Source organism: Schistocerca piceifrons, chromosome 3 (assembly GCF_021461385.2).
Source record: "Schistocerca piceifrons isolate TAMUIC-IGC-003096 chromosome 3, iqSchPice1.1, whole genome shotgun sequence".
Lineage (NCBI taxonomy): Eukaryota > Metazoa > Arthropoda > Insecta > Orthoptera > Acrididae > Schistocerca > Schistocerca piceifrons.
The window spans coordinates 620494417-620566505 of NC_060140.1; positions in this window are offsets into that span (position 1 = coordinate 620494417).

The window sequence follows — 72089 nt, forward strand, 5'->3', positions numbered from 1 at the left end:
GATCCGAATGGGGGACTATTTTACCTCCGGAATATTTTACCCAAAAGGACGCCATCATCATGTAATCATACAGTAAAGCTGCATGCCCTCGGGAAAAATTACGGCTGTAGTTTCCCCTTGCTTTCAGCCGTTCGCAGTACCAGCACAGCAAGGCCGTTTTGGTTATTGTTACAAGGCCAGATCAGTCAATCATCGAGACTGTTGCCCTTGCAACTACTGAAAAGGCTGCTGCCCCTCTTCAGGAACCACGCATTTGTCTGGCCTCTCAACAGATACCCCTCCATTGTGGTTACACCTACGGTACGGCTATCTGTATCGCTGAGGCACGCAAGCCTCCCCACCAACGGCAAGGTCCATGGTTCATGGGGGGCGGGGGGGGGGATCAGGTGATGCTGAGTTACTTAGATTAGAAAATGAGACACTGAAAGCAGTAGCTAAGTTTTGCTGTTTGGGCAGCAAAGAAACTTGTGATGGCCAAAATAGAGACTGGCAATGGTAAGAAAAGCATTTGTGAAGCATGGACATTTGTTAACATCGAATAGACTTAAATGTTAGATAGTCTTTTCTGAAGGATTTTGTCTGGAGTGTAGACATGTATGGAAGTGAAACATGGATGACAAACGGCTTAGACAAGAAGAGAATAGAAGGTTTTGAAATATGGTGCTACAGAAGAAAGCTGGAGATTATATGGGTAGATCATGTAACTAATGAGGAGGCACTGAATAGAATTGAGAGAGAAGAAATTTGTGGCATGACTTGACTAAAAGAAGAGATCAGTTAACAGGACACATTCTGAGATATCAAGGGATTGCCAGTTTAGTGTTTAATGGAAGTGCTGGGGGTAAAAATCATAGAGACAGAGGAAGGGATGAATACAGTACGCAGATTCAGAAAGATGCAGGGTGCGGTAGTTATTTGGAGATGAAGAAGCTTGCACAGGATAGAATGGCATGGATAGCAGCATCAAAGCAGGCTTCTGACTGAAGACCACAACAACAACTACTGTAGTGTTTCATACTGTGTCATCCCTGTTTCTGGTATTATAATCACATAAATCATGATTGTTAGAAATCACTGTGAAGATTTTGAGATCTTTAAGTTTTTCTGTGCAAGATTCACTTGGCTCAAATGTTGACATGTGCATGAAAGTGCATAGTACTAGTATGTTACAAAAAGCCACTCATGAAAATGAAATTTTTCATGGGGCCATGTCTCAGGTTCTATTGCTCACAGAGCTAAGATGTCGAGTGTTTTGGATAGCCCTTGGCATAGTGACCATTGGTATATGTGTCAGAAGAACAGGTGTACTATAGCTATCCTATACCACAGGGTCAAAATTTAAATATTACACATTTCCTCCAGCCAGGCAAATTGAGCAAATTGGTTGGTTCTTTTGCAATAGGTGTGGTCTAGTGTTGAAAGCACCATTTGTTCACGGGCAGTTCCTGAAGAAACCCCTAAAAAGTTTGTGGGTATGATAAGTACCAATTGTGGGGATGGCCAACTTTATAATTTCTATTCATGGCATCTCCTCAAAATGTTTGTCATGTGTGCTCAACATGTTAGCCCTGTACTTAACCATATTTGTAATTTTCCTTTAAGAATGGCCACTTTCCTGAACAATTAAAATACTCAGTAGTAAAGCTGCTTTATAAAAATGGAAAAAGGAATAATGTAGACAATTTTAGACGTATTTCTACATCATCAGTTTTTCTTAAAGTTATTGAAAAGGCTGGATATGAAAGGATAAGTGATCATTTTATTTCACATAATTTTCTATCAAATGTACAGTTCAGTTTTGGAAGTGGTTTAACAACTGAAAATGCTGTATTCTCTTTTCTCTCTGAGGTACTGGATAGATTAAACAAAAGGTTTCAAATGCTATGCATCTTTTTTGATGTAATTAAGGCATTTGATTGTGTCAATCACAAAATATTGCCCCAGAAGTTGGACCATTATGGAATAACGGGAGTAATTCACAATTGGTTCACCTCTTACTTTAATAACAGACAGCAAAAGGGCGTACTCCACAGTGTTGAGATTGGCTATGATGTGGAGTCTGAGTGGGGCACGTATAAATGGGGTGTGCCCCAGGGATCAGTGCTGGTGCCAGTCCTGTTCCGTCAATGATATGCTCTCCAGTATTACAGGTGATTCTAAATTATTTCCGTTTGCTGATGACACTAGCATGGTAGTAAAGAATGTCGTGTGCAATGTTGGCACTGTTTCAAATAGTGCAGTTCAATACAGAAGTTCATGGCTTGTAGAAAATAAGTAGATCACAGTAAGACTCAGTTTTTACAGTTTCTAACACACAATTCAACAAAACCTGGCATTTTAATTTCACAGAATGGGCGTTTGTTTAATGATACTGAACAGTTCAAATTTCAAGGTGTTCAGGTAGATAGCAAACTGTTGTGTAAAGCCCACATTCAGGATCTTGTTCAAAGACTTAATGCTGCCATTTTTTCTATTTGAATAGTACCTGAAGGTAGTGATAGTTCAACACAAAAAGTGGTATACTTTGCTTATTTTCATTCACTTATGATGTATGATATTATATTTTGGGGTAACTCTTCCCATTCTCAAAAGATACTTTTGGCTTAGAAGCTGGCGGTTTGGGCAATAAGAGATGTAAGTTTGTGAACCTCTCGCCAACCCCTGTTCATTAGTCTGGGTATTCTGATATTGGCCTCTCATATATATTCTTTACCGTCATTTTTTGTTAACAATATCAGCTTATTCCCTAGAATTATCAGCTTTCACTCAGAAATCCAATCTGGATTTTGATCACACTTCCTTGACACTTGTGCATAAAAGGGTGCAGTATATTTCTGCATCCATTCTAAATAAACTACCACAAGAATCCAAAAATCTTAGCAGTAATCCATGCACTTTCAAATTAAAACTAAAGTTTCCTCATGGGTCACTCCTATTCTGTCGCAGAGTTCCTTGAAAATTTAAGCTGATTTCTGTGTTATATTGTTGATTAAGTTTACATAAACTTATGGCTTGTCGTTTTTTGGTTCATAAACATTTTTTTTTGTATGTTATTACTTTTATATTGTAATTTCATGTACTGGCACATTCCACGATCTTGGAGATTTGGTCCTCAATTTGGTCCTACAGAACTAGAGGTGTAAAATAAAAATAAAAAATAAATGTTCTTAAGCTGATGCCCTAGGAGAAACCATAAACTTTTTTTGATATCATAGTCCATTATGGAGATCCAGAGGTTCAAAGCTACGACACTTATGCATGTAAAATATGCATACAGTATCCTGTCTGAGGCATAAATGTAGTTTTAGCTGACGTAGTGACCACATGGCAAAGGTTGTAGGCTCATCTCAATGATTCTGAGGTTACGAAATGATGGTTTAGTCTCCACTGTTTTCACCAATAAAAAAAAAAACTTCATGACACGCTGTCTCTGTGCAATGGACGCTTGATGCCTATACAAATATGCCCAAGGTGGTAGTGCAGTGTCAAAAAAATCAGCTAAAAGGGATGTTAAAATGCCTGCCTAAAATTATGTAACACTCGGAAAACTGCAAATTCAGTAAAAAAAATTGTAGTAATTCTTTTGAGATACAAGACATAAGCCAGGCATTCTCATTGCATTGTGATTAATGAGCAAACCATTCAGAAAAAATATGAAGCAAATGATTTTGTGTTAACCTTACATGATGCATTCTTATTTGTTGTTTATACGTATCAAAGTAGGCAAGTAAACTGTCAAAACTTTCTGTCCTAGAGGATTTGTTTTATATAAGCATCACACCCTGCTGCAGCAGGGAAAATGAGGTAACCAACGTAAAAGTGCTCCTGTCAGAGAACAAAAAAGGTGAATATGTCCCTCTTTAAAGGACTGACAGAAAAGTGGAGAACCAGCTGTCTCAATCCTCACTTCACCTTTTTCACCAAAAATTTTGTCATGAGAACATGTTACACTTTTTTGTGATGAAAGAGAGTAGCAGAGAGACAGTGACTGTGGAAGAGCGAGGAGACAATGCCAGTGGGAAAGAGTGAGGAAACAGTAATGGCTTGTGAGAGAAAATGACAGTGAAAGAGAAGAGAACAACAATGGAAGCCAAAGGGAGAAGATAGTCTCTAAGAGACAGTGGCAATAAAAGAAAAAGAGAGATGGATGAAAATAGAGGCAGTGGGAGCAAGAGAGAGACGAAACAGTGGAAATCAAAAATACCCATGAGTGCAGTCAAAACAGAGGTTTGGTGAAATTTAACAATTAGTTTGTGAAGCATTTAATAAATCCTCACAATTAGAATTAGGTATACGGGATGGTGTGAACCTAAGTTTTAAACACTTGAATATAGGGGCAAAATAAGTTAAGAGGCCCTCACCCCCCCCCCCACCCCACCCCACCAGCACCCCCAGAATTTTTGACCTGACGAGGTATAGTGGAGACAGTAGCAGTGAGAACAAGAGAAAAGAGAAGGAAAATTTCAAATACATTTTTCTAGCATTGTCAGAGAGTTGCATCATCAATTAAGTAAGTTATTACACAAAAAACCATAAAAAGAAAGTTGGACAATGTTACCCACACCTGGGGCTACTCTTATTACACCTTATTAGCTACTACTGACAGAATGTAAAATTACACTCACCACATTTTTAGCTCAACTGATGTAAACCCTCCAGGCAGAAGATATAGGGGTGTAATATATGTTAAAATACTTATCATCAACATTGAATTCAGTGTTGCCAATACAGTATTACTTCATGAAGTTCAAAACCTTCTAGAGCGTTCTTCACATACTATAAATACTTACTACTTTGTTCACACCAAGCTAATGATGTAATTGTAGAGGGAAAGAAATTAAAACTTTTTTCTACTAGTGAGCCCTAGCAACCCGCTGAGATGTGGGACACATGCTCAAGGATACTTCAACTCAATAAAGACAAGGCAATTATTACCAATCAAACGAAACTCTGGCTTGTAATTTCCAACAGATTTAACAATTGCATGACAACAGCAAACTGCTGTACCCCAGAATAGTGTACATAATTGCCCTAGAATTTGAAACATTACTAAACAGACAAAATGTCTATGGGCGTCAAAGCCCACCCAAAACAATAAATTATAATAAAAGCCTCTTTACATAAATCTTAAGAACCTACAAACAATAAATAGTTTACTGAGAAAAACCTCCACAGAAGCAGGACACCTTTTAAGATATAACAGCAGAAACAACTCACAATTTCTTATTCTGAATGAGATATTAAAAACCCAGTGCAATGAAAGACATCTTTCACGTATTAGAAAATTTCAGTGACATATAATGGTACATCAGAGGAGTGTGGAAACCACAACTCAGATCTAGCCTGAATGAAAGCTGAAATGAATGGTGAAGAAGGTAAGATGGACGCCTCGCTGTCACCAGGAACAAATAATAAAATACACAACTTAAATTCGCAAAAGAACTGTAGCCCACTGATAAAGACAGGGACCGAGCTATCAGTTACAATTCAAACCGGCCTCCACCAAGGCATCGTCCCCCAGTTAAACGACCAGCTACAACGGACAACGTGTTCCACTGATTATACCAATGAAACAACAACAGAAAACCACACAGCAACTGGGTAGTATCCAGAGTAACATAATGTTTAAAACATTAGAAAAATTTCAAAACAGGAATATGGCCACAGGGGACCCACAAACCATTGGCATTCATAATTAACCACTTTGTCATTAACAATATGTGCTGACAAGCTTATTACAGCCAGAGCAGGAAGTGATAATATACTCAAATATATAAGAAGCTGATCAGTGCTAAAACACACACTCAAAACTTAACTCATAATATAACCCCAGAGCTGATTAATTGTATTATATATATTCCATAAACACACAGTCAATAATTACAATATGATAGGACTCTAGCACACAATAAATTTTTCATCATTAATGACTCAACAATTATAAATTTTGGGGAAAATCTTCAGCAGTTAGACTGGGATGAGGTGTACAAGGAATCCAATGCTAATTTAAAATATAACTTATTTCATGATACACTTGTAAGAGAATTTGAAAACTGTTTCCCCAAGAAAGTAGTTAAATCTAATAATAAGAAACCATGCAAAAATCCTTGGCTTACTAAAGGAATAAAAATATCTTGTAACCACAAAAGGGAACTGTATCTAACAACAAGAAAGGGTAATGACGCAGAAACAGCCAAATATTATTAAATTACTGTGCTACATTAAGAAAGATTATTAAAAAGTCCAGAAGAACGTGCATCATGTCTGAGATTAATACCTCTGATAACAAAATCAAAACAATTTGGAATATTATTACAAGGGAGACAGGGCAACCAAGAGCGAATGGAAACTTGACAAACAACAAGGCGGGAGTCGAAAACATTTTGAATGATCATTTTTTAAATGTTTTAGAGAAAATAGAATCTAAATGTTCATTAGAAGAAGCAAGGCAGTTAATGGAAGAGACCTTACCCACACAATTTGATACAATTGAAATTTCACCCACCTCTCCTTCTGAAATTAGGAAGAAACTCTCTCAAGACTAAAAGCTCACATGGAATTGATGGCATTTGCAGCAGGATAATAAAAGCTTGTTCCCAAGAGATAACTGGAATTCTTAGCCACATATGTAATAGCTCTCTGAAGCAGGGTATTTTCCCAGATAGACTGAAGTATGCCATTGTTAAACCACTGCATAAAAAAGGGGACACGTCTGATGTCAACAACTACTGCCCAATCTCTCTTCTGACTGATGTATCCAAAATTCTTGAAAAAGCAATGTATTGTACAGTAGCTTCACACCTTTGTAAAAATAAAGTTTTAACAAAATGTCAGTTTGGTTTCCAGAAAGGTTTTTCAACGGAAAATGCTATATATACTTTCACTAATGAAATATTGAATGCTCTGAGTAACTGGAAGTCACCCTTTGGGATTTTTTGTGATCTCTCAAAGGCTTTTGATTTTGTAAATCATGGAATACTTCTAGATAAGCTCAAGTACTGTGGTATGAGTGGGACAGTGCTCAAATGGTTTAAATCATACCTAACTGGGAGAGTGCAGAAGGTTGAAATAAACAGTTCACATAATATGCAAAAAACTGGTGATTTCTAAAACTGGGAAACAATCAAGAATGGGATGCCGCAAGGTTCGGCCTTGGGTCCTCTGCTGTTTTTAATATATATTAATGACTTGCCATTCTATATTCACGAAGATGCAAACCTAGTACTTTTTGATGATGATACAAGTGTAGCTATCACACCCAACAGACAAGAATTAACTGATGAAATTGTAAACGATGTTTTTCAGAAAATCATTAAGTGGTTCTCTGCAAATGGGCTCTCATTAAACTTTGACAAAACACAGTATATACAGTTCCACACAGTAAATGAAATCGCACCATTAATAAATATAGACTTCGATCAGAAATCGGTGGCTATGGTAGAATATTCAAAATTTCTAGGTGTCTGCATTGATGGGGGGTTGCACTGGAAAAAACACTCTGAAGATCTGCTGAAACATTTGAGTTCAGCTACTTATGCTATTAGGTCATTGCAAATTTTGGTGATGTACATCTCAGTAAATTAGCTTACCACACCTATTTTCATTATCTGCTTTTGTATGGCACCATATGCTGGGGTAACTCATCATTGAGTAAAAGAGTGTTCTGCACAAAAGCGTGTAATCAGAATAATTGCTGGAGCTCATCCAAGATCATCCTGCAGACACTTATTTAAAGAGCTAGGGTTCTTCACTGTAGCCTCACAATATACAGGGTGTCCCAGCTATCTTGTCCACCCAAAATATCTCTGGAACAATAACAGCTATTGGAAAGCGACTTTCGCCGGTATCAATGTAGGGCTGGAGCCCATGAATGTACATATTTGGAAACATTCTAAAACGAAAACATATGTATTTTTTAACACAAACTTATGTTTTTTTTTAAATGGACCTCCTATATTTTTTCTTCAGCAATCCATAGCATGACAAAGTACATACACAATGGCATTGATTGCATCGCAATATTCCCATTACATCCCAAGATATTGAGACGCGAAGTTGACGCTTGAAACACCCGACATGCGCTGCTAGCGCACGTCCTGAGGCTCAGGCGTGAACCCCTGAATAATTTCCACCGTTTGATTCTGTAGCGTATCCAGTTGCAGGCTAATCCATTCCAAAGTAACTTTCACACGTTCACATCATTTAGCAGCACAGACAAGACCATTGCCCTCTCACTAGTTTCAGTACATACTCACCAACCGCACGCATGTCTCTGCAGCCCCACTGCCTATGTGACAGAAAGAGGCACAGCATGCGCAAAGAGCAACCACTGACAACCACACTGCATACGGGAGCACCAACCAACTGACCAAAACTAGCACTCTCCCCACAGCTTCACGTGCTTACCCCCGAAAACCGGCCAAGGAGGAAAACTGCAGCCATGTGATACAGAGTTGACCCCAGAGATTTTACATGAATACAGAGAAACAAATATGTGTCACCCACAATGGGCCAAATTAAACCAGCTTATGGCACTTGTCTATTACTGAACCTATGAATTTGTAGCTGATTCTACATTTATATCTACATGCATACTCCTCAAGGCAACATCTGGTGCATGTCAGAGGGTACTTTGCATCACTGCTATCCTTTTTCTTTCCTGTTCCAGTTGTAAATCAAGTAAGGAAAAAATGATGTCTATATGCTTCTGTACAAGCTCTAATTTCTCTTATCTATGTGGTCTGTATACTAAATGTACATAGGTGGCTGCAGAATTATTCTGCAGTCAGCCTCGAATTCTGGTTCTCTAAATTTTCCCAGTGGTGCCTTGCAAAAAGAACTTCTTCACTCCAGGGATTCCCATTTGAAATTACAAATGTTCTCCATAATACTTGCTTGCTGATCAGATGTACTGGTAGTAAATCTAGTAGCGCACATTGAATGGCTTCAGTGTCCTCCTCTAGTTGGATCTGGTGGGATTCCCACATGCTCGAATGCTCACGAATGGGTTACACTAGTGTTCAATCCCCTAAACTAAAGTTGACCATTCACTTTCCCTATTACTTTGATGATGTGCTTGTTCCATCTCATATTATTGTGCAGTGTTATGCTTAGATATTTAATCAATGTGACTGTATCAGGCAGCACGCTACTATATTCAAGCACGGCAAGATTGTTTTTTCTACTCATCTGCACTGACAAACATTTATCTTCATTTAGAGTAAGCTGGCTTGCCACTCATCACAGCAACAAGTAATTTTGTCTATGTCATATTGTATCCTCCCACAGTAATTCAACAACAATACCTCCCTGTAGATCATAGCATCATCAGCAAATAGCCACATAGTGTTGCTCACCCTGTCCATCAAATCATTTATGTATGCAGATAATAAGAGAAGTCTTATCATACTTTCCTGGGACATTCTTGACAATACCCTTTTCTCTGATAAACACTCACCATCAAGATCAACGTTCTATTACTGAAGATGTCTTTGAGCCACTCACATATGTGGGAACCTATTCCATACACTTCTACCTTCATTAACAGTCTGCTGTGAGGCACAATGCCAAACACTTTCTGGAAATCTAGGAATATGGACTCTGTTTATTGCCCATCCTCCGTAGTGCACAGGATATCATGCAAGAAACAGGAAAGCAGAGTTTCAAATAGGCAATGCTTCCTAAATCCATGCTGATTTGTGGACAGGAGTTTTGCTGTTTCAAGGAAATTCATTATATTTGAACCCAGGAATTTGTTTTTGTAATCAATCTCTTGACTGGTTTGATGCGGTCTGCCACGAATTCCTCTCCTGTGCCAAACTTTTCATTTCAGAGTAGCACTTGCATCCTAAGTCCTCAATCATTTGCTGTATCTATTCCAATCTCTGTCTTCATGTACAGTTTCCCCTAGTATGAGTGTCTTAACACATGTCCTATCATTCTGTCCCTTCTTCTTATCAGTGTGTTCCAAATATGCCTTTCCTCACCGATTTCAGTCCACCTAACTTGCAATGTCCTTCCTCTTCCTCAAATTAATAACTATGTTAGATACTAGCAGACTTCTCTTGGCCAGGAATGAGTTCTTTGCCTGTGCTAGTCTGCTTTTTTGTCCTCCTTGCTCTCTCTATAGTGGGTTATTTTGCTGCCTATGTAACAGAATTCCTTAACTTCATCTACTTCATGATCACCAATCCTGATGTTACATTTCTCCTTGTTCTTATTTCTGCTACTTCTCATTACTTTTGTATTTCTTCGCTTTACTCTCAATCCATATTCTGCACTCATTAGACTGTTCATTCCATTCAGAAGAGCCTGTAATTCTTCACTTTTACTCAGGATAGCAATGTCATTGGTGAATCATATCATTGATATCCTTTCACCTTGAATCTTAATCCCACTCTTGAATCTTTCTTTTATTTCTGTCATTGCTTCTTAGATGTATAGATTAAACAGTAAGGGCAAAAAACTGCATCTATGTCTTACATTCGTTTTGTTCCAAGCATTTATTTCTTGGTCTTCCATTCTTATTGTTCTCTCTTGGCTCTTGTACATGTTGTACATTAACGATCTTTGCATATAGCTTACCCCTATTTTTTGCAGAATTTTGAAATTTTGAACATCTTGTATCACTTGACATTGTCGGACGCTTTTTTCAGGTCGGCAAATCCTTTAAATGTTTCTTGGTTTTTCCTTATTCTTACTTCTGTTTCAGCTGCAACATCAGAATTGCCTCTGTGCTTCTTTTATATTTCCTAAAGCCAAATTGATCGTCATCTAACTTATTCTTCATTTTCTTTTCCATTCTTCTGTATATTATTCATGTCAGCAATTTGGATACATGTACTATTATGGTGATTGTGCGATAATTCCCACATGCTCTTGCAGTCTTCAGAATTATGTGGATGATGTTTTTCTGAAGGTCAGATGGTGTATCAACACAGTCATACATTCTACACACCAATATGAATAATTGTTTTGTTGCCATTTCACCCCAATGATTTTAGAAATTCTGATGAAATGTTGTCTATCCCTTCCACCTTATTCAATCTTAAGTCTTCTAAAACCCTTTTAAATTCTGATTCCAATTCTGGATCCCACATCGTTTTTATATTGACTCCAGTTTCTTCTGTCACACCATCAGATAAGTCTTTGCCCATATAGAGACCTTCAGTGTACTCTTTCCACCAATCTACTCTCTCCTCTGCATTTAACAGTGGAATTCTCTTTTCACTCTTAGTGCTACCACCCTTGCTTTTAATTTCACCAAACATTGTTTTGATCTTTCTATAAGCCAAGTCAGTCCCTCTGCCAATGATTTCCTTTTCAATATCTTTCCATTTTTCATATAGCCACTATGTCTTAGATTCCATGCACTTCCTGTTGATTTCATTCCTAAGTGGCTTGTTTTTCTGTAGTCCTGAATTTCCCTGAATATTTGTGTACTTCCTTCTTTTGTCAATCAGCTGAAGTGGCCTATTTCTTCTGTTACCTTAGCCTTCTTTGCAGTTTCCTTCTTTGTATATGTATCTTTCCGACTTCTGTGACTGCCCCTTGAGAGATGTCCATTCTTCTTCAACTGAACTGCCTATTGAGCCATTCCTTATTGCATTGTCTATAGCCTCAGAGAACTTCAAATGTATCTCTTCATTCCTTAGTACTTCCGTATATCACTTCCTTGCACACTGATTCTTCCTGACTAGTCTCTCAAACTTCAGCCTGATTTTCATCACTACTAAATTGTGATCTGAGTCTATATCTGCTCCTGTGTACGCCTTACAATCCCGTATCTGATTTCAGAACCCCTTTCTGACCATGATGTAAACTAAGTGACATCTTCCTGTTTTACCCATCCTTTTTCAAGCATACCTCTGGCTCTTGTGATTCTTGAACAGAGTATTCATTATTACTAGCCAAAATTTATTACATAACTCAATTATTCTTCTCCTCTCTCTTTCGTGCTACCAAGCCCATATTCTCCTGTAACCCTTTCTTCTACTTTGTCCCCTAGAACTGCATTACAATTCTCCTGGACTATTAGACTCTGAACCCCCTTTATGTAATGAAGTACCCTTTCAGTATCCTCATATACGTTCCTTAGCTCTTCAGCTTGTGACATTGTCGTGTATGTCTGAAGTATCATTGTCGGTGTGGGTTTGTTGTTGACTGTAATGAGAACAACCCTATCACTGTGCTGTTTAGAGTAACTCCTCTCTGCCCTGCCTTCCTACTCATAATGAATCCTACTTGCATACAAGATGGCGGAAAGTGAAGATATAGTGTGTGTTAGCTCCGCAAATGTGAACAAAAACAGTGGTAAAAAGTGTGCAAAATGTAAAAAACAAAACATTTACAGTGAAGAGAAATGTGTTACATGCCATATGATTGTAAAAATATCAGAAGAAAGGATGCGAAAATCGACAAATTTCGTTAACGCAATCGCGAGTATAGCGTTCACATCGTCTTCCGGTCAACCTCGTGGTGAACATTATCGTGTATACTCAGACAAATGCTACTGCAACAAGCGAGCGGCGAAAGGTATTATGTGTGTTAAATGCAAAACTTTACACCATTACAGTTGCGCAAGTGCTAATCCGAAACAAATATTCTGGGCTTGTCGGGAGTGTTATGTAGACGGCATTGAAAAAAAATTGATCAGTGCAGAATGCGAAAGTGAAGTGATTGCAACGTTGCTAACTGAGATCGGCGTTTTAAAACGTAAATATGAGGCCTTAACACAAGATATAAAAGCGAACTGCAAGAAGCAAAAATAATAATAAGCTCATTGACTAATGAACTACAAAGACAGGCCTCACATAGAAAACACGCAGAGATCGATGAATTTCAACAGAAAATGCATACCAGCGAAGCGAAAATCTGTGCCCAAGTGAAATATTTGTCTCCAAGAATAAATAATAAATCTTCACGAAATCTCACTGAGTTAAATATCTACTCAGATAGCCACGGACGCGGACTGGCGGAAGTACTACGAAACCATTACGATCTGAAAGTATGCAGTCTTGTGAAACCAGGAGCACCAATGCGGGAAATTATTAGGGACGTTTTACTGGACAAACAAGATAACTAAAATCGTCATGTTGTATTAATTGGAGGAGCAAATGACGTGTATTGTAACGAGTTAGCTAACGCTATTATCAGTCTCAAAAGTGCCCTCAGTTCGATAGAAAACCAAAAAGTAACTGTTATTGGTATACCACATAGGTATGACCTCATATCTGCTTCATGTGTGAACGCCGAAATTAAGGAAGCAAATAAACAGATACAAACAGCGTGTAAAGTGTACCCAAACATAAGATTTCTATCAGTCGATTTCCTGGATAGATGCAGCTTTACAAAACATGGCATGCACCTGAATAGAAGAGGCAAGTCATCTCTGTGCAAAGCAATTTACGAAACGTTAGAACCATATAGAAAACAAAGTATCTATGAGTCAGTACCAGCCATTGTAATGAACTACCAATACATTACTGGAAGCAACCATAGAGGAAGTGAATCTGTCTTGGAGACAACAACTAAAGCAGCTGCAGAACCACAAATTGGTGCAGCATCACGATCAAATTCAGTAACAACTGCAGCACCAGCAAAACCAGTAACATCTGAACCAGCTCAAGCAACAAGACCAATAACAGCAGCAGCTCAAGCAACAGAAGCAGAAATGGTGTCAACAACTGTAGCAGTTCCACTACAGTCACGGGCAGAAAAGAGGAAGGAAACCAAAGGCGTCAGCAATTACAGGGCAAAAACAACAGATACTACAAAAACAGATCCACCACCAACAGAAATAGTGCCAATAAAAGAATCAAAGGCAGCAACAGCACGAAGAATCCTGTCAGCACCACCACCACATCCACTACCACTACCACCACCACCTCCACCTCCGGCCACAGAAGCACCAGCAGCAACAACAACAGCAGCAACTGAACCAACAACAACGGTAGCACCAGCAACAAAACCATCAACAACAGTTGCAGCAACACAACACTGCCTAAGGAGGAGTCAAAGACAAGGCACATCTACATCATAAAATAAGGATTTTTTATGGCCTCAGACAAAGAAATGGAAAAGATTGTGACAAATCAGCAAGAAAATTTGCAGATAAGTCACAACTACTGTGGAAAAAGCAGCACATTACCAGGTAATGACAAAAGAAAAAATACTTGCAAAACAGTCAGGATAATGTGTCAGAATATTCAATGCCTCAGAAACAAAATACTAGATCTATAAGTAGCTTCAAATAATCTTGCTGATGTCTCTTGTATTTGTTTATCTGAACACTGGTGGAAGGTTAGTGAATTAAGTCTCATAAATATAAGCAAGTTTAATTTAGCAACACATTATTGCCGAAGTGTTTTTAAAAATGGTGGTGTATGCATTTACTCTAGAGTAGGACTGCAGTTCAAAGTTAAAACAGAATTGGACCATCTAAATATAGAAAAACATTTTGAATCATGTGCCATAGAGTTAAAAACTGAGGAGAAGAGTGAAAAACTAGTTGTCATTACAGTATATAGATCTCCACTGGGTGACAAAAACATATTCTTCAAAAAAAAATAGAAGCAGCATTAAACACTTTTTATAGTAACAAAGTGAAATTATTTTTATGTGGAGATTTTAATATTAACCTGTTAATTGAAAGTGATGAAAAAAGACAGCTTTTGAGTATACTCAGCAGCTTCCACATGAAACCACTCTTTACAGATGCCACCAGAATAACAGAACTGTCATCTTGTCTTTTAGACAATATTTTCTCAAATATGGAGAATGGTATCACTGAGCCACTAAACGTAAACTTAGGTCTTTCGGATCACTATACACTATTAACATACGTAAATTACTCTGTCCCCAAGGCAATAAATTATAAGTGGGGATACAAAAGGCACTTCTATACAGAAAAAGCAAATACTTTCATCCAATTGTTAGCTAATGAAACCTGGGAAGATGTCTTTGCACAAACAACAACCGAGGAATCTTTCAATGCTTTTTCTAGTACATTCATGTCCCTATTTGAGATGTGTTTCCCAAAAAAGCTCACAAAAATCAATGTCATTCCCAGGAACACAAGCCAGTGGATAACACCTGCTATTAGAGTATCCAGTCAAACACTAAAACATATCAGTCAACTCAAAAAAGATAACAAAGATGAACACTTCACAGATTATGTTAAGACATACAAGAAAATTTACAGGAAGGTGATAAAAAAGCCAAGACAATGCGGAATGACATTGTAATTGCTGGGTCAGCAAACAAATCAAAAGCTATATGGAATGTAGTAAAAAAAGAAATAGGCCCAAGCAAAAATGTTAGAAATCCAGATGACTTTGTTTTAAAAGATGATCAAGGTGTGCTAGTCAGAAATTGTACTTCAGCAAATTACATTAATGACTACTTCATAAATAGTCCAATCAATCTGCATAAAAATTGTTCTAAGATTAGTAGAACATCAATCCCAGAAGAACAAAGTGTTAATTCATTATTGCTACCTCCCACGAACAAATTGGAAGTTAATCGAATAATAAAAACAATGAAGAATAAAATGTCCTCAGGGATTGACGAGATACCTTGCTCAGTCATGATGAGATGTGCTAGTGTCATATCAGACTCACTCTCACACATCATAAACATATCATTTTCAGAAAGTGTCTTTCCACAACGATTAAAAATTGCAAAAGTAAAACCATTGTATAAAAATGGCAATATACATGAAGTGGGAAACTATAGACCAATAGCTTTATTATCGGTATTTTCAAAAGTAATAGATAGTCATGAAAAACAGAATTACAAATTACCTTGAGAAATTCAATCTATTGTCTGTAAACCAACACGGCTTTCGCAAAGGAATGCGTACAGAGTCAGCCATCACCTAATTAATTGAAAATATTGTAACGGGGCTAGATAAGAACAACAGTACAATAGGAATAAATTTGGATGTCTCAAAGGCATTCGATACTGTCCAACATGATATCCTGCTAGACAAATTAGAATATGTCAGTATACGAGGAGTAGCTAAAAAGTGGTTTCAGTCATATCTCCATAATAGGAAACAGCTAGTAGAAATTGAAACAACAAACAGTAAAAACCAAAGTATTGTTTACAGATCGGATATTCAGACTGTGCCAATAGGGGTACCGCAGGGGAGTGTTCTAGGACCTCTCCTATTTCTTCTTCACATAAATGATATCAAGATTCCAGTAAATGGTACTCATATAACCCTGTTTGCGGATGACACAAACATTGTAGTAACTGACATAAACCGGGTATTGCCAACATCTGCAACCAGAGTTACAGAATATTTGCAAAATTGGTTTGAAGTGAACAAATTAACCATAAATATCTCTAAAACTAATTATATCCATTACAGGAAAGCAAAGTCACACTCTGATCTAGATCTCAGAATACAAAATAAAGAAATTGTGAGAGTTGCTACCACAAAATTCTTACGTGTACATATAGATGAAAATTTAGACTGGAAATCCCATATCATGTATCTCTCGCGTAAGTTAAGCTCTGCTTGCTTTGCTTTACGCGTTATTAGCTTTGTATGTAGTAGGGAATGTAGCAGAGCTGTTTACTTTGCTTATATACATTCTGCTATTACCTATGGCCTCATCTTCTGGGGTCATAGTAAGAAAAATCTCAAAACCATCTTCACTCTACAAAAACGAGCTGTTAGAATAATTACAAACAGTTCAAGGCTAACTCCTTCAAAGCAATTATTTAAACAGCTGAATATTCCACCCCTACCGTGCCTCTATATACAGAAAAGCGTAATTAATGAAAAACGAAATATTAACAATTTCCAATCCAACTCGGATCTACATACTTACAACACAAGAAAGTGCAATGACATTCATATAAAAAGAGTTAACAAGGCTTTGGCGCAGAAACAAACAAACATACAAGGAAGCAGATTGTATAACAAACTACCGGTAAAGAAAAAAGAAATAAAAAAATTGTCTTCATTTAAAGAAGCAGTATTCAAATTTTTAATGACCAGCTACTATTATAGTGTAAAAGAATACCTGGAATAGCTTCATACTAAACAATTATATTTATGTACTCTGTGCCAATAGTAATTTTTATCTGACTGTTGCTATGATCTAAATAAATAATATGTACAAAAGTGCTAGAATTGTATGTGTTATATCAAAATATCAACTGTGTATTCCATGTAAAAAGTCTTTCTCATACATCAATGTAAATAATCAAAGTTGTACATGCTATTTCAATGTGGTCTGATGTTATGTAGTCTACTATGCACATCTGTATTTTGTATAGTATTGTTCGCCCTATATGAGTGTGTGTATATATATATACTATGTATTTTTTGACGAAATCCATGCAATGTAAATTGTCTCTGGATGAACAAACTACTACTACTACTACTACTACTACTACTACTATTATACCATTTTCTGCTGCTGTCAATATTACCCCTATACTCATCTGACCCGTAATTCTTGTTTTCTTTCCATGTCATTTCACTGACCCCCCCTATATCAAGAGTATGCCTTACCATTCCCTTTTCAGATTTTCTAGCTTCCCTACCAAGTTCAAAATTCTAGCATTCCACACCCCACTCGCAAAATGTTATTCTTCCATCGGTTATTCACTCTTTTTCTCATGGTCACCTCACCCTTGCCAGACCCTTCCCAGAGGTCCAAATGGGGGCTATTACGGAATCTTTTGCCAAAGGAGAGAGTATCATGAAACTTTTTCAATTACAGACCACATGTCCCATGGATACGCGGTATATGCCTTTAATACAGCGGTTTCCATTGCCTTCTGCATCCTGGTGCCATTGATCATTGCTGGTTCTTCCACTTTTTAGGTGCAGTTTCCCACTTCCCGGGTACAATTGCGCCCTGAACCTCTATCCACTCCTCTCCCTTCTTTGACAAGTGCCAGTGGCAGAATTAAGGTGACTTTTTTTGCCAGAACTCTCCGGCCACCATTGCTGATGATTTCTATTCCAGATTTAAGTAGTGGCAGGATTCAAACCTGGGAGCACAGACCTTTTTATTCCTAATCAAAGACACTGCGTAGACCACGGGGAACTCAGAATGTGTTCAAGAATTCCACAGACAACTGATATTAAGGATATTGGTCTGTAATTCTGCGGGGTCATTCTTTTACTCTTCTTACATGCAGGAGACACCTGCACTTTTTTCCAGACACTTGGGACTGAGCACTAGGCAAAAGGTTTGCAACAAATGCAGGCTAAATAATGGGATAATGCCACAGCATATTCTCTGTAAGACTGAACTGGTATAGCATGTGGCCTTGTGACTAATTTGTTTTCAACTCTTTCAGCTGCTACTCTGCCCCAGGGATGCCTGTCACTGTTCTCCATATAGGGAGTCTGTGCTACAATCAAACAACAGTATGTTTCTACAATGCTACTCCGTGAATGATTTCTTAAACGCAAAATTTAAAACTTCAGCTTTACTTTTGCTGTCCTGTATTGCCACACCAAGCTAGGTGATGAGTGACTGGATAGAAGCCTTCAACCCACTTAGCGATTTTATATGCCACTACAATTTTCTCAGGTTCTTGGTAAGATCTTTCGCTAAGGTGGAAGTTTTGGTATGCTTCGTGCATCGCTCTTCTTACAGTTGCACTAAATTCTAGTAACTTTTTCCCGTTGACATTAGTGCATTCCTTTTTAACCAAGAATGCTATCTCATGGTAGTCAGTGTTACCAGCTGTTAGGCTGATGCCTTCAGGCTGGACATTTCTGCTGGCATCAGCCTGTATGTACAATTTTTGTTCTATTTATGAACAGATTTTGACTACTGTATAACTGGGTTACATTTTCTACATTCAGAGCAAGTACTGTTGCACCACAACATCACCCAGCATAATGAGTAGCTCCTCTGTTGATTCACCAGAAAGATGTTCGCTTAATGCATTTCAGCTCAATAATTGGGTCCCATGGTACAAGGGCATGTGTTTAGTATCCAACAACATGTTTTCAGTACACTGACCATGTAGTAACACGGTTCACGTTTTCCGTCGCACTTCACATAGCGTAGACCGGGAACTGTCTCCTAGGCATGCCTGATGTGAACTGAATAGGCACGGCCCATGCTGCCTGAGTTGTTGTTGTTGTTGTTCCGCTGGCAGAGGTCGCAGTCGAATTCTTGCGTGCCCTCTGGTGGACAAAACTCTACTTGTGGCAACTACCGTCCGTGACGCGCCGTGCCGATGTGTGCCTCCCGTGATCTTTCTGGTGGCTACTGCACTCCTCCTCCTTCGGGGGGTGAACCCACTGTGATCCACTGCGTCGGAAGGTGGAGTGTCGTGCAGGAGCGATGACCTCCACATCCATTGGAAGGCTGGAGTTGAGGGGATCTGCCAACCCTCGAACCGGAACCTTTGAATACAGCTGGAAGTGACCCAAACGAAGAGGCCCCCGTTGTCCCACCACCGGAGCCCGGGACAGAACAGGAGACAAGCTGTTGAACTACGGATCCTGGTCAACCTTGGGAGGGGCAAGACCCAGTGGTGGGGACGATGGGGAAGGGACGACCACAGGTGAACCAGCCTCCTGAGAAACCAGGCCTGCGAGAGGGGCCGGCTCTCGCTGGGGCATTTCTAACGATGGCGATGCAGGTGCTGGAGCTACTGGAGGCTGCCAAGGCTGAGAACCATCGCAGTGCAGCGGACTCACAGGGCGGAGGCGCGGTAGCGTCCCCTGAGAAACCAACACGGGTGCCGGCAATGGGGAAGCCAGTGCCCGAGGGGTCGGAGGGTGGGTGCCCAAACGTGGATGTAGCTGATTTTGGTGACGATGTACCTCCTGGTCCCCCGCCTGCAAGGTATAGAGCCGGTGGCCATTTCAGCGCAGGACGAGGATTGCAACCAAACCCACGTGCCCAGACCGACATACCTGGTGGAAAGCTGGGTACTCCGTTTTGCGAAGACTGGTGAGGACCAGGCTGGAGGAGGTGCAGCAGAGTCCTAGGTTGGCGCCCGTGAAGAAGCTCTGTGGGGCTGCGTTCCCCCATTGGTGTGGTCCGGTATGCCATCAGGAAAAACTTCAATGCCTCCTCCTCAGGAAATTCGTGCACATACTTTTTCATCTGCGTTTTAAATGTGAGCACCATGCACTCAGCTTCCCCATTCGATTGTGGATGAAATGGGGAGAGCAAACGCGCCGAATACCAAAGAGCCTACAAAAATCCTGGAAGGTCTGCGAAATAAACTGAGGTCCATTGTCCGAGACCGGGGTGACTGGCAGACCTTCCACAGAAAAGATTTTTGCTAGTGCCTGGATTGCAACTTATGAAGTGGTTGAGGAGCAGTGAACCGCATATGGGAATCGAAAATAAGCATCAATGACAATGAGCCAAAAGCCATTGAGAAACAGGCCCACAAAATCGATGTGAACACATTCCCATGCCTGGGTTGCAGGCGGCCATGAAGAGAACGCTGACCTGGGAGATGCCTGTTGGCTCGCACACTGGGAACAGGCGGCCACCAAGTGCTCAATTTCTCTGTCAATACCGGGCCAGTACACATGTCTGCGAGCCAAGGTTTTAGTATGGGAAACACCCCAGTGCCCCTCATGTAATAACGTGAGGACTTCCCTTCGCAAACTTGCAGGAACAACCATGCGAGGAGCTGTATCATCGGTAGTCAGAAGGAGAACTCCTTCCAAGACGGAGAGGCGGTCTCATAGAACAAAATAATTATGAAGAGGATCCGAGGCCCGGCCTCGAGGTCGGGATGACCACCCCTGCTGAATGAGGTGAACTACTTGCTGGAGAACCAGGTCAGCTGCCGTTTCCCTGGTGACTCTAGAACTAGTGATCGGGAAGCCATCAGGATGCCACATCCAAATGAAAACACATAATCTTCTCTCTATCGAACTTAGGATCCGGGCCCACAGGAAGACGGGAAAGAGTGTCTGCATTGGCATGCTGTCTGGTAGAGCGAAAATGAATGTCATAATGGTACTTAGAGAGGAACAAGGCCCAGTGCTGTAGTCTGTGGGCCACCCTATCCAGAATCTGAGAGGCAGGGCCGAATAACGATGTTAACAGCTTATGGTCAGTGATTAACTGAAACTTCATGCCATACAAGAAAGGGTGAAACTTGGTAACAGCGTAGACAATGGCCAAAGCCTCTTTTTCCACCTGGGAGTAATGGGCCTGCGCGGCACTAAGAGTTTTAGCTGCAAACGCCAGTGGCTGCTTGGAACCATCCGCATTGCAATGGGCCAGGACCGCCCCCACCCCATACTGTGAAGCATCTGTAGCCAGGAACAACGACTTATGGGGGTCAAAAGTAGCCAAACAAGGCGCTGACGTGAGGAGGCCCTTCAACGAGGTGAACGCTCGCTCGCATGCAGGCGACCAATCAAAAGGAACACCCTTGCGCAGAAGGCAGTACAGGGAGCGGGCTATGGTGGAAGCCCTGGAAATGAACTGGTCGTAATAGGCAATCTTGCCTAAAAGAGCTTGTAACTCCTTCAGTGAAGTGGGCCGTGGAAGGTTGACGATACCTTGGACCAAACTTCCTAGTGGCTGGATGCCGTGCCGAGAGATGGTGTAGCCCACATACTCAATGAACGGTTGGAAGAAGTTTCACTTATGCAGGTTGCAACGCAAGCCCACGGACCTGAATTTGAGAAAGAGGGTGCGAAGGTTGTGCAAGTGTTCCCTTGTGTTGTGGCCTGTGACAATTATGTCGACCAGGTAATTAATACAACGAGGGATTGTTGACGTGACGTGCTCAAGATAACGCTGGAATATCGCCGGGGCACTGGATATTCCGAAGGCCAACCGCTGGTATTGGTAAAGGCCAAACGGGGTGTTGACGACCACCAGCCGTTTGGAGACCTCATCAAGTGGTATCTGATGATAAGCCTCCGAAAGATCGATTTTCGAAAAATATTGGCCTCCCGCCAAGGCGGAGAACAATTCATCAGCACGAGGCAAAGGATAGGTGTCCACCATCAATTGGGAATTAATGGTGGCCTTGAAATCGCCACAAAGACGTAATTTTCCCGAGGGTTTCCTGACAATAACGAGGGGCGAAGCCCACTCACTAGAAGAAATGGGAAGAACGACCCCTAGGGCTGTCAGCCAGTCTAGCTCTTCTTTTACCTGAGGGCGGAGAGCCAAGGGGATCTGCCCCACGTGTAGAAAACGCGGGCAAGCCGACGCCTTCAACGTTAAGTGAGCTCCAAAGTCTGAAACACGCCCCAGTTCCTCCTCAAAGATATCCGGAAAGTCAGAGATCAAAGATTCCAATGATTGATAGGGAACGTCTTCGGAGACCAACTGTACGGTGTCAGTGATAGAAAAACCGAAAGCTTGAAAGGCATCCAAGCCAAAAAGATTAGCAGAGCTCGCATCACTGACAACAATAAAAGTAATAGGCTGAGTGACTGATTTATAAGTCACGTCAGTAGTGAATTGACCCAGTAGGGGAATGAACTCTTTACCATAACCGCGTAGACGCCGGTAAATTGGCGCCAATGGGGGCGACCCAAGGTCGGAGTAAGTTTGTGCATTCAACAAAGAAACTGCCGTGCCCGTATCTACTTGCAGTTGTAATCGGCGCGACCGAACCGACACCTCGATAAAGAGTTTGTGTACCGATGCGTCGGGAGCCTGGACTGATGAAACTTCCTGAATGTCAACGTCCATGTCCTCTGTACCTGCTTCCTTCGATTCTTTTAAGGCTGAGCGACAAACTTTAGCAATGTGTCCTTTTTTATTACATTTGCGACAAACGGCCCAATGCTGGGGGCACTCTGACCGATCGTGATGTATATAGCACGACGCACAGGACGGTAACAGGGGCCGGCGGCCGGAACTCTGTTTACGCGCCGTGCGGGAGCGGCCATAACGGCCGGATTGTAACGCTCGCACGTCGTCCACCCCGGACACAGTGGACGCGGCCGCGCCGCCCTGAACCGCCGCGACGTCGCACGACGCTTCCAACTGTTGACTTGCGGCGTGAGAGACTTCATACGATTGAGCAATGGACAAGACTTCCTTCTAACTGCAGGGCCTGTTGCCGGACCTTCCTATCAGTGGCCGAACGAACAATGACGTCGCACACCGTAACGTGGGCATACGACTCTCGCGACTGCTTCGTGACGAAATGACACTTGCGACTAAGACCGTGCAGGGTAGCGGCCCACGCCCGGTAAGACTGATGGGGCTGCTTCTTGCATTGATAGAACTCGACCCTAGCTGCCACAACATGCGTGCGGCGGCGATAATATGAAGACAGCAATGAACACAATGCGTTAAAAGACAAGGACGAGGGTTCCTGCAACGGCGCTAGCTGCTGCAAAACTTGATACAGCAAGGGAGATATCCAAGACAAGAAAAGAGCACGACATACCTCCACATCGGCAACATGAAACGCCTGGAAACGCTGCCGAAGGCGATGTTCATATGCGTCCCAATCCTCCGCCGTCTCGTCATATGGGGGAAAGGGAGGAGGGAACGGCGCTAGAGCAGACTGCGTGGAGAGCAACGCCGGAAGCACTTGTTTCATGGTAGCCATGAGCTCCGTCTGCTGCTCAACCGAAACCCGCACTAAATCCTCCATGCCGTGGATAAGCTGCGAAACCGGAACAACGATGCAACACGCGAAAGAACGACCCTACTCTTCGCCAATTGTGTAGTAATACGGTTTCCGTTTTCCGTTGCACTTCACATAGCGTAGTCCGGGAAGTGTTTCCTAGGCATTCCCGATGTGAACTGACTGGGCACGGCCCGTGCTGCTTGAGTTGTTGTTGTTCCGCCGGCAGAGGTCGCGGCCGAATTCTCGCGTGCCCTCTGGTGGACAGGACTCTACTTGCGGCAACTACCGTCCGTAACGCGCCGTGCCGATGTGCGCCTCCCGCGATCTTTCTGGTGGCTACTGCAGACGATGCCGGACAACATCTCTGACAGTCAAATTTATGACACCTTGTAGTTATGACAGAGCATCTGGAGGAGCTGAATAGACAGGAAAACGAGGGCAAATGAAGTATTAGTTTCCCAAAAATTATGTTTAGTCGTCCCAGCTTCTTGTGACTTACAGGCCAGGAGTGCCCCTGTTTGCAAAACACTAGGCACATTCGCTCGTATACAGGATGGTTATAATTAAACTTTCACTACTTCAGGCAGTGTAGACAGAAAACTATTTCCTGTGTGGATACACAAGTTTATAGGAACGATGTTCAGGCTGTGCACTGCAAGATTTGCATTGTTACTGGTGTCATGACTTGCCATTAGGTGCTAGTACTGGTGCAGCAACGTAGGATTGAAACACAGGCACCAGTTTGCATTACAGATGCAGACGGTCAACATGGGTCTTGACAAGGTGAAGAGATCTTTACTCATAAAGCTGTTATATCAAAACAACAGAAATTGTGCTGCAGCTCTTCATATCAGTGCACCAAAGGAATATGAAGATGTTCTCTTCCCACACCAGGATTGAAGAACATGATTCGAAAGGTCAGATTAACTAGGAATTTGAGAATATCACCTGGGAGAGGGCAATGGCCAATTGTGTCACAAATTATGGAAGGAATTACTGTTGGCATGGCTCAGAATGCTGGACACAATGTGCAATCTTCAAGCAGTGTGCAAGACTGTAATATTTCTGGCTTGGCAGCCACCATATTCAGGTACAAGAAGCTCTTCTTAGAAAAGCTGAGAAGGCAGCAGTGGCAAGATGACATAACGTGGTGTGTTATATCGATGACAGAGGGTTTGTTCAATATGGTTATCATGAGAAAGACCACCTACATTCTGGTCCTTTTCCGCAATTGGTTGCTACATTCAAAAGTTGCACACCAAAATGATAATCTTCTGTAATTAATATTAGATAAACTAAACAGTGTATTTACTTGCATTACAAATTAAAGCACCTCTCAATAGCATGTTATCATTCCATTTTTTCATGATTATTAATAAGCAGCAGACTAATAAACAACTGCTAAACAAAATGGCTCATGAAGCATTTCGGTGGTCTTCGTATCGTGCCTGACTTGAATGATGGGCAAAGTGGTTTGTCTATGATATAGCTGGTTCGGTAGTGTTGCAGGACAGGCATGTCTGCCACAGTTGGTGTCAGTTAAGACTTAATTAGTAACCTATGGTTTTTAAATGTGATAGCTGGTTCATCAGTCCCAGAGGGTAGACATGTTATCTGCTGCAGTCACCATCAGCTTAAGACTCTATTAGCAATGTATGGTTATTTCGACAACGTGATAGTAATTACAAAAGTATACAATTTATTATTTTGTTGAAGAATGGAAAGTATTTGTGACTCTAAAGTGAAAAGTAATTGTGCAGTTCGAGTGGCATCCCATTTAAAGAAATGATCGAAAATTTAATTATTTCTAAAATAATAGTTCCTCACCAAGAATTCATTACAGCCTCAAGATAATGGATTCATGACCTACATGCTGTTTTCTGTGCAGGGGACAACAACTGTGGAAGACTGCAGATTGGTGAACATTTATTAGAACTTATGTTTTACACTCAGGGCGGTGGAAGCAAATAGGCTCCTCGTGTTGGTAATACAGAGGAGGTATGAAAGAGAGAAATATTTTTGAGGAAGGGGTTTATCATACACACCTTTATCCCTCTCTCTCTCTCTCTCTCTCTCTCCCTCCATAAGATGTATCATAACAGCTGAACATTCCGTGGTGGTCCATTATTCGAAAAGTCCTGCAAAAAATCGTGAAATGGAATTTCTAGTGCTGTTCCAGGCTGTCATGGATGCAGATGGTCATCACATCAAGCAATATTTGTAACCTGGAATATAAACATGGTACGCAATTAACAAATGTCACCCTCTCATGTGGAAATTAAAATGAGTATTTTTTCAGTGGTTTATTCATTATTTTTCTTCCGCATGTCCTTACAAATAATTCTGCATTTCATTGTCCTATGATGACTCATTTTATATGGAAGCGAAATTTTAATTATAGGCACCCATACATACCACCTAATTTAGACGCTCCATCTCAGGAGTGTTCAGTTTCGCGCAGTATTCCCAGTTACATGGTCGACACCATGTGTTAAGTCGTGAGAAGTAGTCTCCTAGCAGTCCAAGATGAAGCTGCCAGCAGCTGCCATCAGATTTTGGTGCCAACAGCTGCAGCCCTCAGCCTGAGCTGAATGTGCATGCAATTGACTTGGCACATTCAGACTGTCTAGTTTCCCTCTAGATAACTACCATCTGCTGATGGCCTCATCTCCCTAGTGGGCCACAGGTTCAAGTCTGGACCATCTAGCTGCCCAACAGCCATCATCCCATGTTGACGTACATTGTCACTGTTCATTGCCGGCAGTGGCCAATTGCAATCAGCATAAGCCGTGCTATTGGATAATGTTTAACCCCACCTGCTCCAGTGTGTTTTCAGCCATCATAAAAAAGCAGGCCAGCACCCAAGAATTGAATGACATGCAGGATAAAGTAAAAGAAGCGGCGAATAGGAATAGAGCTCTTACAGACTGGTAGACCTCTCACAACTAATGACTTGGAGCACAGCATGTTAAATAATACCTGAACGTTGTGGGAATTCCCAACAGAACTGGTGGGATATGTGAAAACAATCGTGGGAACAGTGACTCAAGTTCTGAGCATGATACAGACCTGCTGGATGTATTGTACACCAGAGTAACAGTGGCAAGAGTACTACAGTCGCTAGTTGATAGTGTAGGGGATGCTGGGGTAGAAGTAACAGCAGCAGTAGAGGCAGTACACAGGCAACTGAGTCTTACAGTGCTGCTCCAAGAACAGTTCCTGGCTGATACACAGATGGTCCAGGAGGAACTAACAATGAAACTGCAACACACATTTAAACAAATTGAGCAGGACTTCCCATTGTCCTACCATATGATGATGATAAGAATTAACACCAATGGAGCCCAACTTCTTACACTAGTTTTAGTAGCTAGCAAATGTAGTGTAGATCATACAGGTAGGGACACAGGAGGTGGTGTTGGTCTCCAAAGAATGGAGACACTACCAATCCAGAACTTAAGTTACCTATACAACACCTGAAAACCTGATCTTCATTCACTGGATGAACTTACAGCTACACCAAAATGATGCATTACAGCTCAGCAGAAGCTCCCACATGTAGGACAGCACCATGACAAGCAACACAGTAAAATAATGACTATGCATGCTTTGGTTTCCGGTACCATTGTGGTTATGACCCTTCTCTGTGTAACCTGTATCTGCTTTAGGGGGAAACTGCCTAACCAGTTGAGCTCCCTGTGCATCGCTTACCAACAGCCTGAGCTAATATTGGGAAATAGTACTTTCATTAGTAAATACCTAACGAATGATGTAATTTGTGCTGTACTACAATAGAGAGAAATGGATAATATTGTACATTTATGAAATGTGTATTAATATTTTAGTGGGAGGAATCTGTAGTTGGCTTAGTCCTGGTTCGATAAACCTCATTTTCAAACTTTCTGTACTCTTATCAAAACTAATATATCTGTCATCATTATTTGGTATTAAATCTATTCTTTTTTATCATAACCAAGCTCTTTTACTAACAGATGTGAATGATATCCAGATAAATAATGGAAATAAACTGGTACAAAACTAGGATGTCTCAACTGTAAATTACAATTACTACATAATGGATTTATAAATTTTCCAGTTAAATGATCATGATGACGAACCTTTTTATTTTTCAGAGAATAATGACAGTTATACAATGTATATTTGTTTATCTTGGTATATCTTGATTGTTCTTCAGGAATTAATGGTCTCATTTCTTCAATTTCAGAATAAATTCTTCCAGTTTCTTTGACTTCTTCTTTTATACATTCAATAAATTTCTTATGACAATTTGGCACTCTATAAACAACAGGATCTTTATAATGCCCATTAATATATTTAAAATAATAACAGAGTCTTTGATAATTCATTGTATATGAATTTTCTGTATTGCCCTGACAATTGTACATCTTCACTAACAAACATTCAGAATCAGCATAAATAACAAATGGGACTTTTGTGTATGTTGAATATTTTTAAAAAGGACATATGAGCCTTCCTTTGGCATTTTTACTTTCAATGGATTGTTAACTAAATGGCTTGATGTGTGATTACCTAATTTTTCTTTACTACTGAAGTGGAGTAAACATCAATCACAAATACATTTTGCAGCTTCATGTTTACTAACGTGACTCAAAACAAGTGTAGATACAATTTTTATGTAACAATAATGTGAATTAATATTTTTGAAATAAAGAATGTTTAAATGTTTCTCTCTTATATTTCGCAATTTTTAATAGGTACACTTGATATTTTCCATCAGATGAAAAAGCTTTAATAGATACAGTAATTCTATTATAGATTTTTGGGATATTATTAACCACTACAGGAAATTTAAAATGTTGAAGTTCCTGATCAAGACCAAGATTTTATAGCCCACAGAAAACATCTTTGATCTCGAAACTTCCTGGCAGATTAAAACCTGCGAAAGGCAAAGGTCCCGAGTTCGAGTCTTGGTCCATCACACAGTTTTAATCTTCCAGGAAGTTTCATATCAGCGCACACTCCGCTGTAGAGTGAAAATTTCATTCTAGAAACCACCCCCAGACTGTGGCTAAGCCATGTCTCCGCAGTATCCTTTCTTCCAGGAGTGCTAGTTCTTTAAGGTTCGCAGGAGAACTTCTGTGAAGTTTGGAAGGTAGGAGACGAGGTACTGATGGAATTAAAGCTGTGAGGACGGGGCGTGAGTCGGTCTTGGGTAGCTCAGTTGGTAGAGCACTACCCCGCGAAGGGCAAAGGTCTGAGTTCGAGTCTCGGTCTGGCACACAGTTTTAATCTGCCAGGAAGTTTCATATCAGCGCACACTCTGCTATAGAGTGAAAATTTCACTCTAGAAACAACCCCCAGGCTGTGGCTAAGCCATATCTCCGCAGTATCCTTTCTTCCAGGAGTGCTAGTTCTGCAAGGTTAGCAGGAGAGCTTCAGTGAAGTTTGGAAGGTAGGAGACGAGGTACTGGCGGAATGAAAGCTGTAAGGACGAGGTGTGAGTCGGTCTTGGGTAGCTCAGTTGGTAGAGCACTAGCCCACGAAAGGCAAAGGTCTTGAGTTTGAGTCTCGATCCGGCACACAGTTTTAATCTGCGAGGAAGTTTCATATCAGCACACACTGCGCTCTGTAGAGTGAAAATTTCATTCTACTTTTAATATGTTCATCACCTTAAGCACCAATCTTGTACATTTAATAACAAATAAACATAAAGCAACTGTACCAGCTCTAACTACCTTTTTTGTGAATTCATTATATTGATGAAATGTGTCGGTCTTGAAAAATACAACAATACATTAATGTATCTGAATGCAAAATTTGTTCTGGTAGGTAGTCCTGGAAGTTCTGTAGTTATAACTCCTCACGATTTGTATGTAAAACTACATTCATTTAATTCCACATAGAAAAGTTCTTCAAGGAATAAAAATATTCTACCAGAATAAGTGTTGACCACACCACTTAATAAAACATTTTTACGTAATCCTGTACTAGATTTTCACTTTGGATATACCAAAATTATTGTAATTGTGTCATATATATCATATTGTTAACAAATAATACAACTTTAACGCTTGGTGTTTGATATATTCCATCTATTTTATGTAAATCTTGTGGTAAAAATGTTATGCAATTAGTTACTAATTGCGAATTCATGTCATCGACTATCCATACCAACTCCTGGTAAGAATTATATAGAACTCCATTTATAATTTATTAATTTCATATATTGCTTTAATTGACTCGTTTAAATTAACTGCTGATACAACTGGTGTAGATTTTAGTATAGTCCTCAGTGTTAATACTTTTTCTACTATATAAACTTTGAACAGCATTAATATCATCTTGAAATAATTCTAAATGTGAAGTATTATAGTATGGATACATTATTGATCCATAAACATCTGAATGATATAAACCTAATTAGTGACCAATTTCATGAAGTAAAATCTCAGATAACTTGTTTCTTTATTTGGTGTATTTTTTTATCAATTCTACATACCAGATCTCATCTTTATCTGTATGTATTTCGATTGGATTATTATTCATATTTAGAAAAAAAATAATGATCAAACATATTTCCTTATCCATCTAGTTTGTTTGAACATTGCAGACCAGAGATTTCATATGTTTGTACTCATCTTTTACTTGTAATTAAAATGTCAGGATTATTAATATCACAAACAAACTAAATATCAATATATTTTTTGCATTAACGAATTAGTACCTCTGTTACTTAAAACAATTTTTATTTACTCCTTTGTAATTGCACTTCATATTTTTCTTATTTCATTTATACATACTAGTTCTATTACTACCAAATTAATCTTGTACACCACATCTATGTTCTTAATATGTAAACTTGCTTAATTGATCAGTTATGTGAAGAGTCTGTGTTAACTGAAATAAAATTAACGATTCTCTTAGTAAATCATCACTCACTTAAGTTATTACAGCTGTTGATGGAATATTCAAATAACCAAAATCAAATAAATATTTTACTGCGTAACTTTTAATATCACTAATTACTATTTTCACAAACAACAATTACAGAAGTAACATCGTTTACATACATTCAAAATATTATAAGATTAATGTAAACCAAATCATTAATGATATTTATTATAAAACCTGCATCTGTGTGTGGTATATATATATATATATATATATATATATATATATATATATATATATATACACTCCTGGAAATGGAAAAAAGAACACATTGACACCGGTGTGTCAGACCCACCATACTTGCTCTGGACACTGCAAGAGGGCTGTACAAGCAATGATCACACGCACGGCACAGCGGACACACCAGGAACCGCGGTGTTGGCCGTCGAATGGCGCTAGCTGCGCAGCATTTGTGCACCACCGCCCTCAGTGTCAGCCAGTTTGCCGTTGCGTACGGAGCTCCATCGCAGTCTTTAACACTGGTAGCATGCCGCGACAGCGTGGACGTGAACCGTATGTGCAGTTGACGGACTTTGAGCGAGGGCGTATAGTGGGCATGCGGGAGGCCGGGTGGACGTACCGCCGAATTGCTCAACACGTGGGGCGTGAGGTCTCCACAGTACATCGATGTTGTCGCCAGTGGTCGGCGGAAGGTGCACGTGCCCGTCGACCTGGGACCGGACCGCAGCGACGCACGGATGCACGCCAAGACCGTAGGATCCTACGCAGTGCCGTAGGGGACCGCACCGCCACTTCCCAGCAAATTAGGGACACTGTTGCTCCTGGGGTATCGGCGAGGACCATTCGCAACCGTCTCCATGAAGCTGGGCTATGGTCCCGCACACCGTTAGGCCGTCTTCCGCTCACGCCCCAACATCGTGCAGCCCGCCTCCAGTGGTGTCGCGACAGGCGTGAATGGAGGGCCGAATGGAGACGTGTCGTCTTCAGCGATGAGAGTCGCTTCTGCCTTGGTGCCAATGATGGTCGTATGCGTGTTTGGCGCCGTGCAGGTGAGCGCCACAATCAGGACTGCATACGACCGAGGCACACAGGGCCAACACCCGGCATCATGGTGTGGGGAGCGATCTCCTACACTGGCCGTACACCACTGGTGATCGTCGAGGGGACACTGAATAGTGCACGGTACATCCAAACCGTCATCGAACCCATCGTTCTACCATTCCTAGACCGGCAAGGGAACTTGGTGTTCCAACAGGACAATGCACGTCCGCATGTATCCCGTGCCACCCAACGTGCTCTAGAAGGTGTAAGTCAACTACCCTGGCCAGCAAGATCTCCGGATCTGTCCCCCATTGAGCATGTTTGGGACTGGATGAAGCGTCGTCTCACGCGGTCTGCACGTCCAGCACGAACGCTGGTCCAACTGAGGCGCCAGGTGGAAATGGCATGGCAAGCCGTTCCACAGGACTACATCCAGCATCTCTACGATCGTCTCCATGGGAGAATAGCAGCCTGCATTGCTGCGAAAGGTGGATATACACTGTACTAGTGCCGACATTGTGCATGCTCTGTTGCCTGTGTCTATGTGCCTGTGGTTCTGTCAGTGTGATCATGTGATGTATCTGACCCCAGGAATGTGTCAATAAAGTTTCCCCTTCCTGGGACAATGAATTCACGGTGTTCTTATTTCAATTTCCGGGTGTCTATATATATATATATATATATATATATATATATATATAATTTATATCTAAAAACACAGATGATGTGACTTACCGAACGAAAGTGCTGGCAGGTTGATAGACCTGCAAGTACTTCCGTTCGGTAAGTCACATCATCTGTGTTTTTAGATATATTTTTCCCACTTGGAATGTTTCCCTCTATTATATATATATATATATATATATATATATATATATATATATATATAATTTTTATTAATAATATTTTCTCTTAAATGTAGTCGATTATACATCAAAAACAAGCTTACAAATAATAAAAAATTAGTGTTTATGATTATTGATGAAAAGAATAATCCTTTGTTTTATGCAAATCAAGTTGTTAATCTTTTAGGACATGTTCAACCTAGAAAATCAATTCAAGACTTTATTGAACAAAAGTATTGTAAATCATTTGAAAATCTTGGTAGCTCATTTCAGTACTGCCTAAATATATATTAAATTCAACAAAATTTATCAGTGAACCTGTTCTATATTCTTTTGTTATGAGATGCAAAAATCCATTTTGCTGAAAATTTCCAAGACGGAGTTTATGATTAGGTTTTACCAGCAATTAGAAAACATGGGGAATCTATAATTAAAAACCTACTACAAGGGATGTATAAAGACCAAATAACTCACTTAGAAAATATAAATAAGATCAAATTCAAAATTTAAATGGAGTAGTTGATAGAGCAACAGAAAGTTTGCATGAAGTAAATGAAGAAATAAATACATCATTACCTCAAACAGTTAATTTGTATTTTTGTAGAAAAGTCCAACTTTTATTCTTTTAAAATTATGTGACAATAATTATCAATATACTTATTGTATAATTAGAACACAAAGGAAAAATTTACAAAAACAATGGTACAGAATCGAAGATAGACATTCTAATTGTGAACAAATGTTAAGACTTGATTAATGAATGAAAGAAACTTTAAGAATTATTTGTTAGTACAATTATTTGCTTTAAAATATTACACACAAGAGCAATTGATCAATGATATTTTTGTAAACCCTCATCACTTATTTTGTAAAGGCCTTCGCTACTGCTGGGGAGGCTGAGTTGCCACTACTGTTATGGCAGGCCTAGTTTGTGACTTCTTGAAACAGCTTCTGGTGCAGTACACTGCTAAGTCAGTTTCTCCCTGACACTATTGCACAGCTTTGCCACTGGAACAGGTAACAGCATAGGAGAATGATGGTTCTACGACACTCCAGCAAATTAGTAACAAAGTTGAAAAGGTTTGCTTATCGAATAATGAAGTCTGCAACACTGTACGTAATATAACACAAAAAAGACCCTCAATGGCTAAGGTAAGATTCACAGTACATAGCAAATGCAATTTACAAAAACTGCCTATTCACTTCTAACAGTTCTTTAAACGACATTACCTGTTTAAGTGAGCCTGGGATGATGCTCTATAACCAAATGGACTGGAGCTGCTCTTGTATCTCCAAGTAGGCTTCTTACGGCTGTCATCTAGTAATTGGTGATTTGCATGCGATGTCGATATCATCCTCTCATCAGTGCCACCTGTGGCCTGGTGGAACTTGCACAAGTGGTGAATTACTATGGCACTGGCACTGGCTTGCATCTTTGGCCTGTGGTGCTTTTTCCCTGGTTGTGTCTTATTTGGATGACACAGCAGATATAATAAATCTATGCACAGCAAACTGAGTCTATATTTTTATAATAACATTTCTAATCAATGGACAAATAACATTTTCTTTTAACCATTCATCTAATATCCTCCCTATGAAAAATATGATTCCATTTTGTATTTACAAATGGGTGATTTTTATTACTTAAACATGAAGAAAATAATTATCTTCAAATTGTTCTTATAGTTCATACCCTTTAGATATTTTTTGTTTGAATGATTCAAATAATTCTTCATATTCTAAAATATATTTCCAACTCAATCATCTTGAAATTCTATTAAAAAATCTCCAGATTATATTTGTTTACTTGATACTTCACACTGAATTTCTTTACCTTTAAATTCTCTAAACCTTGGGACAATTTTTGAATATGTGACATTATATCCCAGTTAAATTTATCTTGAAATGCTCCTATAAATTCTATAAATAATTTTTCTTCATTTGATATAATATCGCAATTTAATTGGTCTTGAAATTCTCTTATGAAGTTATTAGTTAAATTATTATGAGGTATTGCTTTCCAGTCTACTTTATCTTGAAATTCTCTTATAAAGTTTTCAGATAATTTTCGTGCATTTGATAAAAGTTCCCAATCTAATCTAGTGTGAATTTCTCTTACTAAATCTTCAAATAAATTTTGTCGTAATATTAATACAAGATTCAGTCTACTTTATATTGAAATTCTCTCATAAAATCTTCAGCTAATTCATACTGTCATGATATAAATGTCCATTCTATATCATATTTATTACAGTTTTTAATATAATCAACAACTTTAATGCTGTATATTTCAGGTGTTGTAGAATATAGTTTCTAACATTCCTCAAAACACAAATTTTCTAAATCTTAATTAAACATTGTTATAAGTTTTCCTCTTTTAGGTTACATTATCCTTTAATTCCTAATTCTTTTAGTTTAACTCTCAATTCCTTTATGGTATAATTTTTCACTTCATTGTTGTTGTTATTCATTTCATTGTTAATATTATTGTTAATAAGTACAAGTTGTTTTCTAAGTTTAGAATAACCTTTAAGTCCTAATTCATTTTCTATAGTTCTTAATATGAACTTTTAGACCATTTAGACTCGCCATTTTGAGAAACAATATTTATAGATTTGTAAAAAAAATTTCAAAAAATTTCGTTTCCCTCTTAAAAAGTTACACCAGTGTTTGCAAGATAAAAGGAAACATTAACTGCAGCAAATTAATTTATTTTTATGCAGTCTTCCTGAGACATCCTAACATATAATAAAAAACATTATATTTATTAATGAATCAGTATTATAGAATTTTATATTACAAATAAATATCTAATAAAATTATTTTTAAGAAGTGGCAGCTATTCGAAGTACATCTAATGTAGTTGTTGCTAGTTCAGAAATACCTGTGATGAATATATTTGACTTTATTCAGAAACAGAGTTATCAAATAGATTTAAGTATATGGTTTAAAGATATTAGGGTTCCTTTATTTAATCAAAAATATGTTTTAATAACTAATGACATTTCATATTTTATTCATTATGGAATTTCACATTCTCTGACAAAGGTACCTAGAAAACTAAATAATCCAAGCCCTTCTACATTAGGCCATAAAAAATTCATTAAAATTAAATCAATTTTTATTACATTTTTAAATAATTACCATCTTGAATGTATTGAAATAAAATATGAAGACCCATGTGCAATTAATACCTAGTACTTTAGTTCAAAAAAGTTGATATTATTATCTGTTTCTAGTTGTAAAAAACTAATAATGTGTTTAAGAACTAAAGTAGCCAATGAAAGTAAAGATTATTATATTACTTTAGAAAATTATTTAAATATTATTTAAAATACACAGCAGAATATAATGCAAATCAGTTTGAACAACAAGCTATAGATTTTCAATATCATCTCAGTGAAGAACAAAACAATAACTTGCTATAGAACTAGAAGAAAAAATCCAAAAATATAAAGTTAAAACAAATAAATAGGAAAATGTTGAAAAAAAGAATATCGTCTATTTAGTGACTACATAGATGCTCACTGCTATAAAGTTGGTGAAACAACGATCAAGTTAATCAAATCTAGGTTATCTAAATATAACCCTTTGAACATCCAGATAATAAATTGCAATACTGCTCCATCAGAGAAGGTGTTAATTATCATACTATTGAAGAACTGTGTAAATTAACTTTTAAAATAAAAAGGTAAAAAATTATACAGTACAAACTTCAGTGATTCAAAATGTTTCTTAGATATTTTTATCAATAGCGAAAGGGATTTATTTTTGAATGGTGTTTTCTTTAAGGCAAAGTGCTGCCATAATCCAAGGACGAAAATCAAGGACAAAATTCGGTGATTATAAAGATGTGGTTGAAACATGGACCAATATGTTGTGCAAGTGACCATTGGTTTGCATTTCAGTTGAATCTTCATCATTACTTTACAGTGGTAATCAATAAGATGTGGTTGAAACCTGGAATCACACAATGTCCTTTCACCTTTCTGCACGTCAGCCAAATCTTCATAATTACCATAATTTAAACAGTAATTCTGTCAGAAAAGAAGTTGTAATTAACATGGAAAATTAACCCAAGCATTAATGGTGTCTATAAAGGAGTGAACAATGATGAAGAAAACTAATTGCAATTGACATTAAATAACTTTTTAATTAAAGCACTGAACACAAATGATTAACATGTTCACAATCATACTGCTACAATTTATATATATCTTTCACTTTATGCTTTAAGGGTTGGGTTGGGTTGTTTGGGGAAGGAGACCAGACTGTGAGGTCATCGGTCTCATCGGATTAGGGAAGGATGGAGAAGGAAGTCGGCCATGCCCTTTCAAAGGAACCATCCCGGCATTTGCCTGGAGCGATTTAGGGAAATCACGGAAAACCTAAATCAGGATGGCCGGACACGGGATTGAACCGTCGTCCTCCCGAATGTGAGTCCAGTGTGTTTATGCTTTAAACCAGTCATATTTCTCTGAGCCCTGGACAAAGGAAAGAAACACGCTCCGATTCTGAATTAGTCTATGAAAATTTGTGCAATTTGTGTTTTTCATGTTATATTGGATTTGGAGCATTGCATTGACTGATGTTAAAGCTAGCCTGTTTCTTTCTTCTGTCCATTGTGCATTCACTAGGGAAAACACTCTCTCCACATTGGCATTATGCCATAGAATGGAGAAATAGTACTGCACAATAGCAAGCAGTTCTGAATACTGCTCTTTAGAAACACAATCCTCAAAAATTTAACCCACTTTTTATGAGACATCATCTCCAAATTCTGGTTATCTTCCTGTGTAAGAAAATATTTCAATTTCACTATCTGGTCAAATAGCAAACTCTCATCCACTTCGATAGTTGTTTTTTCTTGCATCCACTTCAGGGTACATTCAGCTTTTTTCCAATCACGTAAAGCCTTCAACAGTATCCAGTCAAAATGTTCAAGTTCGGATAAAGGCTTGCTCCATTTCATCAGATAATCAATCATAATACTCATTTTTATGCTTTCTACAAATGATAGGTATTGTTTACTGTTATGCACCTACAATGCATTGTACTTACCCACACACTTTGCAAATAGCCTCATGTTCGTTTCTTTCACGTTTAATACTTGGAAACGCATCGGTATATGCTTCTCCAAAATGTACTTTTCGTTTCGACAGTTTAAATTTCAAATTCTGTGCAATAACAACACCAGAAGTATATTTCGCACAGCCGAATGTTAACACGACCATAGAATACCAGATACCGACAGCAGAGACGTTGTGAAACAACAGCGGAAAACTGAAACAATGGCAAAGAATCGATTATTGCACTGCTTCCACAGTCTGTTCTGAAAATAGCCGAGCGATTCTGAAGTGACACGGAATATCACCACAGGTTTCAACGGCTATCGTCAAGTTTGCAGGAGTTATGAAACACTTGATCGGTGGCCAGTGGCAAAACTTGCGTAAATTTTTTTTTATTTACTAGCCACTTTTTTCGGGGACATTTTCCTCTTCGTCCAGGACACCCGTCTTCGTGCATAAAATCAGGGACTGTCCGCGAAATCCGCGATGTATGGCAACCCTAAGCCGGTCGGATTCTTGAAACTGCCTCTGCATTCACTGCTTGACCAAGTTTGTATACATCTTGATGAATATGACTATTTCAGAATATTATAGATCGAAGCTGGCCTTCTCTGTCATTAGGTACCTCAGTTATTGGATCGTTCGCCGTCATTGTTATTTTGCATTATTCTGGCTGCATCTGGATTCTGTGGTCAGCCTTAACGCGTTATTTTATAGTCTTTTTATTTGGCGCAAGCAACAGAATTATGCCAAATAAATGTCTTTTATTAATTATAAAGCCTCAATAAATAATCGGTTCAAACCGTGTGAGGTCTCTTCCGCTAATCGTAATCAGTTGCCCCCTCCTCTTTCTGCTTTCCATAACTTTTGTTAATTTTTACGTAACTACCGTAGGAGTTTACCAGTTAAGTAAATATGAATATTCTTCTCTGGAATGAGGCGAATCCTCCCCTATCTTGCTTGGCGATGTGCTTTATAGTGAAATGATAAACGTCAGCACGTATTAGTTCGCAATTTTGTCGACAGAGGGCACAATAGTGCGCTCCACGCTTCACAACGCTGAGTCGGAGTGGCGCGTGCACACGTTATTTTTGGGTTACTGGCTGATACGAGCAGATAAGCTGCGTACGCTGCCGCCTGTTACGCAATTGATGAATGGGGCTCTGTAATGCGTTCGCGTTATCAAGGTCTATCACACTGTTCGTTGTGACTCAGCAATTCGTTGTTGCTTCTTTGTCGCAAAATAAGCATGTCAAAAATAATGTTACACTAATTGGATTGCTGTTATAACGTTTATTTATTATTCTCCATCTACACTCTGTCTTACTAACAAATGTTACACACAATGGTCACCACATTTAGTCAGACAGAAAATGAAACTTTTAGAGCAAATAAAGAAAGAAGGTAAAAAAAATAATAGTAAAAGCTGGTCTACAGCTTACTGGACGACTGAGATTTGTCATTTCCCTTCAACAAACGAATAATAATGTTAATATTTATTTTACGTAACTAAAGACACAAATATTGCACCGCCGTTGCGCGTGTTTGTAAAGCCTATTTTACACTTGGTTGCATGCAACTGCGTTACCGGTCACCGGGCATGCGTAACTCGTTGGCGAAACTCAAAATTTTCGGCTTTTTCCAACTTTGGAGATTGAGATTAGGTGTGTCGGCAGAAAGTAAACAAACTGAAATATTACGTGAGGAACAGAGGAAATTGTTTGCTTTTTGGGTATTAATGCTTGGCCTCGGTATTCGTAGGATTTTAATGACGCTGACTACAGAAACAAGCAGCGACTTGTTTTTGCGAGTCAGATCTTAACATGGATTCGTAGACAATATTTGAGCTGCAGAGCAAAAGACATTCAATTAAAATTATAGGAGTACATACACAAATGAATTAGGAAAAATACAGGCAAGCAAAGCGTCTAGCTGCGGAACAGCCCACGTCTACAATGCTAAGATTCCGTGGTTAGAATTGACATGTTATTCCTTAAGGAAAATAGCTAACACGAGAAAAGGCTACAGAAACCTGGGTAGGTGAATTCTTTATTCAATATTAATTTATTTAAAAACGTCACAGCAGTGCTTCCCAGTCACAAACTGTAATACAGATGATTAAACTAACTTATAAAATCTTTGAATACAATATCTTCGGCAAGGTCGGTGAGCTACCGAGCTGACGTCTTTTCTTTATGCAGTCACGAACCCAAATACGGTTCTCATTTTTTTGTTCTTTTGTCTTGTGCAGCGATTTCGTGCAAACAAGATTAACTCCGCCACAATTCGTACAGCTGCCAAAACTTTCATTTTACACACGACTACGGCACTCACAAACGACGAAACTGAAGTGTACACTGGTGGCGCCGTGTCTACAGACGTATACGAAACTGATTGCGTGCAAGGGTGGCGCAACCCAGTGTCGTCGTGTAAACTAGGCTTAAGGCAAGACGAGAGACCAGCCAAGTATTACAGTCATAGAAAGATGAGAGGGAACAAGAATGCACAAGAGAAAATAGCGCCAGAATTTTCGAACTGCATGGTTTGACCGCTGTATAGCCTAAACAACCGTGGAAGCGCATGAGGTTCAAATCTACTGCATTTTGTGGAAAAGACCAGGCCGCAGGTCAGCACACTCAGAAAGTTGAGAACAAGATTCAGAGATGTCCAGACCACGTATTTGAAGGTGCAAAAAGTGACGAAAATTGTGCGTCATTTTTGGCGAAAATTTCCGATGTTAAAATTTACATTGGAATGCGTGAATGAAAGTATGTATATAATTAAATCACAGACTTCCCAAAAGAATGTACTTAAGAGAGCGAATCTCTTATTAATCAGCAAATCTTTTCAAATAAAAGTCCATTGTGCTTCTTTCTCAAAACGCTCCTCCTCCAGTTTCCTCTATGCTGTTGTCAGGAAGAAGGAATCGTGTACAACGTAAAGTTCATCTTGCAGTCCTTATTTGTCTCATACTTGTTTAGTCTTTCTTATAGCTGATCAGTCACCCAGAAAAAGCGTCTAAATATCTGCCTAAAGCCGGCCAAAGTGGCCGTGCGGTTAAAGGCGCTGCAGTCTGGAACGGCAAGACCGCTACGGTCTCAGGTTCGAATCCTGCCTCGGGCATGGATGTTTGTGATGTCCTTAGGTTAGTTAGGTTTAACTAGTTCTAAGTTCTAGGGGACTAATGACCTCAGCAGTTGAGTCCAATAGTGCTCAGAGCCATTTTTTATCTGCCTAAAGCGTTTATTACTGACAAAAACTGCAACCTTCAATCAAGAACACTGACTAGCTAAAACATTATAACCACCTGTTGAATGGCGTGTTGGTCCACCTGAACGCAACACAACAGGATTATGTGTAGCATGAATTTGACTAGTGTTTGTCGGTTTCTGGTGGGTCCAACGCAGGACATATCACTATATCTCTTTGGGGCCGACTCAGGATATATTACTGAAATTATTTAAACCACCCTGCTGAAACATTGACTTTATTTATTCAGTTGCACTTTTCACTGTGTGTGCTTTTTTCAGAAGTGGTATTCGTGTCTGGTAGTGTGATATTAAAATGTAGCCTCTTTAGCAGCACACTGCAGGTCACTGCTATTGCTATTTCTGGCTTCATAAAATTTCGTACGTTCAGCGAACCAGCAGCATTAATAGCACTCCTATATTTAACTGATTTCATTTGGTCTTTAAAACCACTCTTTCCTTTATATAGAACAGAAAATTCTCCAGTACATAGTGTGCAACAAGCACGTTCATTACCATTTTCACTACAGAATTTCCATTCTATGGTCTCTCACGTCTGGACAGTAGCGAGACGTCAGCATGAATATCAAAAATTATTAGGAAATGGTCTGAACATAACACGATGCATGTTGAATCATGAAATTGCTGTGGCATGCCTTCAATGACGGAGATATCGATGTTTTCGGGCTGCCCTCTGTTGTTGGAAATTTGATGAGTTCATATGGCCATACCTAATGCCTCGTGTCGTTCTGCGACGTGCAGTGGACGTGTTTGAGTGCCTTGCGACTTGCTTGGGGTTTAGATTGCCTGCGACGAAATTCTTGCTACCTAGGTTCAGCAAGACTTAGAAATTAGTGGGAACCTGGGTACTAGACAGTGGTATGTATGCTGCGATAAACAATGATTCTCCGTTCGTCTTACTCGGCTTGCATACTTTCCGCATCACGTGTTTGCAACGTCTCTATGCGGGCATTATGTTTTGGCCCGTCGGTGTATCACATCTATTGATAGAAGAAGATGGTTAAGGGAGTCCTGTAATTTTTATTTCCTTTAGCATTCTGGCAGCTGTTGTTTGCTAAAATGTTCTTAATGCAAATTCTTTCACGAATATGTATTTCTCCTATAATGCTCCACAATCCTGATGAATAGCGTGCAAGATGCAGGTCACGCGCTTTAAGTAAAAGAACATGGACGTGAGATTGGAAAATTCAAGTACCATGTAAGAACCTTGATCTGAAAGCATTAACTGTACTGTACTGTACTCTTTATTTTGCTCCATTCGGCCACATCATAAAGCACTCATGGTTAAGACATTGCATCATGATGGAACTGTCTATTTTAACCTTATTTCGTTCATGATGGACTTCGATTTCGAAAACTACCATTGTTTATGGCATAAAAGATACGTTAGAACAATTATTGTCAGTCAATTTTTATTATCTCCCGCGACGCGACGTTTCGAGGGCTTACACTTTCATCTTCAGGTGGATCAAATGGATTACATTACATATTTGTTTGCTGGATGTAGCCAATTGTCCGTTTTCATTTTCATTTCGCTACAAATAAGGTATAATCAGCACTTGTTAATGTAATGTGGCATTAAAAATACATATTTTAAACAACGGTAAAACAACAAAGATGACAAAAGTCATAGGGTACTTCTTAATGTTGTTTTGGAACTCCTTTTGCTAGCGCACAGCAGCACAAGGACGTGACATGTACTCAGTTAGTCGTTGGACGTTCCCTGCAGAGAAATTTTGAGCCATGCTGCCCGTATAGCTAGCTGCCCTTATTTAAGGAAGTGCTGCTTGTGCAGGATTTTGTGCACGAAGTGATCTCTCGATTATGTCCCATAAATGTATGATGGGGTTCATGTCGGGCGATCTGGGTGGTCAAATCACTCGCTCGAATTGCCCAGAAAGTTCTTCACACCAATCACTAACAACTGTGGCCCGATAACACTGCGCATTGTTACGTATAAAAATTCCATCGTTGTTTGGGAACATGATGTCCATGAATGGCTGCAAATGGTCTCCTAGTAACCGAACATAACCATTTCTAGTCAATAATCGGTTCAGTTCCACGCAACGACTGTCCGCACCATTGTGGACCCAGCACCATCTTGCAAAGCGCCTTGAAGACGACCGTGGGTCCATGGCTTCGGGGAGTCTGCGCCACACTCGAACCCTACCATCCTGTCATAGCCCACTAACGCCAGATTTCGATGCGCTGTCCTAACAGATAAGTTCGTCGTACGCCCTACATTGATTTCCGCGGTTAGTTCACGCAGTGTTGCTTTTCTGTTAGCACTGACAATTCTACACAAACGCTGCTGCTCTCGGTCGTTAAGTGAAGACGGTCGACCACTGTGTTGTCTGTGGTCAGATGTAGTGTTTAAAATTTGGTATTCTTGGCACTCTCATGACACTTTGGCTATCTAAATATTGAATTCCCTAACGATTTCAGTAATGAAATCTCCCATGCGTCCAGCTCCAAATATCATTCCACATTCAAAGTCTGTTAATTCCTGTTATGCGGTGCAGAGTCATGTAGGAAACCTTTTTACATGGATCACTTGAATACAAATGACTGCTCTGCCAATGCATTGCCCTTGTGTACTGATTCTACCGCCTTCTGTATATGTGCATATCGCTACCCCATGACTTCTGCCTCCCCAGTGTATGTTCCAGCAGAATGAACCCCGAGATTTCGTCATAAATATACATTTTTATCTTTACATGTCACACAAACACTAAACAATAACATGAACAGTCAAGAGATTGTACTGATGTAGAAATGCAATGCCTTGTAAGCCAAAGAGCATCCACTACCAGTTTACATTACGAATCAAAGATACAGATGCCAAATATACACTGTCCAGTCACGTATGTGACCATGATGTTACCACTTGTTGAAAGCCTAAAAACCACTTTTAGCAGCACGGACTTGCAGGAAGGGCTGACTGGGATGTGGATCCAGGCTGACTACAGTGCCATAGCCAACTACGCTTGGTTTCTCGGTTGCGGATCCATAGTGCGAACAGCATGGTTGCGGTGATCCATCGGGTTCAAATGGCTCTGAGCACTATGGGACTCAACATCTGTGGTCATCAGTCCCCTAGAACGTAGAACTACTTAAACCTAACTAACCTAAGGACATCACACACATCCATGCCGGAGGCAGGATTCGATCCTGCGACCGTACTAGTCGCGCGTTTCCGGACTGAGCGCCTAGAACCGCTTGGCCACCACGGCCGGCCCCTCGTGTTCTCCATTAGTTTTAAATTCGGAGTGTTTGGTGACCAGAGGAGTAGTGTAAGCTCCTCTTGGTGCCCTCTGAACCTCAAGCAAACACTGTGAGGTATGTGACACGTTGCATTGTCCTGCTGAGAGATGTCATTGTGCTGAGGAAAAACAGAGACTTCATATAGGGATGGACATATTCGTCAAAGATAGACAGATACTTGTGTTGATCCACTGTGCCTTTCACAATGTCGAGGTCACCAAGGGAATGCCATGAACACATTCTCCACACCATAACGCTCTCTCTTCTGTTGCAGGGCCATACATGCCGAAGACCATCTGTCCAGGGGGCATTAAACGTGATTCATCTGAAAATGTCACCTGTCGCCACGCAGTGGACATCCAGTTGCGGCCTGGCGTGCAAATTCCAGCCTTCGTCGCCGATGTATAGCAGTCAGCATGGATGCATGAAACAGGCGCCTGTTGCAGAGATCCAAACGCAGCAACGTTTACAAAGTGGTCGTTGAGAAGAAACTGTTGGTAGGCCCTTGATCTATCTGGGCAGACGGTTGCACGTCTATTCGCCCATGCACCTCTCTGTAACCGTCGTTCATCCTTGTCATCTATGGCCTGTGGTGCAAGCCAGCTGACTCAGCGTCAGTTTTGGATGGCGCCATTTTGACATGTACGGTATGCTTTAATCACAGCGGCATGGGAACAGTTTACAAGCTTAGCTATTTCTGAAATGATTCCACCCTTCGCTCGAAAGCGAATGATAATGTCGTTATAGGACGTCAGATACATTGCTCTATTTTCGCATTGCAACTACTGCACTGGTTTCTGCGTCCCCCAAACAAGCCCTCCACTGTTAGTGCTGCCATCTGCCGTCTGTGAGTTGTCATTGCACACTGACGTGGAACATATGCGGTGGACATTAATGTGACTGGACCATGTCTGCGTATTTATTTCTTTACAAATTTTTCGCATAAGAATATCATTTTTGCAAAATATTAAAAATTTGAAAAATAAAAGCTTCTGAACCTATATTTCAAGACATTTCTTGTTAATGTTTCGCTTTTGTGATTTTGGGGTTGTTTTCAAGATGTAAGTCACTCAAAAACAGGTAGCAGTAAAAGTTATTGTGGTATACTTGAGAAGCGTTCACAAAAATTTTTTGCCACTGTCTAAGATTTGTAATTCAATGTGTTCTGTCCACGTATTCTTCTGTGTGAACAAAAATTTCGAGTTCTTCATAGAGGTTCAGTTTACGTCCTTCGTTTAATTTGTGACATACTATTATATTATGTCCTTGTTGTGAAAAGCATGTCCTGTGTTAATGCGAGTAGCTATGGCAGATTTATTGAGGATGCTGCACCTTGGATGCATTAATATGCTCCTTAAATCCATATTACGTTGTCTAGTGCTTTTTATATCTTATATGTAGCAAAAGGAAACCCAAAACAGAAAAATGGCTACATCCATCAAAAGCAAATGTTATAATCATCTTGAGGTTAAAGCTCTTCTGTCCGTATTTGCTTACAAATAGACTTGAGCCGGCCGGAGTGGCCGCGCGGTTAAAGGCGCTTCAGTCTGGAACCGCACGACCACTACGGTCGCAGGTTCGAATCCTGCCTCGGGCATGGATGTGTGTGATGTCCTTAGGTTAGTTAGGTTTAAGTAGTTCTAAGTTCTAGGGGACTTATGACCACGGCAGTTGAGTCCCATAGTGCTCAGAGCCATTTGAACCATTTGAACAAATAGACTTGTTTTTGGAGAGGGCCCGCGTTGAGAAAAATACAATTTTATCTTTTCTTTTTATTCCATGGATATGTTTCGTTGAAGTTTCAGCGTTATCAGTGGACTTTTATTATTATTTTTAAAACAAGGAAAATGCTCTTTACTACTTGTAAACATATAAATTGGACAGCATTTACAAAACTGATAAAGAGACAAAGTTTTGTATATATACCTTGTTACCATATGCTGTTGTTTTCCTAGATTTTTATTATTGCAGCTGTTTTCTTTCACAGTTGTGATCTGCTACTATACAGTACTTAACCCTGCGGTGGGCGCATGGCGGCATACAGTGCCGCCAATTTTGTTTTCGTTCAATAATTAAATCAACGCGCCGAGCACACAACAGTGGTGCTAGATATGTTTCGATTATTTAACCACGCGCCAAACCGCATTCTGCGCCGTCATTATACCCACCATAACAGCTGCGACTCACCTGTGAAGTGGACGACTGCACCGAGACGGCACTGCGTACCGCACGCGCCCGGTAATGTAAGTTCATGTAGCCGTATCACTGTCGAATGTTTTGATGATTAGAAGCTTTGTTCTACAACTCTGTGGGTGAATGATGATTTAGTTATTAACATTGCCTTGGTATTATAATTATTTTATTGTCTCCCATGTCCGCACAAAGGAAAGGACTAACACCAGAAGAAATTGAGCGTCTCCTTCTGCAATCATCTGACGAAGGCGATCACGAAAATTTCTCTGACAGCGATGAGGAAGCAGAAATAATTGAAACTGCAGATTATTCCAGCGAACCTGAGCAGTCATGCGTTGACGGGAATGAAGTGAAAGGAATGCCACATGATGATTGTCATTTTTATATTGGTAAGGACCAAGAAAATTTGTGGATAAATAATCCGTTAGCACTACCAGGGAAACCAAAACGTAAGAATAGAATCAAAGTCCTACCCGGCCCGAAACGCAATGGTAGAGAAGCTAAAACTGAAATTGAAAGTTTTCTCAAATTGTTTGATCCTGAGATAATTGATTATGTCGTTGCAAACACAAACAATTACATAAATAACAAGAGATCATCTGTGAATTACTCGAGGGCTAGAGATTGCAAAACTACTTCTGCTTCTGAAATAATGGCTCTTTTAGGAGCACTGCTTCTCACTGCTGTACAAAAGGAGGAAGCACAAATGTATTAGAACTATGGGCATCAAATGGAACAGGAATGATTATTCTAAGGGCAGCATTTAGCTAAAAGCGCTTTCTGTTCTTGCTCCAGTCACTCAGGTTTGACGATACAAGAAAAGAACGACTAGCAACTGATAAACTTGCTGTCATCCGCAATCTCCACTCAGCATTTCTGAACAACTGCAGAAATAACTACAGTCCAGGGAAGTTCACAACCATAGAGGAAATGCTTGTCCCATTTCGCGGACGTTGTGGTTGTAATTTATTTAGAATTTGTTATTAAAGTATATCCTGGAAACGTATGTCAGATATTCTGTGACAATTTTAATTTTCCCGTGTACCTTGGATATATGTATACAGATCAAATTAAAAGTTGCTGTTAAGAATGGAGTTATAAACAATACATAATTAATTCCACCAAAAAATTTAAAAAAACGCTTTTTTATATATTTAAATGTAGGCAGCACTGAGTGCCGCACGCGCCTGCTGGCGCTCAACCTTAAGCGCGCCTGCCGCAGGTTTAATGTAGAACAGTTATTTACTTCGCAATTTTACGACGGGGAATGTCGTTGGTTATGCTAACATTAACTAATTCTATATGGAAGATTTTGTGTGTGTGTGTGTGTATGTGTGCGTTTATGATATGTTTCACTTACTTTCGCCGGCTTCGCTGTGTTTTGCTCAAGGCGGACCTTCTCCAACAACAAATCTAAAAATGTTATGTAATCCACTTAATCCACCTGAAGCCCTTGAACGGCGTCAAGGGAGATATATGTTTCCATTTATCTTTTCCTGTCTATTTTCTCAAGAAATCGTGTTGAGAAAAGTACGTATCTTTCGTTTGTTCTCCATTCAGGGGTCCCACTAAAATATTCAAAGCTTGCCTTTTCTACCTGGCAGCGCTCTCATCTAGACTAAATTGTACTGCATGATCAGCTACTATTCGTCTGGTTTGTGACACTTTTTCTTCACACAGACAATGAAGGGAACATCGAGAACAGACTTTCCAACATATTTATCCAGATGCGGTTTTAGGCTGGAATTGTTAAGCTTGTAAAGCTAGAAATGTCGCCGCTGTGTCACAACAAAAATGTTTCTTCTTTTTTTAACTTGAAGATGTCCGCTGTCTTACATTGCTGTTGCCACGTTATAATTCCTAATTCTTGACGTGCTTTGCGCTTTCCACATGCTGCTGAACCCGATATCATGGGTGCTTTTCACCAGTCGCGATTGACACGTGAGTATGCTGCTCCTTATAATAGATCTGTCACGCTGCATACCGTCACTATTGATATGTTTAACAAGGTCATACATTCTCCCGACGCTTATTTTAGATTTAGGCATCTTAGACGCAAACAAAAAGAAAAAGTGAACAAGCAGAGGAACATCCCAAGTCCCACAGGCTTCACTCGCCGCTGTGTGTCACGTACTGAACATCAAACTGCTTCGCTAGGAGAGACATCGCAGCACCACTGCTAGCGCTGACGTACTTAAGTAAGTCTTATGTGGTAGAAGAAGAAACAGGAGTCGATTTAGAAGAGATAGGGGATCCCGTATTAGAATCAGAATTTAAAAGAGCTTTGGAGGATTTAACGTCTAATAAGGCAGAAGGGATGGATAACATTCCATCAGAATTTCTAAAATCATTGGGAGAATTGGCAACAAAACGACTATTCACGTTGGTGTGTAGAATGTATGAGTCTGGCGGCATACCATGTGTCTTTCGAAAAAGCATCATCCGCACAATTCCGAAGACGGCAAGAGCGGACAAGTGCGACGATTATCGCACAATCAGCTAAACAGCTCATGCATCCAAGAATACTATACAGAAGAATGGGGAAAAAAAATTGAGGATGCGCTAGATGACGATCAGTTTGGCTTTAGAAAAAGTAAAGGCACGAGAGAGACAACTCTGACGTTGCGGCTAATAATGGAAGCAAGGCTAAAGAAAAATCAAGACACTTTCATAGGATTTGTCGACCTGGAAAAAGCGTTCGACAATATAAAATGGTGCAAGCTGTTCGACATTCTGAGAAAAGTAGGGGTAAGCTATAGGGAGACACGGGTCATGTACAATTAGTACAAGAGCCAAGAGGGAATAATAAGAGTGGACGACCAAGAACGAAGTGCTCGTATTAAAAAGGGTGTAAGACAAGGATGTAGTCTTTCGAACCTACTGTTCAATCTGTACTTCGAGGAGGCAATGATGAAAATAAAAGAAAGGTTCAGGAGTGGAATTAAAATTCAAGGTGAAAGTATATCAATGATACGATTCGCTGATGACATTGCTATCCTGAGTGGAGGTGAAGAAGAATTACATGATCTGCTGAACGGAATGAACAGTCTAATGAGTACACAGTATGGATTGAGAGTAAATCGAAGAAAGACGAAGGTAATGAGAAATAGTAGATATGAGAACAGCGAGAAACTTAACGTCAGGATTGATGGTCACGAAGTAGAGGAAGTTAAGGAATTCTGCAACCTAGGCAGTAAAATAACCAATGACGGACGGAGCAAGGAGGACATCAAAAGAGATCAGCACTGGCAAAAAAGGCTTTCCTGGCCAGGAGAAGTCTACTAGTATCAAACATAGGCCCTAATTCGAGGAAGAAGTTTCTGAGAACGTACGTCTGGAGCACAGCATTGTATGGTAGTGAAACATGGACTGTGGGAAAACCGGGACAGAAGAGAATCGAAGCATTTGAGATGTGGTGTTACAGGTGAACGATGAAGATTAGGTGGACTGATAAGGTAAGGAATGAGGAGGTTCTTCGCATAATCGGAGAGGAAAGGAATATGTGGAAAACACTGATCAGGAGAAGGGACAGGATGACGGGACATCTGTTAAAACAGGAGGGAATGACATCCATGTTACTAGAGGGAGCTGTAGAGGGCAAAAACTGTAGAGGAAGACAGAGATTGGAATACATCCAGCAAATAATTGAGAACATAGATTGCAAGTGCTACCCTGAGATGAAGAGGTTAGCGCAGGAGAGAAATTCGTGGCGGACCGCATCAGACCAGTCAGAAGACTGATGACCCAAAAACAAGCTCAGTAAAGGTATTTATTGTCTATTTTACATTGTTTGCTGGGAGCGTAGAGATTGATCCACATGTTTACCTTTAAGATAATTTTAAATCCGTTTGGTGGTTTTGTATTATAGCCATTATGAGCAGAGAATATCTGTTTCTGCCTTTTTCCCACTAAATGAATACCGGGATAGTTCTCATGTAGTACGCTACACAACCATTTAGAACACTTTCCCACACTTGGCAGATAAAATTTAATCTACACACAGACAGGTTGGGCGCAATGCTTAAGTCCTGGGGGCTGTGAATAGGAGACTAACAAGTTTCACTCTTTGGTTTTCTTCAACACTTACTCAGCATCAGCAACTTCGAAAGACATGCACATAAATAATATATATGGGCTATGGCGTTGTTCCATTTGGTTACTTTTATAGATTTATTAACGTTACATCAATTTTCTCTTTAAAACCTTGTTTTGTCTTTATTTTAAATTTGATTAGTCATTCATGACCGTGTGAGAATAATGTTTTAGAGAATACGAAATTCCTGTCGCAATGGAGGCGTCAATGATAATTCAAACGCTTCTTTTGGGAATAGTTTTTTTGTCATATTCAGACACAATTTCTACGAAAAATTAGTATTCGGTCGTCACCAGTCATCTTCAGATCACAATCCGGATGCGGAAGGTCACTCCATTCGCTGAGAAATCCACATTGTCATTGCATCTTGGTTTACAAAATTACGATTGCCTCTGCACTATATGTCAACTGTCAAAATATTTCTGCAGATAATATTGTGATATAATTTCTGCTTCAGTTTTATCTGGTACTGATGTCAAATATTAAGTTTTCCAACGGACATAAATCGCTGCAAAGATAATAACACGCTAGAAAATGTGCTGAAGCTGAAAAAAGGTGCTGATGCTGAAAAAGGACTCAAAACAGTCAGAGGCAGCAGAGTTTATTTTACGTTTCCCTTGCACGAGAAGTTCTTAACAGGTTTTCAAACATAAAAAAGTAAGGAGAAGCATCTAGAAATCCGGAAAAGTTTTAGAGGTGCCAAACACGAGGAGTAATAGGTACGCATTTCTCTAATGAAGTGAAGTACGGCTGCAATTTAAAAGTACTACTGGAAATATTTTAGAAATATTAATAAAATCATAACTTACAGAAGCAGGGGCGAAAAAAGTTGAAAATGTGTCTGCAGTGGTCGGTTTCCGTTTGCAGTGTAGCGTGTGCAAAGCAGCTTAGTAATCACCGCGATACTTTGCTGTGATTCGTTGCTGCAGTTCTTTGTTGTGTACTCTTTGTGGCAGATGTCTTAGTAATGCCACGCAAAGAATCGTGTCCACATTTGGGTTTGATTAAAGGAAAGCAGAAAGTTGGAATTTGAGTCAGATACTACGCTGCTGAAAGAACAAAGTGGCTGAAGCAGTTTTTCGTAAAGCGTTTAACTTGATGGAAAGAAATAATGAAATAGTTATCTTTTCGTTCTTGGTGATATTTATTATGACACTTCAGAGTTGAGTAACTCACTGCCCGATGTTCCAAAAATTTGCAGTGAATTAAGAGTAGTAGTGATAAAGACTAGGTTGTAGTTTTAAGAGCCTAGTCAGGAAGAGTCAGTGAGCGAAGAAGTGAGATATGGAAGTACTAAAGAATGAAGAGATACGCTTGAAGTTCTCCAAGGCTATAGATACAGCGATATGTAGGCCCTACTAGCCCAGTAGGCAGTTCAGCTGAAGAGGAATGGACATCTCTGAAATGGGTATTCGTAGAAGTTGGAAAGAAACACATAGGTACAGAGAAGGTAACTGCGAAGAAACCATGAGTAAAAGAAGAAATACTTCCACTCATCGATGAAAGGATGAAGTACAAAAACTTTCAGGGACGTTCAGGAATACAGAAATACAAGTCACTTAGGAAACAAATAAATATCGCGTGCAAGGAATCTAAGGCGAAACGACAGCATGAAAATGTGAAGAAATCGAAAAAGAAATTAAAAGCAAGGGTTGCAGCATTAAGAGCGCAATGGGAATTTCACTGTTAAATGCAAAGGACAGGGCTGATAGGTGCAAAGACTACAGTGCTGACCTCTATAAGGAGGAAGACTTGCCTGACGCGATAAAAAAAAAGCAACAGGAGTCGATACAGCACAGAAAGGGGCTCCATTATTAGAATCACAATTTAAAAGAGCTTTGTAAGATTTAAGATCAAGTAAGGCAGAAAGGATAGATAAGTTTCCATCAGAATTTCTAAAATCGTTGGGGAAATGGTAACAAAACTACTCTTCACGTTGGTGTGTAGAATGTATGAGTCTGGCGATATACATTTGATTTTTGGAAAAACATCATCCACAGAATTCCGAAGATTTCAAGAGCTGACAAGTGCGAGAATTATCATACAATCAGCTTAAGAGCTCATGTACCCAAGTTGATGACAAGAAAAATACATAGAAGAATCAAAAAGAAAATTGAGAATGTTTTGGATGACGATCAGTTTCGCTTTAGGAAAGGTAAAGGCACCAGAGAGGCATTTCTGGCGTTGCGATTGATAATAGAAGAAAGACTAAAGAAAAATCAGGACACGTTCATAGGATTTGTTGACCTGGAAAAACCGTCTGACAATGTCAATTGGTGCAAGATGTTAGAAATTCTGAGAAAAATAGGGGTAAGCTTTAGGGAAAGACAGGTAATATACAGTATATACAAGAGCCAAGAGGGAACAATAAGAGTGGAATACCAACAACGAAGTGCTTGGATTAAATGGGTGTAAGACAAGGATGTAAACTGTTGCCCCTACTGTTCAATCAATACATTGAAGTAGCACTGATGGAAATAAAAGAAAGGTTCAAGAGTGGAATTAAAATTCAAGGTGAAAGAATATCAAAGATTCGCTAATGACACTACTATCCTCAGTGAAACTGAAGAACAATTTCAGGATCTGCTGACTGGAATGAACAGCCTAATAAGCACAGAATATGGGCTGAGAGTAAATCGAAGAGAGATGAAATTAATGGGAAATAGTAGAAAAGAAAACAGTGAGAAACTTAACATGAGAATTGGTGATCACAATGTATATGAAGTTACAGAATTTTGCTACCTAGGCAACAAAATAACAGTAGTAGGGAAAGAGGCAGCGAGTGCAATTATTAGTGCTGGTTGCATACATGAATACATACAGGGGCAAACCTATTCATCTGTTCATTGATTTATGGTTCCCAGGAAGTAATCCATCCTTCTGAGAAATCCCCCCCCCCCCCCAGCCAACCCACACCCTCACTGATACAAGGACGCTTTTGATATCAAATTAATTGACTAATTAATTAAATTGATCAATAAATCAACCCTCCTCTCTGGGAGTCCCCCAGCCCTCTCCTCCCCCTCCCATTTCCCCTCCCCTTTGCCAGCTGTAAACTAGCAGAAAAAGACTCAGTTTGTGCTGGAGAGGACGGGTCCCACAACATGGAATTCAAATCAATATCAGTTATAACAATATACTGCAGCATATTCTGTATTCAACCCGTATGCAGGAGATAGCGCTCCCCATCTTGCATAGAGCTCATGTCTGCACCCCCTGCCCCAACTTCCCGTGATGTAATAACTGTAAGCACCGAGGAATTGAATGAAGTACGATATATTAGCCGCCATTTTGTGTCAGTCGCGCATGTATCTATTATCTGGGCACCACCACAGAGGTCAAAAACCGTCCCATGTCCTAATTACAGATCATGATACTAAATACCACAGAGCATGGACCAGATGTCAGCCTCCTTTGATTTCACGCCCCCCCCCCCTCCCCCAAAAAAGCATCATCAAATTCCAGACTCGCTTCCTATCCCTGCCTCTCTCAAGTGGCTACTTCATGTTTGAGCATGACCCAGTCTGTCCAAACACATAGACAGAGATTTTCACCCACCATCAGAATACCGTGTTCCTATTGGCTAATGCTGGGAAAAAAGGGAGAGTTGGCGCAATTGCGACATTAAAAATAGTGGGAAATAGCCCATTTGCACCACTCTATCAAATGAATTGTTTAACAACTTACAGGAATAAAATAGACCACTTAAAACACACACCACCACCTTACAATGATTCTTCTTCATAATAAAATATACAGGGTGATTCAAAAAGAATACCACAACTTTAGGAATTTAAACTCTGCAATGACAAAAGGCAGAGCTAAGCACTATCTGTCGGCGAATTAAGGGAGCTATAAAGTTTCATTTAGTTGTACATTTGTTCGCTTGAGGCGCTGTTGACTAGGCGTCAGCGTCAGTTGATGCTAAGATGGCGACCGCTCAACAGAAAGCTTTTTGTGTTATTGAGTACGGCAGAAGTGAATCGACGACAGTTGTTCAGCGTGCATTTCGAACGAAGTATGGTGTTAAACCTCCTGATAGGTGGTGTATTAAACGTTGGTATAAACAGTTTACAGAGAATGGGTGTTTGTGCAAAAGGAAAAGTTCTGGACGGCCGAGAACGAGTGATGAAAATGTAGCACGCATCCAGCAAGCATTTGTTCGCAGCCCAGGAAAATCGACTCGCAGAGCTAGCAGAGAGCTGCAAATTCCACAATCAACTGTATGGAGAGTCCTACGAAAAACGTTAGTTATGTACCTGAACGTCAACTACCCGAGGCGATGGATCGGCCGCCAGGCAGCCCGTGACAGAGCACTTCATCACTGGCCTCCAAGAAGCCCTGTTCTTACCCCCTGCGATTTTTTCTTATGGGGGTATGTTAAGGATATGGTGTTTCGGCCACCTCTCCCAGCCACCATTGATGATTTGAAACGAGAAATAACAGCAGCTATCCAAACTGTTACGCCTGATATGCTACAGAGAGTGTGGAACGAGTTGGAGTATCGGGTTGATATTGCACGTGTGTCTGGAGGGGGGCATATTGAACATCTCTGAACTTGTTTTTGAGTGAAAAAAACCTTTTTAAATACTCTTTGTAATGATGTATAACAGAAGGTTATGTTTCTTTCATTAAATACACATTTTTAAAGTTGTGGTATTCTTTTTGAATCACCCTGTATATTTAGTGTTTGAGAATCACACACAAAAAGTTTGCAAATCAAGTAATAAAATTTCCACCACAAAGAGATCATATGTGGTGTCTTGTATGCACAACACACAAGCACGCTCCTCGATCACAACGTTTCCACTTTACACTAAACATATCTGGTGAGAAAACCTTCCCACTGCACACACTTGCAATCGCAAAGTGTGCGCCATCTGCCAAGTGCTGGGCAGATGCGCTGGTGTGCTCACGTTAATCAGGAGAGACCCACATACGCATCAGCCGTGCCAGCACTTGTGACCATACCAGACGCTCAGAGGCTGGAGAGACTCCACCATGACTGCCAAGCATCAGCCAATAAATTTATGTGAGGTGAATAATCGTCCAGCACAAACACTAGCGAAACTGGACTCGCATTCGGGAGAACGACGGTTCAATCCCGCGCCCGGCCATCCTGATTCAGGTTTTCCGTGATTTTCCTAAATCACTCCAGGCAAATGCCGGGATGGATCCTGTGAAAGGGCACAGCTAACTTCCTATCCTGTCGTTCCATAATCCGATGAGACCGATGACCTCGCTGTGTGGTCTCCTCCCCCAAAAAACCAGCGTTATTGAATCTTCTCACACAAGACACAAGTCTGCTTCAGTCATCGCTCAACCAGCATACTGGCTAATTCGCTATTCAGTCGTCCAGAGAGTGCTGCTGCTGGGACCTCCAGTCAGCTGCTGGCCACAGATACCGCAAGACAAGCAGCTGTGGCTTGGACGTATAATCGTAACTACAATACCACCCCCGACATAGACTCTCTCCAATTTAAAAAGCAATTTTACCAAATCCGAGACCGGGATGTTGTTGACCATGCACTTCCAATTTCTCACGCAGAGTGTAACTTTTCTCCCTTTTATATGAGGTATTTCTGATGACAGAAAAAGTCGGAGCATCGCTAAATTATCGTTACTTGTTGCAAAAATCCTTTACAGCAGTATGGTACAGAGTATATTTTCTCTGAGTATTCTCTCACCAGGTAAGAAGTATCTGTTCTAATCGCCTTAATATCTGCTATCTTCTGCATCACACGGCTAGAATAATAAACTCAGTTTTGCCTCATGACAGAATGCTAAGAGCATGCTCTACGTCTGTCACAGGATGCCTCCTCACTTTATCGGACTCTCTTCAAGTAACCGAATGCTTCGTCACCTACCAAGTCCTTTAAGACAACAGAACAAAGGAGTTGGAAATATCAGTTTTATTCTACACATCACTTTATAATTTCGTTAATACAGCTGATTTTATTACGATGGGCGTCTCTCTCTGTGTCGGTGGGCGATTAAAATTTCATTAAAAGATCACACCACAGCGAAAGAATGCCTGATTACCGCTTCAACTCGCGAATCATGTCTGTGGTACTCAAATACTCGCTTCCACCTGCCTGGCGTCACATCATTGATATCAAATTCATTGACTAATTAATTAAATTAATCATGAAAGTCAATTTGCATAGCGAGTAATTTCTTTCCTGCAGTTGGATTACACTCGCCAGGTAGCTCAAAATGGAATCTCTCTCTAGGGAAGACGATGTTCTCTTCAAGAAACACTATTGAAAACCAACATTTGAAGCTTGCTGCAGAAGGTTTTCTACTGCTGGCCATACATTTTGCATTAGGACCATGAAGATAGATATGAGAAATTAGCACTGATATGGAGGCATGTAGACAGTCTTTTTCCCTCACTTCATTTGCGAGTGGAATAGGAATGACTAGTATTGGTACAGAGTATCCTTCCCCAGACACTGTATGATGGCTTGTGAAGTAAACATAGAGATGTAAATGTAAATTTAGTCTGCCTGTTAAGATGTCATTCCATCCTTTTATAGGCACACAAAACTCATGGAAGAATATTGTGTCTTATTTATTGAGAAAACAAAAGAAGAACTTCTGCTGCTGATGGTCCCTCGGTAAAAATCTTCGTATTAGTTCCTAATTATCTCACTGCAGTCATTTCGTGGGATGTATGTGAGACGTTGTAATATGTTTGCCCACAACATTTAGAAGAACTGGTACAGAGCTCACCTCATAATTCCCCTCTCGTTAGAGTATCGCGCTTATTTACCGTATTCTCACGATCCACCTTCGAACCCTATCCTAACTGTACTGTGTGGTGGACCCACCTTCAAACCCTACCCCTCCATAACTCGCAGTGGATCCACTTAGGACTCTATCCTGGTTCTATCCCGAAGTACCACATGCCACGGGGGGCCCTCACTTGAAACCAATATAAACACGCATACAGAAATATAGTGTAGTTGCGCTAGGTGTTGACAGCTGTACTACATTTACAAGTAATTTTAGAATATGTTGCCGGAAGTGAAGTCATGATCACATGAGCAGAAGTGCCATGGAACTGGTAAAATTAAGAAAATTGATGAAAAGCAGATATAAATTTAAGGAAAGTATGACAAAATGTGGTAAAATTGAGAAAGACTCTTCCAGTCTTTGATATATGGCATTTGAATCCATCTGATTTCGTCGAGAGAGACATGTCCCCCTCCAAGAAACAGAACCCCACTAATTCACTCGAAATGCCAACACATTAGACAGCACCGTTCAATTAGTCAGAAAGCTGTGTAGTCCACCACCTGTCACTGATTGGGTAGAGAGCTATCACAATGAGAATAATAGGTTTCCAACTGCTGTCAAGAGCATCTCCAGACACGTCTACGGCACGGAATCTTATTGACTGGAATAGAATTGTCTTCAGTGATGAGTTCCGGTTCGAACTGAGCCTCGATGACTAGCAAAGAAGTGTCTGGATACATCCCGATCCGCAATGGCATACAAACCGGACAGTCGCCCGCCATATGGCCCAACAAACAAGAATGATGGTCTAGGGTGCCATTTCTTTTCACAGCAGGAATCCTGTGGTTGACATCCACGACACCTTTACAGCACAGTGGTACGTCGACGATATTCTACACCCTCTTTTGTTGCCATTCATGGCAAGCCATCCTGATCTTACTTTTCAGCAACATACAGCGAGAGCTTTTACTGCTCGTCTCCTTGCGTACCAAACTATGTCTTGGCCAGCAAGGTCGCCAGATCTCTCCCCAATTGGAAACGTTTGGAGCATTATGGGCAGGGCCCTGTAACCACATCGGGATTTTACGATCTAACACGCCAATTGGACAGAATCTGGTACGATATCCCTCAGGAGGAAATCCAAGAACTCTGCCGAATGGTTGCTTGCATAAGGACCAGAGGTAGACCAGCGCATTATTGTCTTGCTCAATTTGTGAATTTATTTCTCTTGAATAAATCATCCAATCTTTCTGAAATTGTAATCACTCGTTTGTCTGTACATGTACGTCACGTCTCCTAATTTCCGTTCCATTTCGATGATACCTTCGCGGTGTGTCATTTCTATCTGTATTCTTAACTTTCTTCATGAGATATTCCAGTGAGTCGTTATTTTGGAGTTTACTTTCCGTTGCGATATATTGTTGCACTCTTGATTGCAGCACTTTGGTGATGACACTCGATATTCATAATAAAGTTGTTTGTATCTCCTCTTTAACGCAATAATGAATGACGATCGAAATGACAAAACTATTCAGATCACAAATGCGTGGCGAAGGTGACCACAAATTGGAGCACTAATGACAGGCCAGTACCTTGCACAGCAGTGAGGCATCTTTGTGTTATCACAGACAGGAGCGACAAATATTCTCCAGTCATACAAAGAAGCATAAGATAATAAGAACATCAGTCTTGCAAAACAAGAGTTTAAGGTCTACGACTTTGCTATAAAACTAATTAGATCCTCCGAATGAATCTATAAGAAAAAGGTGATGAATACAGCTGCAAGACCATAACCTATATTTTTTCTCGCACTCTGTGTCTCCTCTGACTAGTTCAAGATATTACGTTTTTTCTTCAACTACGTATGTTATTGCAAAATTCTTGTCATATCTCTCTCTTCATTCTCCACCCCCCCCCCCCTCCTCCTTTCTCTCTATCTCTTCTTCTTTATGGAGATTTCTTCGCTTCCTTCGAACTCCAACTCACTATGGGCCATTCACAATACAACTACTTGATTAAACCTTAGCACAGAAGTTTATGGCCATGGCTCCAAGGCCAACTACTCATTACGTCGGCTTTTCAGGTAGATCAGTTGTCTGGTAGCAGCGTCTGTTTGCGTTCTCTCATGGAAATCTTCTCTTGACGCCGGCCGTTTCGTTCATTTAAAATTCAACAAATAGAAGTGTAGCTACATGTAATCCTTGTAAAAGTTCACGTGCCATGATAGCACCTGCAGCTGCGTAAGTGAGCACCTGAGATTCGTTTCTCAGAACAGTTACCCGATAGAGATGTCACGGCTTTTACAAACTCTGAACTGAATGCACTAGAATATCCAATTAAGGACGAAAGTTTGAGAGGCAGATGTCTACTGTTTCTGTACGTCTTGGGCTGTCGGAAAGTGAATGATTTATTAGGGTATTACGTTTACCGTAAGTCCACACATGTAAATTTCTATTCAAAGGTGTCTACATGCCACCAGCCTTCACAAACTACGAGCGTCGTTCGACTGTTAGTGCACTAGGCGCTTGTTGTGTCTGGTAAAGACAGCCTTGCAGAGCGGCTAGTAAATCTACGATCTGTGTTCAAAGACAATGCATATTCTTCACATCAGTTTGACAAAGTAAATGTGTGGAATTGCCCCAAGTTGCATACACTTTTTCTTACTGAATGTTTCGCTCGTCAGACGAGAGCTTCTTCAGAAATTTCGTAGCCGACGGCCACGCCTTCAGTATACAACTTATCTGGCTGTGTACAGCACCGACGCCAGACACTTACTGATTTACCTCAAGAGGACCGATAAGCTGTAATCTATTTCTAATCCGTTCTTTCCCCAAGCTTGCGTCTGTTGAGCTTTTATCTCGTAGAGAAAAGAAAACACAATTATTTAGTTTTCTTTCCCAGCGAGTTAACGTTCTCGGGTTTTCAAATGGTGGAATTCGTCGAGGTAGCGTGACGTTTCGATGAGTGTCAAGGACTGAAGAAATTAAACCTACAACACGCATCTGCTCCAAACGGAAGTGACTCGATGCGGCAGACGCCATATTTATTTCTGCACATTCAGCTGTTTTGTATTATAACTTGCGGTACGCCGTTTCAGTGCAACGATGCATTGAAGATTCATCACAGATACTCATCCTTATCATTAAATATCAGTTAATGATGTGTCAGTGGTATAAGCGAACAAGAGAAACTATGGTAACTTGCATGCCATGGCAGAGCATAATGGATACTGTCTTGGATAACAGAGTAGAAGGAGTGAGATTCGCGTCCTGCTATGTACTAATTTTTTTTCCTCCTTCTCAGCGTTGTTAACGCTTTCTGCAGATTTCTTATGAATATAATACAAGTATGTTCTACAATAATCGATGTTAAAAATATTTCCATCTGATTAGAAAACGAAGAATTAAATAAATATTTGGCTGTTTAATTTGCGAATATGTGACGATTTCCAACGAATGGTTAGTCAGGAACCTCAGATGACAGATGAAATTGGTTTTTTTTGTTTTTTTTTTTTTGTTTTTTTTATTTTGACTTTTCATTCTCCTCTCTGAGGGAGAGGAATGGCGTTTTTAAGGCCGCACTATATACTCTCTTCAGCCATGGGTTTCTAGGAAGTTTTATGTAGTTCTTTATTTATTTGTTATGTCTCACCAGAGGCGGGAGGCTTATTTCCCCCGATTGGGAATTTATTTGCAGGAAATTGGGGGACAGCCCTAGTATTCACCTTATGGCTTAAGAAAAGCCTGCAAAACCCGGCCAGAGCTGCAGGTGTTGCCACCTTGTGTTTTCTTCTCTGATGTTGCCATCTTGCTTCTGTTTCATCATAGATCTTAGCCAGTTGAAATGCTGCAGTTAGCTTCTCGAGCAACCTGCTTTCCATCTGTGTAAACTGACGGGCCACTACAAAATCTATCAGCGTTTCTATGCCGTCTTCCAGGCGATTGGCAGGCGCTTTCTCGTCTTGTCCTGCTCTGGCCTAGCCTTCCGTCACTTCTGCGACTTGACCTGCTTGGCGTGCTGGTGATGACTTCCTCCGCTCTGATTCGGATGTCCCCTACCCACTTTCACTGGTTCTGGTGGGGGACGCCAATCGCCTGGCGGAGGCAGCTGCGTCTGCCTCGTCTCCCATCTCGGAATATGTGGCTGTAGTCTGGCCACGATTCCTCTTCCTGAGTCATCTTCTCTTCTTTTTGAAGTGTCTAGCAATTGCTTGGTTCGCCTGGAACGTCGTCTTTTTCTGCTGCTGATTCTCGCTGGCGTTGCTGTTGCCAGAGAAGGTTTTGCAGCCGCTCCAGCTCGCAACAATGTTGCCCACCACAGTGGGCCCATGTCGATATGTTCTTACGATTGCAAATGCGGCTGTCATGATTTCCAGCGCATCTGACGCAGATCGCCGGGTTGTGGTAGTGTTTCGCCACGTGTCTTCCTTGTTGGCAGCTGAATCACTGCGGTCTCTTGGCGAAACTCGCCTAGAGAGGTTCGGCTGTCACGTCGAATCTTGCTATGTCGGTCACCTTGAAGATGTCTGCAGCTATGTCTCGATTGTCTTTCTAGGTAACAGCGTCTTCAGATACGTTCACTGCAAGAATGAACAGTTTTGGGCGTTTCTTATTGGTACAGTGGTGGAGCCTTGCCACCACGTCATATCCATGGTGCAGCAGCAACTCGCGAACTGATCGCGTGTTGAACAAACAAGGTAGGCCTCGCAGTAGTGTCATAATTTGCGACGTCTTCTTCTGTGGTTCTGTTCTGATTGGGCCTTCAATCTGGCAGTCTTTCAGCATCTTCTTCACCGTTTCTGCGTCATTTACGGTGAATGTACGCAGCTCCAGTCCGTTGAAGTTGCGACCTTAATAGCGTATTGTCATTCCGCCAAGACGTTACCGTAGGTCTTGAGCCAGTCGTCCCCAGTGTAACAGATGTAGGCGGGGGGCAGATTCTCATGCACTCACTCTGTTGGTGGAATTTCTTCTTCGTCTTCTTCTTCTTCATCGCTGCATTGCGACCTTTCATTAATTTTTTCCAGCTGAACCTCTAACTTGCATATTCATAGGTCAGTCGGTCGGCAGTCGTAGCGTCATTCAGTCGCCCAGATGACTCGGTGTTCAGGTCTGCTGCGATTCCTTGCGCCCTCTTCGTTGTAGCATTGCTGCCACCTCGTCATCCTTTTCCTATGTTGAGTGCAACACCTCAACGACAATTTTGCTTTTCGCTGTGAAAACAGCAAAAAAGACATTTTGCCAAGGCGCGCATGCTCCACATGTCCATCCGCTCTCCGCCCCCAGACAGAACTGTAAACTGCTGCAGCAACAAAGACATATCCTTCTTTGCACAAATATTTAGCTGTTTGAGAACAGGAGGGGAGAGCAGGCCTTGCACACGCGTAAGGTGAGGTGCTTCTTACGTCACTGCTGTTTGGAGCATATGTGTGTAGTAGGTTTAACGTCTTGTGACAACGACTGCTCCTCGTCATCGCCTGAATAAACGTGCCCTAATCCTGTTCTGATACTTCGTCAGAAGATATAGTGATTGACATTCATTGAAACGTTGCACTGTTTTGACAAACGCACTGAAACGTTGCATTGTTTTGACAAATGCACTCGTCCAGGAATCCGAAAACTTCGTATAAGCTCGGACTATAGTCACCACACATTTCAAGATATCTTCATGCTTGTACCAGAAGTCTCAGCCTATACCTCCCGAAAAATTGACTGTGCAAATATATTTTGACACCAAAACAACAGCATCAAGTATCTTCTACAAAAGCTGATGAGAGTTGGTGGTCCTGACCAGCAAGTACTTGCAATGTCTAGTTAATACACTGAAGCGCCAAAGAAACTGGTGTAAGCATGCGTATTCAAATACAGAGATATGTAAACAAGGAGAATACGGCGCTGCGGTCGGCAAGGCTTATATAAGACAAGTGTCTGGTGCAGTTGTTAGATCGGTAACTGCTGCTACAATGGCAGCCTATCAAGATTTAAGTGAGTTTGAACGAGATGTTATAGTTGGCGCGTGAGCGATGGGACACAGCATCTCCGAGGTAGCGATGAAATGAGGATTTTCCCGTACGACCATTTCGTGAATATCAGGAATCCAATAAAATATCAAATTTCCGACCTCGCCGCGGCCGGATAAAGATCCTGCAAGAACGGTACCAACGGCGACTGAAGAGAATCGTTCAACGTGACAGAAGTGCAACTCTTCCCGCGAATTGTTGCAGATTTCAGTGCTGGGCCATCAAAAAGTGCAAGCGTGCAAACCAGTCAATGAAACATCATCGATATGCGCTTCCAGAACCGAATGCCCACTCGTGTACCCATGATGACTGCGCAACACAAAGCTTTACGCCTCTTCTTTGCCCATCAACACCGACATTGGATTGTTGATGACTGGAAACATATTGCCTGGTTGGACGAGTCTCGTTTGAAGTTGTATCGAGCGGATGGACGTGTATGGGTATGGAGACAACCTCATGAATCCATGGATCCGCATGTCATCAGGGGATTGTTCAAGCTGGTTTAGGCTCTGTAATGGTGTGGGGCATGTGCAGTTGGAATGACATGGGATCCCTGGTAAGTCTAGATATGAATCGGACAGGTGACACGCATGTAAGCATATTGTCTGATAGCCTGCATCCATTCATGGCCATTGTGCATTCCGACGGACTTCGGCAATTCCGGCAGGACAAGGCGATACCCACACCTCTAGATTTGCTACGTAGTGGCTCCAGGAACGCCCTTCTGAGTTTAAACTCTTTCACTGGCCACCAAGCTCCCGAGACATGAACATTATTGAGCATATCTGGGCTGCCTTGCAGCGTGCTGATCAGAAGATATCTCCACCCACTCATATTCTTACGGATTTATGGACAGTCCTGCAGGATTCATGGTGTCAGTTCCCTCCAGCACAACTTCAGGCATGAGTTGAGTTCACGCTACATCTCGTGTTGCGGCACTTCTGCGTGTTCGCAGGGCCCTACACGATATTATTCAGTACTACTCTTGGACAGTTATAAAGTGCATTAATCATTTCCAAAGAAGTTTCTTCAGTTGGTCCTCACAGCTTGCAAATGTTTTTCGAATATCATGTTGTACCACCCTCTGCTACTATGAAAATCCGTATAACTGCTACCAATTTCCATTGCTACTAATCATTACCAAGCACAAGAAATTTTTCAGTTGCAAAATAGGCGTGCTTGCAAACGTGGCATGAATTAGATGGAACGTCATATACATTTTCACACTGAAACTGTAGTTTGAAAAAAAAAGAAACTGGAAAGTACTTTCTACGTAAAACAGTGGTTTGAGTACAGTGCCCAGTTTTATTTTTCCGATAAAAATATCTTCCTTTTATATTAAAGATGTTAATGCTTTCTTCAACTGTAGAGCCCTTTGGAGTGTAGTGCACATTCTGCAAAGATATACTCCCGAAGTAAAGACAGCAAATGTTATAACTTGTAGACTAAGACATAATACGTAAATTATGTCAACAAATATTTGTCTTGGTATAAATTATCACTCAACTGTTTGGCAGAAAGCTACAGCCAGAGCTTTAGAAGCTCTTTCTTGATTATATCAAAAAGCAAATTCAGTTGCTTTATTTAATCACTCCACATTCCTCAGTTATAAGGGCAATCAAAAAGTTTCCGTTTGAGGGCGTTGCTGCATCGTATATGCAGTGTAGTGCGACTCAGATGTGGGTGTATAAGCATCGTCATGTAGGCGATGGATTAGTGTGGCATTCATATCCGTCTGATGAGCGTGTGATAAATGCAAAAATGTGAACTGTGGCATCGTTATCACCAAAGGTACCTAAACAGGACCAGTGTGCTGCTATTCTTTTCTTGGCTGCCGAAGGACAAACACTGGTAGACATCTATCAGAGAATGAAGGATGAATATAGGGCAGTATGTCTGTTAGAAACTTTAACTATGGAATTGTGCGCCAAGTTCTGTGCTGATTGATTCAACAGACACACCAATCGATCTGGGAGTGCAGCCACATCCAACAGGAAAATACGTGAGCGCCAGTCCTGCAGTTCTGATATCTTCCATTTTTCACTTAAAAAGGGTGTTGAAGGGTCGAAGATTCCAGTTGGATGAGGATATGCAGCAGGCGGTTACGGATTTCTTCATACAGCAGGACATGGTGTTTTACCAAATGGATTTTTCCAGAGACATTTAAGTCTCAACTTTATCTTCGATAAGGACAGAAGCTGCAGCGATGAATTAGAAGTTGTACCACAGTCAGGCTTGAATCCCCATCTCCCGCTTAATAGCCAGATGTGCTAGCTACTGCACTGCCATAGCACTGTGGCTACCTTAGCTGCACAGACCACCTAAGTCCAGTGCCCTACCTTACATATGGCTGGAGGTTTGAACTGAAGTTTGTGTTAGGAAGGGCATTCTAGGTGCGGTAGCCACAAAGCTATTGCGGGATGGAGGCTAGCACATCTGCCCAGTATCCAGGAGATCTCAGTTCAACTCCTGGCTGTAGTATAAATTTTAATTCGTTGCTTCAGCTTCTATCCTTATCGAAATGTTTAGTAAATTAAGAACTTCAGATTTAATTTTTTTTTTTTCATAATAAAACTTCTTGATCGATATTTCAACATAGCATGTACCGAGTAAATAGCAACCAGTAACATTTAATTGTTTCTTTTCCAATTATCCTTCGCTTGTTGCAGATCTGATGTATCTACAGATCAATGTTGTTGTTGTTGTTGTTGTTGTTGTGGTCTTCAGTCCTGAGACTGGTTTGATGCAGCTCTCCATGCTACTCTATCCTGTGCAAGCTTCTTCATCTCCCAGTAACTACTGCAACCTAAATCCTTCTGAATCTGCTTAGTGTATTCATCTCTTAGTCTGCCTCTACTATTTTTACCCTCCACGCTGCCCTCCAGTACTAAATTGGTGATCCCTTGATGTCTCAGGATATGTCCTACCAACTGATCCCTTCTTCTGGTCAAGTTGTGACACAATTTTCTCTTCTCCCCAATCCTATTCAATACCTCCTCATTAGTTATGTGATCTACCCATCTAATCTTCAGCATTCTTCTGCAGCACCACATTTCAAAAGCTTCTATTCTCTTCTTGTCCAAACTATTTATCGTCCATGTTTCACTTCCATACATGGCTACACTCCATACAAATACTTCCAGAAACGACTTCCTGACATTTAAATCTATACTCGATTTTAACAAATTTCTCTTCTTCAGAAACGCTTTCCCTGCCATGGCCGTCTACATTTTATATCCTCTCTACTTCGACCATCATCAGTTATTTGGCTCCCCAAATAGCAAAACTCTTTTACTACTTAGAGTGTCTCATTTCCTAATCTAATTTCCTCAGCATCACCCGACGTAATTCGACTACATTCCATTATCCTCGTTTTGCTTTTGTTGATGTTAATTTTATATCCTCTTTTCAAGACACTGTCCATTCTGTTCAGCTGCTCTTCCCAGTCCTTTGCTGTCTCTGACAGAATTACAATGTCATCGGCGAACCTCAAAGTTTTTATTTCTTCTCCATGGATTTTCATACCTACTCCGAATTTTTTTTTTTTTTGTTTCCTTTACTGCTTTCTGATTATACAGATTGAATAACATCGGGGAGAGGCTACAACCCTGTCTCACTCCCTTTCCAACCACTGCTTCCCTTACATGCCCCTGGGCTCTTATAACTACCATCTGGTTTCTGTACAAATTTTAAATAGCCTTTCGCTCCCTGTATTTTACCCCTACCACCTTTAGAATTTGAAAGAGAGTATTCCAGTCAACATTGTCAAAAGCTTTCTCTAAGTCTACAAATGCTAGGAACGTAGGTTTGCCTTTCCTTAATCTTTCTTCTAAGATAAGTTGTAGGGTCAGTATTGGCTCACATGTTCAAATATTTTTAGGGAATCCAAACTGATCTTCCCTAAGCGCGGCTTCTACCAGTTTTTCCACTTGTCTGTAAAGAATTCGCGCTATTATTTTGCAGCTGTGACTTATTAAACTGATAGTACGGCAATTTTCACATCTGTCAACACCTGCTTTCTTTGGGATTGGAATTATTATATTCTTCTTGAAGTCTGAGGTATTTCGCCTGTCTCATACATCTTGCTCACAAGATGGTAGAGTTTTGTCGGTTCTCCCAAGGCTGTCAGTAGTTACTAATGCAATGTTGTCTACTCTCGGGGCCATGTTTCGACTCAGGTCTTTCAGTGCTCTGTCACACTCTTCACGCAGTATCATATCTCCCATTTCATCTTCATCTACATCCTCTTCCATTTCCATAATATTGTTCTCAAGTACATCTCCCTTGTATAGACTCTCTATATGTTGCTGTCGCTACTGAGACAGCAGAGACCACAGAGGAGTTTGCCTTAATGGATTGCGCCGAATAGATTGGAAAGTCTATGATGTGGCCACTCAGACAACACGTCTAGTAGTCGCCAAAACTAGACAGAAGACTCGAGAAATCGATGAGAAGATCAAAGAACTCGGCTAACGATCCCAGTCCATCTCTACAGGTGAACTGTGCAATGATGGAGCCGAACTTCTCCGCCTGGTAGGGAGTTACGTCAAATTCCCATCCTAAACGACCCTGTACAATAGATTTTCCCTACATTTTCGACCAGTCCGGCCCTCATTCCTAATCTTTCGTCATATAATGGCCGATCTCTCAAACTTCTGGCTAGCATGTTTAGGAAAAAATCGACTTCAGATTGCCAGAGGACGATCCCTCAATTCATCATCCAGATTCCAAATGCTATGTTCTTGTTGTGGTCTTCAGTCCTGAGACTGGTTTGATGCAGCTCTCCATGCTACTCTATCCTGTGCAAGCTTCTTCATCTCCCAGTACTACTGCAACCTACATCCTTCTGAATCTGCTTAGTGTATTCATCTCTTGGTCTCCCTCTACGATTTTTACCCTCCACGCTGCCCTCCAATACTAAATTGGTGATCCCTTGATGCCTCAGAACATGTCCTACCAACCGATCCCGTCTTCTGGTCAAGTTGTGCCACAAACTTCTCTTCTCCCCAGTCCTATTCAATACCTCCTCATTAGTTATGTGATCTACCCATCTAATCTTCAGCATTCTTCTGTAGCACCACAATTCGAAAGCTTCTATTCTCTTCTCGTCCAAACTATTTATCGTCCATGTTTCACTTCCATACATGGCTATACTCCATACAAATACTTTCAGAAATGACTTCCTGACACCTAAATCTATACTCGATGTTAGCAAAGTTCTCTTCTTCAGAAACGCTTTCCTTGCCATTGCCAGTCTACATTTTATATCCTCTCTACTTCGACCATCTTCAGTTATTTTGCTTCCCAAATAGCAAAACTCCTTTACTACTTTAAGTGTCTCATTTCCTAATCTAATTCCCTCAGCATCACCCGACTTAATTAGACTACATTCCATTATCCTCGTTTTGCTTTCGTTGATGTTCATCTTATATCCTCCTTTCAAGACACTGTCCATTCCATTCAACTGCTCTTCCAAGTCCTTTGCTGTCTCTGACAGAATTACAATGTCATCGGCGAACTTCACAGATTTTAATTCTTCTCCATGGATTTTAATACCTACTCCGAATTTTACTTTTGTTTCCTTTACTGCTTGCTCACTATACAGATTGAACAACATCGGGGAGAGGCTACAACCCTGTCTTACTCCCTTCCCAACCACTGCTTCCCTTTCATGTCCCTCGACTCTTATAACTGCTATCTGGTTTCCGTACAAATTGTAAATAGCCTTTCGCTCCCTGTATTTTACCCCTGCCACCTTTATAATTTGAAAGAGAGTATTCCAGTCAACATTGTCAAAAGCTTTCTCTAAGTCTACAAATGCTACAAACGTAGGTTTGCCTTTCCTTAATCTTTCTTCTAAGATAAGTCGTAAGGTCAGTATTGCCTCACGTGTTCCAGTGTTTCTACGGAATCCAAACTGATCTTCCCCGAGGTTGGCTTCTACTAGTTTTTCCATTCGTCTGTAAAGAATTCGTGTTAGTATTTTGCAGCTGTGACTTATTAAACTGATAGTTCGGTAATTTTCACATCTGTCAACACCTGCTTTCTTTGGGATTGGAATTATTATATTCTTCTTGAAGTCTGAGGGTATTTCGCCTGTTTCATACATCTTGCTCACCAGATGGTAGAGTTTTGTCAGGACTGGCTCTCCCAAGGCCGTCAGTAGTTCCAATGGAATGTTGTCTACTCCGGGGGTCTTTCAGTGCTCTGTCAAACTCTTCACGCAGTATCGTATCTCCCATTTCATCTTCATCTACATCCTCTTCCATTTCCATAATATTGTCCTCAAGCACATCGCCCTTGTATAGACCCTCTATATACTCCTTCCACCTTTCTGCTTTCCCTTCTTTGCTTAGAACTGGGTTTCCATCTGAGCTCTTGATATTCATACAAGTCGTTCTCTTATCTCCAAAGGTCTCTTTAATTTTCCTGTAGGCAGTATCTATCTTACCCCTAGTGAGATAAGCCTCTACATCCTTACATTTGTCCTCTAGCCATCCCTGCTTAGCCATTTTGCACTTCCTGTCGATCTCATTTTTGAGACGTTTGTATTCCTTTTTGCCTGCTTCATTTGGTGCATTTTTATATTTTCTCCTTTCATCAATTAAATTCAATATTACTTCTGTTACCCAAGGATTTCTGCTAGCCCTCGTCTTTTTACCTACTTGATCCTCTGCGGCCTTCACTACTTCATCCCTCAAAGCTACCCATTCTTCTTCTACTGTATTTCTTTTCCCCATTCCTATCAATTGTTCCCTTATGCTCTCCCTGAAACTCTGTACAACCTCTGGTTCTTTCAGTTTATCCAGGTGTCATCTCCTTAAATTCCCACCTTTTTGCAGTTTCTTCAGTTTTAATCTACAGATCATAACCAATAGATTGTGGTCGGAGTCCACATCTGCCCCTGGAAACGTCTTACAATTTAAAACCTGGTTCCTAAATCTCTGTCTGACCATTATATAATCTATCTGATACCTTTTAGTATCTCCAGGGTTCTTCTATGTATACAACCTTCTTTCATGTATGCTAATATCCTCAAAATTCATCAAAGACATGTTGGAAGGCAGACTGCCAAAGCTGTGTGGTTTTTCCAAGATATGATTTACAGATAAATAGTGGAATAGAATCAGTCTAGTGACGAAAAGGGCTGTAAATTGGGAATCCACTGACAGAAACGTCTTTGATTAACGGGAAACGAAGAAGCTGATCGGCTGTTTCCATGGTACTTTCGTGAGCGTCTACGGAAATCAGTTGAAGGACGTCGAAACCACGCCTAGGTGTTGGACGTCCACAACATATCACAGAAAGTGGAAGGCGAAGGTTTTTCGCTCTGCAGGAAGTAATCTGTGGCAGATATGACAGTGTGCAATGGTTGCTGAAGGCACAAGTGCCTCTGAGTACACTGTTCAGAGCACATTGTTGAATAAAATGTTCTGCTGTCGTATTCCAATATTGACCCAACGGCATCGTCATTTACTATTGCAGTGGACAAGGGATCGTCGAGTTTGGACTGTGAATCAATGGTAATACGTGCCACACAAAACTGCTGCTGTATTGCGTTCCATAGGTCGAAAAACAGCTATTAAACCGTTGGTCATAATGCTTTGGCTCATTAGTTTGTATTATGAGGGCCGTTCAGTAAGTGATGTATCACATTTTTAAAGCCAATTTTGGTTGAAAAAATGAGGAATTTGTTGTAGCACATCGTGGAATATTTCCAGTTCGACTCATAGTTTCATGGAGTTCTGATCGGCGGCAACGCTATACATAGTCTTCCAAATGGTGTCTGTAACGGAGATGCATTCCAAAAAGTGAGCTGTCGTTGAGTTTCTCTTGACGGAAAACCAGAGCATCGCAGATATTCATAGGCGCTTGTAGAATGTCTGCGGAGACCTGACAGTAAACAAAAGCACGGTGAGTCGTCTGGCGAGGCGTACGTCGTCATCGCAACAAGGTCTCGCAAACCTGTCCAGTCTCGTACGTGCAGACCGTTCGCACACAGCTGAGAATCCTACAATGTTGGAACTAGCAGACACTCTCATTTGAGATGATCGACGGATCACAACCAAACGCCTCGCTGCTCAACTAGACGTCTCTGTTCGTAGTGCTAACACATTCGTGTTCCAGTTGTGGTATGCAAAGATGTGTGCTCGCTGGGTTCCTCGCTAACAGAAGACCGTGAAGAGCAATGAAGGACCATCTCTGCGGAACTGGCTGCGCATTACGAGGCTGATTGTGACAATTTTTTCCCTAACATCGTCACAAGCTGTGAAACATGGATTCATCACCTCTTACCGGAAACAAAATGGCAGTTCATGGAGTGGCACTACACCATCTCTCCTTTGAAGAGAAAGTTCAAATCCACACCCTCAGCCGGTAAAGCCATGGCGACGCTCTTCTGCGACTGTGAGGGGGTTATTCTGTTTGATGTCCTCGCTCATGGTGCAACGATCACCTCTGAAGTTGTCTGTGGTACCCTCAGGAAATAGGAAAAAAACCTTCAGTGTGTTCGTCGTCACAAAAACACCAACGAATTTCTGCTACTTCATGACAACGCAAGGCCTCACAGAAGTCTGCGCACCCGAGGGGAGCTCACAAAATTTCATCGAGCTATGCTTCCTCACCCACACTACAGCCCTATCTCGCACTTACTGACTTTTATCTGTTTCTCCCAATGCAGGATATACTCAACGGAAAGCAGTATGTGGATGATGGGGAGGTTCTTGATGTAGCAAGACGTTGTCTTCGACGTCGACCAGTAGAGTGATAGCATGTGGGCATAGAGGCCCTCCCAGTAAGGTGGCGTGGGGCAGTCGCATTGAACGGATTGAAAAATAGGGTTTTGTAGCAAAAATAGTGGGAAGACATATAATGTATTGGAATCCTGAATGAAACCAACCTGCTTTCACAAAAAGAAGTTATGGATTACTTATTCAACGCCCCTCATATAAGAATGCTGTCATTTGAAAGTTTGATTTCGTAATTTACCTGACGTTCGTTCTATTCCACATTGCACTGAACTATCAAGGTGAGGCCACGCAGCCGAAAAACTAGATTCGCATGAGCAAAAGCATCGGAAAATTTTCGCTTTGTCTG